Source organism: Melozone crissalis, unplaced genomic scaffold (assembly GCF_028551555.1).
Source record: "Melozone crissalis strain CALT ecotype California unplaced genomic scaffold, PUWL_Pcris_2 ptg000002l_1, whole genome shotgun sequence".
Classification (NCBI taxonomy): domain Eukaryota; kingdom Metazoa; phylum Chordata; class Aves; order Passeriformes; family Passerellidae; genus Melozone; species Melozone crissalis.
In genome coordinates, this window is record NW_026535780.1 from 11,148,146 (window position 1) to 11,219,521 (window position 71,376).

The 71,376-nt window shown below is 42.0% G+C and overlaps 3 protein-coding genes across 3 annotated transcripts; 2 read left to right on the forward strand and 1 right to left on the reverse strand.

Annotated features, from left to right (window-relative positions):
- Positions 1-252: 252 nt before the first annotated feature.
- Positions 253-24,138, reverse strand: FAM91A1 (family with sequence similarity 91 member A1). Its single transcript, XM_054286528.1, has 24 exons — positions 24,020-24,138; positions 22,215-22,299; positions 21,387-21,538; positions 20,543-20,600; positions 18,923-18,990; positions 17,628-17,741; positions 16,494-16,584; positions 15,887-15,949; positions 14,683-14,789; positions 13,882-13,920; positions 13,669-13,781; positions 12,665-12,783; positions 12,131-12,243; positions 11,839-11,925; positions 11,123-11,255; positions 10,331-10,479; positions 9,797-9,931; positions 7,520-7,633; positions 6,557-6,629; positions 5,204-5,353; positions 4,627-4,734; positions 4,245-4,368; positions 3,165-3,234; positions 253-1,855 (listed from the first exon to the last, which is right to left on the reverse strand). Exons 1-24 carry the CDS (start codon positions 24,089-24,091, stop codon positions 1,679-1,681), a joined length of 2,514 nt encoding a protein of 837 aa, XP_054142503.1. The 5' UTR covers positions 24,092-24,138; the 3' UTR covers positions 253-1,678.
- Positions 24,139-32,407: 8,269 nt separating this feature from the next.
- On the forward strand, positions 32,408-55,227 carry ANXA13 (annexin A13). The gene is made up of 12 exons (XM_054273357.1): positions 32,408-32,485; positions 32,661-32,735; positions 43,921-44,053; positions 46,298-46,392; positions 48,046-48,216; positions 49,201-49,234; positions 49,316-49,395; positions 50,572-50,640; positions 50,857-50,958; positions 52,882-52,957; positions 53,805-53,917; positions 55,108-55,227. The coding sequence occupies exons 1-12, from the start codon at positions 32,408-32,410 to the stop codon at positions 55,225-55,227; spliced, it is 1,146 nt and encodes a 381-aa protein (XP_054129332.1).
- A 6,851-nt stretch (positions 55,228-62,078) lies between these two features.
- KLHL38 (kelch like family member 38) lies at positions 62,079-66,676 on the forward strand. Its single transcript, XM_054269750.1, has 3 exons — positions 62,079-63,437; positions 64,774-64,879; positions 66,390-66,676. The coding sequence occupies exons 1-3, from the start codon at positions 62,088-62,090 to the stop codon at positions 66,674-66,676; spliced, it is 1,743 nt and encodes a 580-aa protein (XP_054125725.1). The 5' UTR covers positions 62,079-62,087.
- Positions 66,677-71,376: the final 4,700 nt, after the last annotated feature.

The following is a 71,376-nucleotide window of genomic DNA, read 5'->3' on the forward strand; positions in this document are numbered from 1 at the left end:
TGTATGTCCAGTACAGAAAGTCACAGTAGTGTAAATAATCAACTTTATATGGGTGATGTAACTGTGATATATGCAGAATGCTAAGTTCAGCTGTTGCTGGTAAAATTCCAGAACAAAACTGATGTAAGAAAGCAGCACTGAGCAAACTGAAGTACTACAGATTTCCAGTTTCTTAGAGCAAAAGTCCTATGCTTACACTTCAGGAATGTACACAAAGCCAGTGAAAAAGAATGGGATCTTCACAGTTGTACATTAAGTCACTGCATTATCCTGTACATTTGTACATTTGTCCTCTTCGAGTTTTTGACATGCTTTTTTAATGCAGGACAGGATACAAACCCAAATGTTGCCATTTTTCACCTTGCTGCTGTTCAGCACCATCTGTGCCACAGATCCTTGACCCACTGTGTATTGCAGGATAGTAAGGACAGGATGATTAAGTCTCATTTTTAGTTGTGACTATTTAAAACAAGGCAGTTCTAGTAAAGAAGGGAGCTAGCAGAGAAGTCTTCACAAACCACATTGCTCGTCCTCCTTGTGTGCTTGACAGAACAGACTTTTTTAAGCTGGCAAAAAGTTGTTAATACCTAATATAAACAAAGTCATGCTACATAAAGTCATCCCCTACAAATAGAGCCAGAACATGATTTTAGATGAAAAAGCTTACTGTTAATTTTTTTCATGATCAACAGCTAATAGTTCAAGGAACACAGATTCACTGAATTTTCTGTCTTCACATCCTCTGCCCTTATCTTCCTTTGCTAACAACTGATGTGAAAAATCAAGAGCTCTGTTCTTTCAAACGTTAATCAACAGGACAGAACTAGTTGTCTACTTTAAACTCACTTTATGACAACAGGAATTTCCCACAGGAATCATCACCACCTTCAAATTACAGCCGAAGTCTCCCAGTGGGATCAAATTTCAGACACTCCTGATTTCACACCAAGAGGAGGATGAATACATTATCATTAAGAACTCTGCAAACAGAGATAACCACCTCAGATCCTCCACAATTCCATACCTCCACCTGACAGAGATGAGAGTGCACCACTCATCTTCAAAGTGACCTCAGGTCACCAGCAGGACATTGAGTCTGCACTAACTCAGCCTCCTCCTTCCATTGTACTGATTTGTCAAGGCCCCACCATTGGGCTGAACTACAGAATTCAACAATCCTTAATGCCCCATATCATCATGATATTTTTATTTAATCAGTTGGTATCACTAAGCTCTCAGAGGAAGAGCCAAATCTCTTACCTTTATACAGAAAAAATTTCAGTAATACAGTACAAAACTAAACAGAATTTATGTCTGAGTAACGAACATAGAAAACTACTATTGCAATTTTGTGGTGACAGCATAGAAATTTAACAATCATCAGAAAGCCTAGAAAGGGCATGTTTAGTTATAAAAGAAAGATTGTCTCAAGATAAAAATAGTGCTGACAGCTAAAAAGCTCTCTGTTGCAGCAAGATATGCAGTAATGAGTAACAAGTTCTAGACAGTTTAAGTACTTCCCCAGTACTGCAACACAACACATTTTGTAACACTATTTTTACATGGGTTATGCTGCAGCAGCAGCATACACTTCTTAGTGGTTGGCACTAGGAATTAACCATAATAGAAGAAAGGCATTTAGTGATCAATGCACAAGAACCTCTATTTGACCTGTTCCCTAGGTGTGGTTGAAAAGAACTGAGGAAGGGGCCCATCCATTCCATTCAGATAAGACACCTTCCTTGAACATGAGATTCTTGGCAGGAAGAGGAACACCCATGTCTGCAGAAACTGGCTGCAGAAGTGAACTTGAAGAGCCAGCATCATGGAGCTGATCCAGCGTTGAGATTCCTTCCTAAAAGCAAAACAAAAAACTGTGTCTTAAAAACAAAGAATATCACGGGTTAATCTAATTTGCAAATACACTTTGAGTTTCTGAAGTGTGTTACTACAGTCCAGTGAATACCAAATAATTATGGAAGTAAAAACAGAATAAACAAAATGAAGTATACAGATGCCTCAGCTGCATCTTTGCATGCAAGATTTGGTTTCCAAGAAACCTTCAGAGAAGCTTGAGACTTACAACTGAAGACCTAGAAAAAAATGAATGGAAAGCTCTAAAATCTTCAGGACATCTATCAGACTGCTATTTACCTGTACCATGCTAAGATGGATACACACATTGGGAGGAAATTACTTGACCATATGCTGAGGGGAATCATTTCCCAGAAGTTTGGTTTTCTCATCTTAAAACTCACAGCAGCACCCTTTTTTTCCCTTTCTATGGACATCATCTAGAAATGGTATCTCAGAGATAACATCTAACACATTTGGATAGGAGCCACTTGAGACTGACAGTTGGTTTCAGGGCTTCAAACCTACTGGGAATCTCTAACATTCTCATCAGGAAACAGTTTCAGGATGACAGCATCCATAACACTACCTGGTTAAGTAACCTGCAAATTCATTATCTTACTGAAAACAGAGTTTTAGAGAAAAGTGTCACAAGACAGAGCACCTAAGCAGATTCAATGTTACATATGGCTTGCCTCCATGCAGAATTAGAGCAGGCTGCAGACCTGACACTCCTCTTTGCTTACTACACAAGATCGCTATTTCCTACCTACACTCCTAAAAAATCCTTCCAGAGTCTGTAGTTTTACATATCTACACTCACTGAACACCAAGGTCTAGAGGATCTGAGGACAAGTACAAAAGTGACTGGCATGAAATCCATGTTGACATATTTTTTATATGGAAACATTGATTTGAGAGGCAGATAAATTTAGCATTTCCCTGGTTTGCAGTAAATCTCTCCAACATATCCAAGCAGCCACCACATCACCAGCAGAGTAGGCTCTGTTACAACAGGAGGAGTGAAGGACAACTTTGCTGAGCAAGTGCCATAAAAAACAATTAAAATAATTATGCAGTGGAAGTAACCACAGAGTTGAGTCAAGTATTAAATGAGGCTAAAAAAGGGATAGGGAAGTACTTCCTTTGTCCTTCAAATAGTTCTTGAGTGCTTAATACAGTTACCATTTAAAGAAAAGGCAAATAAAGCAAACCATGTATGTTTTCATACACCCAAGAAAGGCAAGTAGGAGGGCAGAAAGGATGACAGGTCATACAGAACAATTAACATCTGGATTATTGCTCCTTACCTGGAATGAATGAACAAAATTAAGGACCTGAAGAGACAGCTTTCTACTGGAATGTAGGAGTTTTTGAAGGCTGTAAAAAACAAAAGAAAACAAGCTATGGTCAAGGTACACAATTTTTTACCAGTGAAGTACCTGTAATAACATGCTCACAAGTAACTCCAGCAGTATCTAACATCATGTGACAAAAGCTTTCTCACATAAAGCTTGATAATATTGTCACCACTGAAGAGGTGCTTGACTCATCTGCTTTGAGTCTAGTCAGGTAAAAGCTATTTTAAACACCATTTACACTGAATAAAATGAAACTACTGCAATTGAAAAATATTATTTTATGTAAAATAAGTAATATACTAGACTCATTCTTATCCAGGACAGTCTGGTAACATGACTTTTAAGAAGTTTATTAGTGACACACTGCTGAAAGCAGGTCAACTACTATAATAATAGCCTTAAGCCTTCTTTTCAAGCAGCCTTACTTTTGATTTCCAGAACTGTGCCTTAGGGGAAGAAAAAAAAAACACACAAAAAGTCCCACCAACCCCCCCACAAAACAAAACAGGCAATCCCCAAAATCCCATTGTTGAAAGAATAATCTTTCATAAAGAAAAGCTGCAGTAAAAAGCATTAGATAGATGGATCCTAAGCCATGACTAAGCCATGATACCAACAGTAAAGACAATTTCTAAAAGAGCTAAATGCATTTTATATCAAAGCAAGCTCTCCTCCCCCACTCTAGAACAGTTAAGAGGAGAGAAAAATGCTGCGCTAGGCTAGGAAAGGAATATGAGTAGGAAGGCACCCCAATTTACTCTTTTCCTGATCTGCTTATAGACAGTTTGAAACAAAGAATTAATTTTTGCTTTAGAGCAACTACAAAAAAAAGCGTAATCTTAATCTTACCACAAGTGAAGACTAGTTGTACACATCTATGAGCCAAAAAAACCTCCCTTACACATCAGAATTAGCTACTCTATAAACACAGCTCAGTTCTGGTTTATAGTCATTGAGTTGCAGTATCTCTTTTGCAGAAGCTCCAGACTCACCATCTGTTAAACCTGCAACCACTAAATTACAGCTCACCTTTCTTTTCTACATAATCCGTGAGTGGCAATTTTTCTGCAGACTTTCTGATTCAACTCAGAACTGAAAAGTGGAATGCCAAAGCATAATTCCAGGGGAACCCATTCCAGTTCAGTTGTGGGTACTACAGAAAGAACAAGAGATAACCAAAGTGTAAGAAAAAGAAAGCAACAAATCTCATTCTGGGGTCAAAAATCTTAGATTTGGATCCACTAGACAGCTCATGCTTTTTAAAGACAGCTCATCTACTGAACTGCTCATTATTTAAGGGAATCTGAAGAGGAATTTCATTTGGGATTTGTCCCAGAGAATAATCAAACATTGAATTTAGATCCTTAAAAACAAGGTAATATTTAGTACAAGCCATTTGCCATGTTTTTACCTTCAAGGCTTTGCTTGACTGCAGAATCCATTGAGGGTTCTTCTATTACCATCTCAAATGATTCTGTGCTCCCATTTACATCAGATCCTGATGCCAGTTCAGTCTCCCCTAAAGGCAAAGTAATTCTTACATAAACATGCACATGAATAGAAGCTTAGTTACCTTTACCCAAGCTCTATGAAGCTATAAAACTGGAAGAAGGGCCAGGGAGAAACATAGGGCTGGACTCATTTTGGAATGAAGAGCTATTTAGGGATCCACAGCACTTATGGAAGTTTAAGCTATGGCATATAAAAATGTTACAATTTATTTTTTTATATTTAAAAGAGTATTTCTTCCCTTTATTGACTGTTATAGTTCAGTCATTTATCAATCTGTATTTGGTATTTCTGAGCCAGTCTTAAAGAAGAATTAGGAAGTAAGCCTACTGCCAATAGATTTACACTCAAAACTAGTTCCTATCTGTGTTGGATAGTATTTTGTAGAGTCACAAATCAAAGAATTTAATCCTTTGCTCAAGTGATTGTATGTGAAATTAAGGGGACACAGATAAAAAAGACAATTATTGGTAACCAACCTCTTCCATCAGAGGCATCACTCAGCTTTCTGTTAGCATGTTGACTTGAAGGATTCAACATTGTGACATAGCCACAAAAATGCTGCAAGTCCACTTTGTTTCTCAGTATTTTTAAAGCTGTATGAATGCCCATGTTCACACGAGAGAAGTCTGAGGAAACAAAACATATTCCAGTGTACTTTTAAAGAGGCCTCCCCACAACCATGTGGTTCCTCTCTAGGCCAGGGTAAGTTTTTTATTTGGATTTTTCCTGCTTATTTTCCTGCTTTTTCCTGCTCCATCTTAGCAATCATATTGTTAGATTTGGGATAACACCAAGCATGAAGTGGTATTTTATAGTATAGTAAGAGAGCCAAGGAGAAAGAAAAATGCAAATAAAAGGTAATCTCTCTCCTACACAGACACATTCACAGCAAACATGGCAAGGTTCAGCTAGGAATCAGGTGTCCAGCTCTTTCAGTGCCAGAGTCTTCTATGGCAGATGCAATGCAAGATAAATGCTTCACATGGCTGAAATTCTGAAGAATCGGAATACAGCATTAGAGCTTAACAAGAAATTTCAACACCGAGTTGTTCATGTCAAAACTTGAGAGATTCTAACTTCAGGGTTTCTTCCAACTTCATTCTAGATGAAAAACCAGACATATCAGAGAGAGCAAATATAATAGTAACAAATTTTGAACCTAGTAAAAACTAAATTAGGAAGTTAGAAAAGTCTGGGCCAAGTAGAAATAAAACTAAGTGGTAGCCTAAATAATTTTATATTTTGTACCTGGAAATGCATACTTTTATGACTGCTCTCACTTGGAGAGGTTATAGCCTCAACTATGAAAAACTTCTCTCCTTTTCACCAAGGAGTAATGAGAACTTGTTAATTCCTGCCTTTCAAAATCAGTTGAGCTAGGCAGACTTCAAAGGAATAGATTTTGCTAGCAAAGCTTTTCCTGAGGAAAAAAACACCATAGTAGGCTTCTGATGCTAATAATCAAGGTAAGTTTGTTCAGTTTTGGCCTCACCTGTCTTACAGTTAAGAAATGCTCAATACAATATTACTTATAAAAGAATTACTTCTGCAGTTAATAAATATGCTAGTTAATAATTCTTTACACCTGTGTTAGGAGATAAGCAAGGCCAGAAAACACATTCTAATTAGGTCAGAGAAGACAGAAAGGGGAAGGTCATATGTCTAAGCTCAGAACAGACTTGTCAACCATTTAAAACTTTCCATTTTCTCATATGACTCATAAGATCAACAAAATTGTTTGAGAAGGATTATTGCAACCTTATTGCACAAGGTGATGTGCAACAGATGTGTAATGTAGTGTAGAAATTACACAGAAGATGATCCATTACCTCCCTGTTGCTCAGCTTCATCAAAAGGGAAAGGTATGTGCATTGTTTCTCCCATTCCATGCATGCCATGACCCTGAACAACAAGAAATTAAATTAGGAACAGAAAAAATACTCATCAGCTTAGCTCAGTCCTACTGTGCTCCCTTTTAAGGAGTAGCACCCAAGCTGATGAAACAAACCATTGGAGGTATTTATGCATTAAACACCTTGCTTAGCTGAAATAATTGGAGTACCCCACCTTTGCCCTTAAAATGCATGTGGTAAACACAGTGAGGTAAAGTTTCACTGAAGAGGAATAATTTTTCTCTCCAATTACTGGCTATAAAAATATTTTCTAAAGGCTGAGCACTTCTGGAGCAAAAGGGACTTCCCACTCCTGCATACAGAACATTTTTCAGCAGTCACAGGCCACTTACAAGCTGGTCTTTGAGAACATGTAATTTTATGTTTGTTACTATATTAAACATCTATTTATTTAAATTATTAATTCTGAGAGTTCAGCTGAATCAAAGAAACTGATGAGGAAACAATTTTAATTCTTCCAAATAGAAAAACCCAACTTATTCTGCAGTTGGTGATAAACAGCATGTTTTGTTCATACTTTACTGTAAGAGCTAAATACCAAGCAGTCTGAAAAGCTGTATTTCTTAAATAACAGTTCATAATAGCAGTCACTGCTGTCTAAAACCCTTGTGGACCCTTCACTTTCATCCCAGTTTACTATCTCCCCTACTTTAGCTACCAAAACTCAATATGCTTGCCCAAAATAACACATACATAGTGTGAATTCAGTGCAAAACCTGTGTCTTAACCACCACTGAATCACAGCAGCAAAAAGTTAAATGTATTTTTCAGCTCCTGGCCAAAGTGTAGCTCTTCTACATTGTCAACATCCTCTACCACAGAAGAGGTTAACTCAAAAAATTATGCAGGTTTTCATCATTTATACAGAGCACTCTGTACCTGAATCAGAACAGCAGAATGAGTTAAAGCATCATTCAGCATTGTGAGCACATTTGAAGTAGGAACTACTCCTGGGTCGTGGCCCCAAGACGTTATTAGCAAGCGATCATAACCCTAGAAGAGAGAAATTAAGAGAGTGTGTAGTAGTAACGAATTATCCAAGCACATCAAGTGACACATTAGAGCTAGGCATTAGCATATCATTACAACTAGGAGGTTATTATGGGTAATTACAGCTCTACAGTGCTATACTTGTAACCAAGGATCACTCATGTTTGTATTCTTGGTAAAGACCTTTGAGATCTTGAGGTTTGCCAGCTCCAAAGTTAAAATTTTGGACAGGAAGTATCTGTCACCAAATCCTGTAAAAGTATGTGGCCACTGCAGCACCCTTCTGGCAAATAGGAGATTAATATAATCCCACATAAATTTAAAAGCAAACTATAAGCTAGATAAACTAACACTATCAGCAAAGAACAAAGATAAATCAATCCCCAAAATATCTATCAAGGACAGGGTGGGGAACAGGAAGACAAAACCACAAATAACTTCCTAGTTTCTCAGTTTTCAAGATTGAATTCCACTGCAACTCTGTAAGATTTCCAGAAATATCTTGACAATTCCCTAAGAAAATGATGTTACAGAACAGTAGCAGGAGAGAAGCACTCATATTCCCATAGAGGGGAAAAAAAAAAATCCAAACTGGGAGATCCTTTAGTTCAAGAAAATCTGTCCTGTCAGCACACTGAAATTCATGCAGTATTCTGAAGTTTCCCAAGGCTACCACACTGAATGCTTCTTTACTAACAAAAGTGCACAGTCCTTACATGTACAGGTAGTTTAAACTAAAGACAAACCAGGGTTAGAATCAAGGTCATCACCAATGGCCTTACAAAATGCTTTCTGCTCTAGAAGACTTGATTCATTTAATCCTATGTGATCTTACAGTAAATCCTAGAAATACAGGTAATCTAAAAATTTTTGAAATCATAAAGGAAAGGGACACATGAAAGGTTTGAGAGGAATCTACAAATCCAAGTGCTAGAGAGGACTGCTGATATAGGTACACCAAAGAATGCACCCCCTTCTCTGAATGTTTCCAAACCTTTCCAAAACATTTAGTTCCTCATATATTTACAGGATGAAAAAAGTGAGATGAAAACTTTAGAGGCCTCTGCAATTATAAAATTAAACAGTACTATTTTAAAAATTCTGATGTGAACAGCAAGACCCAAACACTGCTAAATGCCCACAGCATTCCAAAGCAAAGCCAATAGATGCAAGGAATTTTTGGTTCAGGCAAGATTAGAAGCTGTCATGGCCACTTCCATCTACATTTGTCCAGTATAGAGAATACCCAGCAGTGCTCTTTTGTGGCACATTTGTCTTTATTAGTATCTCAGAATGGGAGAAGGCAGCATTTGAGATCTTTCAGGCAGAAGTTGATCACCTGTGTTGTTTTGTGGGACTTCCTGTCAAAGCACTGAATGGATGATAAAAAGTTAGGTGGATTCCAGGCTGGAAGGAACTGAGGAAATCAACTCATCAGTGCAGAACCAACAACTCCAGTCACAATCTCTGTGTACAGAGAACCACATGCAGCCGGGAGATCAAGACCAGAATATGCAGGAGAGTGGAAGGGTCTTAAAAGGAAGCATTACATAATATGCTGCTTCTTCCTGTTTCCAGATACTGCTACAAGTCAGGCTACAGGGCTAGGAAGGGTGTTTTTTTCAATCCAATGCAACCTTTATTAAATTATTCTGTCATTAAAATTGTAGGGACAACTACAGCCAACAACTCCAAAGTCTCCAGCACAGATTTGGACAAACAGGAACTGATCATGGTAGCCATCTTCTAAACCAGACAGAATTGTATTTAGAAGTGATGTTTCTTGCACAATGCTAGGAAAAAAGCACAATATACTAGGTCTCCATCTTTTAACACAGCTCTTCTACATTTTTCTAACACTCTGTGGATGGGCTAACAAACCTCAATTATTAGGACAGCAGTGCCACATTTTACACTTAACTTGAAAGGGGTGGCATTAAATATACTGGAGTCACATTCTGACAAAGGGAGAGATATAAGTAGCATTCCTTTATCACAACTTCAAAAGAAAACAAATCAAGATGCTGCATAAAACTTGCTTCTAGAAAAGGAACATCATCTCCAATGAACTGTACCTCTGACTTCACCTGTTATCCCTAAATAGCATACAGGATATCTTTGAAACACTTGGAGAAGGAAGGGAGAGTAAATCCACACACAGACTACCTGAAAAACATCTGGGAGTTTTCGAAGGCGTGTTCCTTTAGAGAGCAACAGGGAGGGTGGTCCTTGTCCAGTTATGTGGTATATGTACAGCTTGAACCAAACTGAACTGACTTCTGGTATTGCAGGCCCAATGTGCTGAAGAGATCATTCAAGAAATTATAAATAAGTTCAGATTGCAACCATCATTCATACAGATTTAATTTAAGAAGAAACAGTTTAAAAGAAATACAAATCTAGTTTTTGAGCACTGAAATACAAAGGTATTACTCTCCACTAACTATACTCTAGGTACTCAGTCCAGTGACACAAGTGTCTTCACAGTAATGTATTTTCTGTGATTCTAAATTCAAGAACAAAATAGCTGTCACTGACTCTAACTTGAACAGAAAATCTCTTAGTAAGTTAAACAGAGTTAATTTACTAAATATTCATATTTTTCCTCAACTTAACATTTTTTATTAGATTAATTACAGTGATATGCTACATGTTAATGATTTTGTCACTTTAAAAGGGACATCTGACAGATTTTTTCACCTGGGGTGTACAGCTGCTAATAGGTCGAATTTCATTGGTGAGTGGTGCCATGGAAACCAGCAGAGTGTAATTTTTGTTGAGAACTCTGCTGCAGGTAGCTGGATCCAAACCAAGCAAACTCTCACATCGTAACAGGTCCAAGGGGAACCCTAGGTTCAAAACACAAGATTCTTAAATTATCACTTAAAATGGAAAGAGAAACTATGATTTCAGATTTTCTATTCTCCGCTAAGCCATGAATACAGCATTTCCCACAATGAAGTTTTAAACAATTGGGCTAATTTTAATAAATCTGTACAAAATTTTAGTAATTCTAGGTATACAAGGCTGTCTGACACTGAATTAGTTCCTCACCAACTAACTGAACATGGGAAATAAACAGAGATACTGAGACAATTACCTAAGTTTTAAAAGAAAAACCTAAAAAACTGTCGCCATTAGAAGAATACATTCATTTTCATAGCTTGAAAAATGTTTCTTTGACAGAACAGCTGACTCTTCTATATGCATTTTAGAAGCATGTGATTTGAAACAATCTCTTTCTCAATTTCAGCTTGTCTTGCCTTTATTACACTTTAATCTGTTGCTGTGGATTTCAGTGCAAACTTTGGCAATCAAATCTGTCATTAAACAAGCAAACCCAGTAACACAGGCTCAAAGGATGATGAAAAATATTTCAAAATATTTTTAAACAAGTAGGATACTGACTGCTACAAGAGCAGCAAGGGCAGAAAGCTGAGTCCATGGCAGGTAAGTAAACCAATTTAGGGTTTCCAGAGGTGCTGACAGTACCATTGTTTGGTTGATCAGGCTGCACAGCCTGCGCCCCCAGGTCTTTATTGTGCCGCAGGAACAGGATCGTGTTCCTCAGAGTTAGGGCGTGGTCAAAGTATCGCTGTGCTTCCCCCTCCCCTGTGCTCTGAACCTAAACAAGAAACAAACAAACAGGAACAGGATCGTGTTCCTCAGAGTTAGGGCATGGTCAAAGTATGGCTGTGCTTCCCCCTCCCCTCTGAACCTAAACACAAACAAACAGGAACAGGATTGGGCTCCTCAGAGTTAGGGCATGGTCAAAGTATGGCTGTGCTTCCCCCTCCCCTGTGCTCTGAACTAGAACAAGAAACAAAACAAATGCAACTGGCAGGTTGCTCACATAAGGATCAATCACTGAAGGGAAGTTGAACAAATTAGCATTCTAAAGCTTTATAACTGAGTAATAACCCTGCAGGTTTTATGCAAAGGTGATCTACAGCAAGTATTAAATGAAAAGCAGGTCTTGGCCATGCTAGTGGAATGGTCAAAAAGTACACCAAGACAGATCAGAACCATGACTCACTCTTTAGGTAAAGGACAGAAGTGTCCAGTCATCCTGACTGGTATGAAATGATACAGCAATTAATAGCACTTCTACATGATTCTACAGTTGTCCTTCTAGAATTATCTTTAGAAGGTGAAGTTGGCCCCTTTAAGTGCTGGAAAAGCATTTTGTCAAACATGTAACAATTTACCTTTTCCAGCTCCACCAAGAAGCTGTCAAGACTCTCATCTGATAGTTTCCCAACTTCAAACATAGTGACTGCATGACTTTTCAAGTTCTGAAACAACAAAACAAAACTGTCTTCTTTGAGAACAGAATGGGCAAGGAGAAGTTGTACTAAACAAAATTACCCCTTAACAAATATACAGAAGATTTTTTTAGTATTTGTTTTTTAAAATAAAGCAGTTTTATATTGATGTCAAAGTAATTTAAAGCTTTATATATTTATTCTTGGCATAATACATCAAACCATTTGGACATACTGGTGAGAGATTTCCCATCATTAAAAAGGCAGTGAGAGTAGAATCAAACAGGAAGGCAATGCGCTTTGTGTGTCCACTGGACAGGTTCAGGCTGCTCACACTGGCTGTTTCAGCTAATAGAAAACAAAAAGGAAGTAGATTATCACATTTATTTTATTTTAAAATAGCACCATTAAATTTAATCAAATCTAACAACAAAGGAAAAAAAGGAAAAAGTTAGTTATCGCTACACAAAGCAAACCAAAATTCCCTTATTACTACTAAACTACTGATTAGCTTAATTCAGAAGTTGGTATCTTTGTATCAAGTTTATATCCACAATATAGATCAGTCTCATCTTCAGAAAGAAGTTATTTAGCTGAAAACTCTTAAACGAAGAAGTAGACACCACCTCCCCCACTGAGTAGTCCATGTGACAAAAGGATCTACATAATCTGCGTTTCACTTGTTTCTAGATCTCTTTACAGCCTACATCACTCTATAAATATAAAAATAATTGATCCAAATGTATTAAAATTTACTGTTAGAGCTAACCTGGATCATCTTGACTGTTGGTATCTGTATCTGTGGCTGATGACCCAGCTTCCTGTATAGGACTTCTGTTTTCCCCACTGTCCCATGAAAGCAGCATCTTTTGAGGATCCAAAGTACTCCTATTAATGTGAATTAAAATCCACATCTATTGGTCACTGTAGCACCAGAGAAGTATCTCTGCCTTCCAGTGCTAGTAGTCCATGCACAAGCATACCAAACACATGCCTTTCAATGTCCAAGCCCTAAATCAGTCAAGTTTAATATCCCTCAGGGTCCTGCTTCAGCAGAAAGGCTTATTTGAGGGGCTTGAAATATCAGACTGTGAAAAGATCTTAAAAATCAAACCACCATCATTGAGCAATTCAATAGAAAAAATCTAATCCACTTTGTTCTCACAATGTGAAAAAGCATTAAAGAGAACAGGCAGAGCAGTAGTTTTAAATGGCTTAGCAGATATTGAACTAAAAGCACCTAGCAATTCTTAATTAATGCAGCTTGGCATTTCAACTTGGAGAACTCTGTTGATTGGTATTAACAGCACTTGCCTGGGAAGTGATATAGATGCACACCTAGGTGAGAGTGTCACTGACAGAACTGCAATGGGTCCTGCAAACAAGCAAACTCTATGCACATATTCACTGCCAGCAGTGCCAAGAGCCACAGCCTCTGTAATAGCACACTGACAGCTGTTATTTCTGGTCCCAGGAGTCTAAAACAAATACATTCATCTGCTGGGAAAGTGAGCAACTAGGTACCTAAAGGTCAAAAAGCCAGCACTAAGTAACAGCACCAAATGGAGCACTCTGAACTAACAGGCTGAATTACCATTCCTCACCCTCAGTTTAACATGAGGATCATTTATTCTTGTCTTTATACACATTAGAAAGCCAAGTGAGATTTGTTATTCCAGAAGTCTTAGAAAGCAACCAACAGCTTTAAAAACAGATGTTCTAAGTTTTTCCTTCAATGAGAAAATAAGCCTCAGAAAGAGTAAAGACACTTACTTCAGTCTGTTTACAGAAGGAACATTCTTCCATGATGGATGAAGATTATCCAGGTTTATTACTTGGCCTTTTTTATGAGCAAAGCCTAACCGACAATACATGGACACAGCATTCTGCAGAACACACACAGAATAAGGAACTGCTCTGGGAAACCAAGGCTGCAAACAGTGAACTTTCTGTATCCAGTTACACAAATGCATTGTACATACATACCTTTACTAAAGATAAGTCAATCTCTAACACGTTTGCCAGCTTAAAAATAAAAAAACACAAGAAGTTGAGTCAGCAATACAGTATTGACAGGGCAGGAAATCACTATTTGTGAGATTTGGCATCTTTCTATTAGTTTTATTTCTAAACCCAGCCTATACTGTTAGAAACAATTTTGTCTGCATCAAAGATGATGAAAAAAGTGCACGAAGCCTCATAACTGTCCCATCTGAAAGCATGCAGAAGAAATATGAGGCTATCTTCCACTTAGTAATTTCTAGGCTAACCTTGTATATATCATTTTAAGTTAGACATGTATGTCAGAAGACAGGCAATGAGGAAAACAAACCCTGGATATATTTAATGGGTATTTTTCACATATGTATTCAGCAAGTTTTGAGAAGATCTTATGAAAACATATTTCTCATACTCAAACAATGCTTATGCAAAAGCCACATTCCTATTTTAAGCCAACACCCTGTGTGCTTTCACTGCCAAAGAAAAAATTACTTGAACTTTTCTCACATTAGCAAAACAGACTTTGTTCCAGTTCTAACTTACAGAAAAGCCTACTTTAGTCAACTCTGTGTAAGTTCATTCCAGCTAATGCAATTGTTTCACTGAACTGAAGGTATTCCTTCAAGATCAAAGCACTATAGAAGCTACAGGTTGCATCTTAAGCCTTGCAGTATGTGTAAACAAAACCACTGTATATCAACCAGTATCTCTCAGTATTTTTAGCAGTGTGCTTTGGGCCATTTTCAAATATTCCTATCTCCCAGACACAGGTTAAGTTTTACTTACCTCTGCCACATTAGTATGTTCATCTATTGAAACAAATATCTTGTACAGTAGTGTTTCAAAGTAATCACCTTGAACTCTGTTCATCACAAAACCTTCAAGTGGTGGCACTGAAATAAGATTTACTTTCAGAATTACAATCTGGTAACTCAGTTTATTGAACTGAAACTGTATTAAAACAGAAAAATTAGTTTACACTTTAGTTTTCATGGCATTTGCAATTTTGACAATTTCTCAGGCACAAAGAATAAAAATCTGAAGACAGCATATGAGGTATTTAAAATTCCCCCACTCCTTAAGAAAGTAATGCTTGTCAACATGTTTTCTTACAGAAACTAAAGCCACACTACCTTCCATCATAGCCTTGCACTTTCCAGCTCATCAACTACAGATCATTTCCAGTGTCCAGCCCATAAAATGATTTTAAAATGTGGATGGAGATTAAATCACAACTGTGACTGGAGTAGGACAAAACGTAGGTGTGGGTTTTTTCCCAAAAAATCCCACACCACCCACATACTCCAGAACTGAGACCTCCAGAACAATTATCTAAGCAATAAGTGTCTTGTATTTAGAGGACTTTCACTTAAATGATCTCTACACAGCAATGCCAGGTACTTGTGCATGACCAAGTTCCAAACAACTTATGCCTTTGCAGATTATAGTGAATTCAGAAACCCCTGAGACCTCTCACAGCATAACAAGCTGCTCAAAGGGCAGCACACATGCTGTGCTAGTCTAAGCTCCTACACAGTCTCCAGGCACAGTCTGTGACTAACTGAGGTGACAATACCCATGAATAATAGAACTGGTATCTATTAAACCTTACATCTGTCTGGAAAGAAGTCAAAAACCCACGTATGTTTGGTAAGCTAACTACCATTCTCTGTGCTATTCTTCCTTTTATTACAAACTTAAAGGAGGGTACTTATTAATTCATGCCATGACTCCCATAAAAAAATCTCATCTCACCTAAATACGCATTCAATACAACCTAAGAATTCAAGTTGAAATAAATGCTATATACAATAAAAACAATGTTTTAATAGGATTGAAAACATTTAGTCAGTGAAGAGTTTCATAGCTCAAATGTTTTGTTTGGGCACAAACACGTATACAGACAAGCAGTTTCCAAGACAGAGAATTACAGAATGATTAAAAGGAAACTGAGAAAACATAGGCATAATAACATGAAATATTTACTTACCTGCAATACAGCTGTCATCAGATATTGGTACATCAAGGTAAATAAATCCTTTGTTGTATAAACCTTTTTAAATAAAAGGACAACATTTTAGAAAAAAAAAAATTTCAAAATACTGAAGATAAAAAGCAGGCTTCCCCACCAGCCAATTCCAATTTTAAAGTATTTTTTCCTAATAGCCTCCCCATCAGAATATTTATTTGCAATGCACAGGTCAATAAACCACACCTGATACCAACCAGGTGTCACCCTAAACCAGGGTTCCTCACTTGCAGCCTGATGCAGCACACTTGGAACTCTGCAAGTACTTCCAGGACAGCACAGCAAAATGACCACAAATTCAAGAAGTTCAATTTAAAAAACATAAGCAAATCTCTGCCTAAATGTTAACTTAGTTTTCAACATCATCACTGTATTGTCAAGAAGTGGGGTTTTTATTTTCAATTGGCTTTGCCAGCTGAAGGTGCTGGCTTTGTTTGGCTACTCAGACCAGAAGTCACACACCTGGTAGCAGGGATACAAATTAAAACACATCAATTCTCCTATTTTCCAGACACTACTAGAATTTACTAAGCAAGATCTAAAATCAGAAATGTTCATTAAAACTTACTGTGAACAACATTGAAGTCTAAGGAACCAGCAAGTTGAGGACCTGAATCAATGATCTTATCAATAGCAGACTTCTCTGATGTAGTACAAATCTAGGTTAAAAAACATCATATTAGTTTCTTGTAGGAATGAGTCTGTGATACTTAATGCCACTCAAAATACTCCCAAACACTTAAGGCTCAAATCAGTCACAAGTAATGTAAGAGTACAGGGAGTAACCCACGTTCCTAGCCAAAATATTTATACTGAAGAATTTACTGCAGTTTCTGTTCAAAGTCTCCACATTTTTTAGTTTGTTCCCACACAAAATTATGTATGCTCTAGGAAAGGAAATTAATTGCACAAGAATTTGGCAAGCAAACACCACAGTATAAAAGATTTGCTCTTTAAAACTTCCAAACAGTGTTCAGCCACACAATTGGAATCATTCTAGAAAGAGGCCCATTACAATATCAAAGTAACTGGCTTCAAATTAACTACCCTGGGCTGCTGGGATGTCCAAATATGAGCAGCCTAAGATATTTCAAAAAAGAGATTCCATCAATGCTTTAAATATTTTCTAATTTAAACAAAAAACTTCTAGAGAAGAGAATAAATCCAGATCAAATGACTGTAAAAAAACCACCTGTGAGAAATGAAAGCAGAATGAGGATGAAACAGTAACTCATCTCACAAGTTTTTTATGTGCAAACAATGAAAAACTAAGCAGACACAAAGAACAGAAACAAAGAAAATATGTATCAAATCCACTGCCATTCTGATACTAATTACAGTGAAGCTGTAGAAGAATTCAGTCAAAGCTGACCTGTCAGGGCTTCAACATGAAATCTAAGAAAACATACTTTGTTACTTGTTCCCTACAAATCATATGATCATGCACATAAGTTACAACAGACTGGTTGATACAAAATCACCTCTACACTGTACATAGTGCAGAAAGTACAAAGGGGAGAGAGGGCAGAACACCTCAAGGGAAACATAACAATTTCCATTAGTTACAATCTGAAAGATACTCATAAGAGAGTTGCTGCAAATTAGTAACACAATCTTTGTGTATTTCACGTGAGAGCAAGCCCCTGCTTTCAGGGACTATCAGTATTCACCCAGATTTAGAGAAGCAATCCATACACACTACCTTGATGTCATCCTCAGTGATGTACCCAGCCTGCACGACCCACCACGCCTCTATAGCGATCTCCACGGGCTTCACAGGCAACAGATCATGGGCAGTTTTCCTTCTGAAAAATTTCTGCAGTGGTACAGTCCATTGGAGAGAGTAATAAAGAGCACTTCACATGCACAGACATTCATTTACCTTTATAAAACTGATCTGTACAAAGATCCATTTTTAAGTACAATATATTTACAGACTGGAGACACACGTGCTATTAACTGTCACTTCGCAAATTTCTCTCGTCTCTCAGATCACATGGAAACAAAAAGGAAAAAAAATATTTCCATCTGATATTGTTAGATCTTCCCATAAGCTCATCCATACTGTAGGTGTTGCTAATTAAAATCCACATTATTCCATTGTAGTAGGATCAAATCCAAATTTAAACTATTTGTGACATTTCTAATTTGAACAAGTAAGAGAGCACAAGTATAGAAACAGGGTATTTTAAAGAAGTTTCATGATTTCAAAATACACAATTTAGGAACATATTTAATTTACTTTAAGGAACAAAGTACAACATTCTCAATAAGCACAGAGCTAAAAAAATACAGTGAAAAAACTGAAGGATAGTGTTTATTTATAGAGCTAAATAGCTTCTCTTTCATTGCACAGTTATTACTTTTTGGTTCACTATCAGCTGCACATTTTGGTAAGCTCACTTTCAGTTAAAAGACTATGAAGCTACTGCAAGAGCACTTCTGAGTGCCCTGAAGAAAGGAAGGAACTGTTGAAACTAAAGGCTCTACTTCTATGAACCATCAGAGTGCTTTCCACGTGTGCTGCTCACATCCAAGGATGTCTGTGCACTCATCACATTGCCTTAGAGAAAAACACACTGCAAGAATTCACACCTAGATGGATCACTGTTCCAAAATAAACTGTGAACTCAATGGCACACATAGAAAAATGGAATAATTCTTTCAGAATCAGTAGCTGTCCCTGCTTATAGTGGCCAAGAGACATTAGTTATCTGGTACCATAAAGTACAGTTCCAAAATTATAAGATTAACAAAATTTAAAAAGTAGTAATTAATGTATTTTCCTTTACTAGACTTTAACTTAAACCAAAAAGCTCTTTATTAACTTGAGGAAACATAATAAAATTAACAATACACTACATCACATTCAATTAGCCACACTATTAAACTGACCAGGGCCAGAAAATTATTCTATTCTTCATTTTCTATGAAATAATATGGGGTAGGGGGACAGAAGGGTAAAGGAATGGGAGGGAAAATGAAAGACAAACTTACTTTTGAAGACCTGCATTGGTTCATTAGATCAATATACTGGTTTCTTCCTATGCCAAGAAGTCTTAGACCTGAAAAATAAGTAAGGTTTTATGTATCTTAAGACAGAATTAAGCTGAAGATATATTAAACATTCTTCAAAGAATCAGACCTTCTTCTTAAATAACCTTTTTAGTTACTCTTACCCAAAATAAAAGGACAGTTATAGGAGCTAAATTCATTCCATAGTCTATCCCCATTCTTTCACTGTGTACAGGTTAAGGGGAAAAAAAAAAAATAAATACCCTATCACTCAAGTCACAGGGTAGCAGGTCATAACCCAACTCCTTTCCTTCCATCAACAACTTCAGATTAATAGTGATAGTTTCTCTATCCTTTAACAAAGCCCATGCCATGCACTGGATTAGAACTCTTAAGAACTAGAGACACAAAAGGCCACTAAGTCTTCTAAGGAATATGATTGAGATACAGTTGAGTTAAACTGAAACAAAATTTAATTCCATAATCTCTAGCCTTCAACCATTAAGGAACCATGAACAGACAGTAAAAAACTATTCATTAGTTTTAAACCATATTCTGTCTCAGAATTAACTTTAACTCCAACTTCTAGGTCAACACTACCATTTATGAAAAAATGTAATTAAGGAAATTTAAGTCAATTACACTGCAGTCACTGATCTGCAGCTGTGCTAAGATAACAGAATTGCTGGGGGGCAGCAGAAATCAAACAAAAACAGCAAAACCACCGCTTTCTTCAAACTCCTGACTAACACTAGATTTCCAACAAGCAAAATGGTGGTAAGGAAAGTTGTTCATCTGTTTCCCTGCTGTGAAAATTACACAAAGGCTAACTAATAATTAAACGAAAATATCCTTCTAAAACTAAAACCAACTGTTTCCAAAAGCTGCAGGCTACTCCTCACCTGACTACACACTATCCTTAAAAATAACTTGATGAATTAATACAAAAGGCAGGGAATTATGAGTTAACTATAGAAAACATTTCAGTGGCAGGTTAATAACATCCCTGTGCCATCAGTTTACATTTTGCTCTGTAAGACTTCTGAGTAGGCTACTGATCTTACTCTGTTCTCCTCCAGAGGTTCAAGGTTTTTGCTTTCAAAGCTACTCATCCCATACCCAGGTGTAATAGATAAAATATCTGGCACATCCAGAGTGTCATAAAACACCAGATCCTCTTGCCTCTCTTTTCTGGTACATCATCCCTCAATCCACACCGATGCCAATTCACAGGAGTGTCACTTCTCAGTGTCCTGCTAAAGCCTTCAGCCCAACACATGCCAAGAAAAGCACACTAGGAAAGGACCAGCAGCTCAGTTTGCTGATATACACCAATGGGAAATGCAGGCAAGTAGCAATGGACAAGCAAGGACAGAGGCAAGGTTTTGTACCACACCTATGTGCATTCAAACCAGCCCAATTCCAGTCCTGCCTGTACTGACAGACCTTTATATGAAGGGCACACTTAATATCACTATTCAAATGTTTTTACACCTTCATTCACATACTCATATTTAAGCAAACAGATGCCTGCAAATCCATCTTCAGAAGCTCCTTATTTCTAACTCACTGAAAGTAGTAATTCATCTGGGTAATACTTACAGTCAGCAGCAGTGAAGTTGGGTAAGGAATCATAGCTTTTTTCACTGTTCATTATATCCTTAAAAAAAAAATAAAACTTCTAAGTTGCAAGAAGAAAGTCATAGTTTCAGAGAAGCAGGTCCAAAATTCTGCCTGTTGCTTTTACTTTAAGAATTAAATAAAATTAAAACAGATCTATTAAAGTCAGTTACCTTATCAAACTTGACAATTACTTGATTAATCATTACACAGTAAGTTGAATACAAAAAATGTGAGACTTCTGGTTAATGTAAGCTTTGCAAAGAAAAATGTTGGCTTGAAAGACTAACAAACAAAATCCTGTATCTCTCTCCACAAAAAACAAATCAGCACACAGAATTGCCAACAGTAATAACAGAATAAACAAACAACTAACCCATTATGTCTGCAATCATTATATACAAAATAGAATAAAAGCACTTCAAATATCCAACAAAAATAAAGGTTGCCAGAGTGCTGACAGAAAACAGAACCATCCTTGTTCTCATAAAACAGATCTGCTTCAGGCTTCTCAAAAAGCTTCCAATATGGTTGAAATGAGATATTTCTTTTACAGTTTTAAGTGAAGACTCAAATCTCAAACATCAAAAGGGAAAGACTGGTCTGAGAATAAGTCCCACCCCAGCTCAATATGACAAAAGTTCAGCTCCTGAAAGGCTAATGGGGCAGAAGGGAAAACACTGCAGGTAAAAGCAGTCCCCTACAAACTTTCCTTACTGTTTCTTTACTTCTTGGCAGGCCTACAGAAAACCAAAAAAAGCATACAGTGCCTTGTATGCTTTATTGGGCCATTACCAACACCCTCCCACCACAGCTCTGCACTCACCTCCATTATCCCTGTGTAATAGGAAAATGGTGTTACCCTCAGACCTTTGACCATGATGTCAGACAAATGATACGGGTACAACATGAGATGGTCTCGACTGTATTTTAACAGATCTTCATAATATTTACGTTCATCTTTCTTGACATGCTTAACTGCAGGGGGAGAAAAAGTTACAATGTTCTTTGATGTTCAACTTTTCAAAGAAGTGTTACAACAAAGGGTTAAAAACAACCTAATGGCAATTGACAGAAAACTACAAGTTAAATAAAGTAGTGGAGCAAGGAATTCAGCATCCAAAGATTTCTATACATGATACAAGTAGCCTCAGAGACTTTAAGGAGCAGATTTATTTAAAAGGTCACCAGGAAGTGGCCCATTGAGACAGAACTCATGCAGCTTGTAGAAAATTATCTTTTTATTATTTGCTTTGGGAAGAAAAATGGATTCAGTCAATGTGAACTAAATTGAAAGCCTGCAAACAAGTCATAGCCAAAAGCTCCTGTGAGTCAGGATAACTGTCTGCATCTAACCTAGTGACAGACTTAACTAGCCAAACCCTCTCTTAATTTCTTGGAAAATGGCAGCAGAACTACAATAGGAATTCAGTTCCACCTGCCAACTCTGTAACCTTCAAGAGTGCTTTGCTAGAGAAGTTGTCAAATGGACTCAAAAGTCATGATTTTTCATGCTTTTATTATTTAGAAGCATTTAGTTTCAAGGAAGGAAGGACCTTTGAACTGGATTTGCTCTAGCAGTTTTAGAGCAGAGACAAGCTTCCACACAGAAGAGTGGGGCAGGACTCAGAAGTCACTCTGCCTCTTTACTCACCTAAGTTATTCCGGTAGCGCAGCTGATTGCGGATGCTGTAGAGCACAACCTGCCTCTCATATTCCCTCTGGGAGTTCCCAAGACCCTTGAAAACATAAAGGCCTTTTAACTGACTTGCACAACCCCCACCTTGCAGTTAAACCACTGCAAAGTGTCTTATGAGGAAACACATGCAGGCAGTTGTCATTGCTCAGGGAGCCCCCCAGTTCAACATGACAATATGTTTAGTCTCTCTGTGAGTTCAAAAACACCTTTAAATAGGTCTTTACACAGGATGCACATTTAAGCAATCATTTTTAGATTACTTTTTCCTAGTACCACTCTGATAAAAAGGGAGCATCTGATTTTCAAATCAGACATGATGCATCAAACATTTACCAGCATTTAGTGTCATTCAGCCTTGAGAAATTACCCAGAATTAATGTAGCACAAACAAGCATGGTGAATGATGTGAAGCTTTATTTACTGCACCTAAGAAACTTTTAACACCAAAAAAAAAAAGGTGAAACAGCTCAAGTTGCAGCTTTGCGGAAGTTAAACTATCAAGTGATCCAGGGTCACGAGATTAAGGAACAAGCACAGCACATTACTTGACTATCACAAAAGAAGATAAAAAGAGAACTTTGGTTCATGCTTCAGATGCCTTATTTCAAGAACTATCCCCTCAATATTTCCCAAATTACTCTTCTACTCTGCATCTGCAACAAGTGATCTGGGTTGCTTGGTTTTTCTATTGCCTCTCCTGATTCCCTCATTGAAGCTTATACTAAAAGACATCCTTTGACAAAAAGGTACTTTCCTGCACATATGGGATAAACAAGAAAGCTGCATACAAACTGCAGAATCAGGAATTAGAAAAGCAACACCTGATATCAGAGACACGGTCTGGAATTGATTAAATATCTAAAGAGGGAGCCAAGTGTTTTTTCAAAGGACAAAAATATTAAGGACTATACTAACAATAAAGCAGGCAAAACAGTATTCCAGAAGGTACATTAAATAATGCAATAAATACTGGCATATTTTCTATCCTGAATCACAAAGCCAACAATATGGCACTCAGCTGGACAGGTAAAGAAAAATCATCATTTATTCTCCTCTTACTGCTCCTGGAATCTCAAACTCAAGAAATTGCATTACTTGTGGCCTGCAGCAACTACTCATCCTCTCCACCCTTCCTCTGTGCAAGAGCAGAAATTGTTCAACAGCATCTGCTTCAAAGCAGTGGAAGACTTTGGAACGAGAACCTCCTCTCAACTCGACACAATACCTCCTCTTTGCTATCAGAGGCCCATTAAACCCAGGCAATCAAAATTTCATGAGGTTTTCTTTTCCATGAGCCACCTGCAGCAAACAATTCTCTGCCTACCGAAACACGGGGCTGCACAAGGCTCCTAAGGCGCCTGTCCCGGTCCGGCTGCCCCATTCGGGGGTGACATAGGGGACACCTGACCCGGCTGTTTGACACCTGCACCAGGGTGGCTGAGTGGGACCCCACATCTCCCTCTGGGACCCCGCGGCACCCCGATGTACCCCTCTCCTCACTGAGGCCCCACACACACACACGTACAGTCCCCGCCTCCCACACACAGCACACACCGTTGCCTCATCCCCTCCTCCCCACACACACCTCGCACACACCCAGAGTCCCTTTCCCCACAGAGGGGCTGTGCACACCCCAAACCCCTCTGTCCCACAGAGCGCCCCACACGCCCCGCGGCCCGCCCGCCCTGTCCCGGGGCAGGCAGGGCCGAGTGCCCCGTGTCCCCCCGCCGCTCCCCGGGCCGGCAGCCGGGCAGCCGCACCTGCCTGACGCTGGCGGGCAGCCGGGCCCAGGGGTAGTTGTGGCGGATGTGGAACTCCACGTCGATGTTCATGGCGAGCAGGCCGGGCCGCGGGCCCCGCCGCCGGGAGGCGCTCCGGCCCGGGAAGGAGGCGCTCCCGCCCCGGGAAGGAGCCGCTGCGGCCGGGGCCGCCCTGCGCTGCCCTGCCCTGCCCTGCCCTCCGCCCGGCGCCTCCCGCCCGGCGCCGCTGCCCGAACCGCCCCGGAAGCGCCGCGTACGCAGTTCCGCGGGCGGGGCGGCCGCTCCTCGCCGCCGGGACGGGACGGGACGGGACGGGAGCCTCGGCGCGCGGCGCCGGTGCCTCGGCAAGGCGATCGCTCCCCGACCGCGGGCTGGCACGAACCGGGAACAGAGCCAAGCCCGAAATGCCTCCGCCGCCTGCCTGGTTGGGTTTAACAGCAGCGTCCGCCTAGTGCCGCTCGGGATGCGCCCGGGCAGACGCGAGGGGCCGCTCAGAGCGGGGCGGCTGCAGCGGCACAAACGAGGATTCATTCCCCGGCAGGGAATGACAGCATCAGCTCGGTTGGAAAGACCGCCAGGATCATCGAGTCCAACCTGTGGCCGAATGCCACTATGTCAAATAGATCATGGCACTGAGTACCACATCCAGTCTTTCTTTAAACACCTCCGGGGACGGTGACTCCACCACCTCCCTTGGGCAGACTGTCCCAGTGTGGGATGGGATGGGATGGGATGGAATGGAATGGAATGGAATGGAATGGAATGGAATGGAATGGAATGGGCTGAATGAAGGCGATCTCTGCGTTGAGCCATGGCCCTGGGCTCCACAGCTGTGCACAGCAGGCACTGGAGCGTGCAGCCCTGAGTGCCCAGAGCGTCCCATCCTATGTGCACCAGGGATGTGTACACAGTGTGCACCCCCTGTGTGGGGTCCCCAGCAGGTGGAGTGTCACCAAAGACACTGCTTCAAGTAAAACAGCAGCAGGTGCCCCTCCTGACCTTAGGATCTGGGTGCTTCTGAGCCGTTTAAAATTTTACCTGTGTCAAAATCAGTGCCAAGCATTTTCTTACTGTTGGAGAATTACTAATGTGGGAAGGGCTCTCTATTTTTTACATTATACAACATTTTAGTGAATAATTTTATGTATAAGAAGAAAAAAAAAGGTATGTGAGGCCCTGGTCCTTTATGCTGTTTATTTTTCAAGGCTGTTTGCTGCATTCTCAGTAATGACCTTGGAGCAGTGGTGACAGCTGAAAGGGGACCAGTAGCAGCAGAAAGAAACTCAGTGCTCTGTTACGTTTGAGTAAATTATGTTATGAGTAAATTAAGTTATGTTTGAGTAAATCCCTGGAGAACTACAGACCCAGTTCTCCTTCTCCAGCATCACTGGCAGCTTCAGGATCCCACTGGCATGTAACTGCGATACACAAACCTCAGCCTCTGGATGTGCCCCACGGTGCCAGCACAGGGTTCCTGCAGTGAGGAGCAGCTCACACAACCTCCAGAATCTACAATAAAACCTCCTGCTCATGTCACCGATGGGATTCAGTCCAGGAACAGCCACAGCCTGCAAATCTGACCTCATTCCTCAATTCTTTTTAACACCAGTTGTTGGGTTTCTTAAGAGCCCTTCTCTGTCACACCCCACAATGGTTTATAAATAAGCTGTGAAAGGACATTAATAAAAAACGTGGTTTACCTTGCCCATTGTCACATAAACCAGATGGTACGAGTCCTTGGCTGGTACTGTCTGTTTGCTTTTGATACCAGCAGTTAAGATACACCTCTAAGTAGGGCAGGGCAATTTTTTCTTGGATGGTTCTCAGGTAAATTTTCTTGTTAGAGACACCAGCACCTGAATAATATTTTCAGTAATACACAGATGTGGGAATCCACAATCTGAAAATTCAGATGCTCAAAATAACAGTAATTTAGGAAGTATTCCTAGTCTATTAATATAATTAATATTATATAATAATATTTCTATCATATGCCTCAGACTTTTCAGTTACAGGACTGGCAAAAGAGAAGAAAAAGCAAGACAATTACAAAGAAATTATTGACACAGAGTAGATCTTCAAAAAGGCAACATAACTGAGCAGACCTGTGATCAGAAGTGAACAGTGAAAGTACTTGACTTTTAACAGGATTTTAATTTAGTACCAGAAAGGGTACCATACAGCAAAATTGTTCTGTGTGTATTAATGAGTTTGAGAATCTGCTGACCATTGATTCAAATTCACTTTCTAAATGAAGGTCATAGATAAAAGTCTGAACTCCTGCAACTTCAGTTGAGGTCTTCGAAGTTATAATCACATTGGTGTAAATCATGTATGTGAAATAAAGTGAGCATTGAGGATCACACTGCTGATTGTTTTTTCAAACCCTAGCCTGTCATTGCAACCACATGCACTCCCTCCCAGCTCTGCTCCTCAGGATGGAGAGAGATAGATAGATAGATAGATAGATAGATAATGTTATGTGTAGGATGTTGTGCAGTTTACAGTTTCTCCAGCTGACTCTTGAGGCAGTTGCAACAATTTATCCTGGAACGTGGACACTATGTGTAGCCTTCTCCAGTTTTTTATGACCTGTGTTTCCTTGACCTGAATTAGTGTTCATATGAAATCAACCCTGGTTCACAGATTTCTGCCCCTAGTTTGATCTTAATAGACCTGTGTCACTGACTGTATATAATAACTATTCTCTTTTTGGGTTTTTTTAATCCTAGTCAGGTTAGTGCACGCAACTGCTTACTTAAAGGCATTAATTTTGCAGGAATAATGTTAATGATAAGCATTTTTCATACTATACCTCTTATCTTTTCTTCCTGTAGAGAAAATTTGCTTCTTGACATTTAATACATTTGCTTCTAGTTATTCTCAGCAGCCTTCATTCTCAAGATTACCATCTCAAGAGGCAATACCTTTTTGTTCACTGACTTTTCCAAAGTCTGCTTTTTTCCTTATTGCAAGTCTTTCATTCTTTTTTCTTGCAACAAGATAACTCCATTTCACTTTCTGGATTTTCAAACAGTTCTTCCTTGTTTAAAAACAGAAGTAACATTTTGGCATCCTCTAGTCACTTCCTGTTTTTCCTGAGACAGAAATTGATTTCCAGTGTGCTCAGCAAACTTGATGGGCTGGTGGGGACCTGCCAGTAACATGCAGTGCTCTGAAAGAGGGAGCTGAGCTGCATCAGTGCAGCTCTCTCTGCTGCTCTGAGATCTGCTCACATTCCTTCTGGTCCTGGCTGGCCTGACCAGCTCATGGTCAAGATGTGAACCTTCACCAACATGTGAAGAGCATTTGCTCTCCAAGATGGTTTTTGTCTCTTTCTCATGAGTGATTTGTGCAGTACCCCTGATCCACTTACTCAAATTGGCAACTGTTGATCAGATCTTAAGATTACATAGTTACCAGGGAATTTTTCCTTGGAAATGTCTATCCACTGACTTCCTTCAAGGACACTGGAGACAATTTCATTGTAAATGCCTGGTTTTAGCCAAATTTGTTGATAGGCTGAATTTTTTATTTAGCACTTCAACTGCAGTTTTCAAGCCTTTAAATACCTCTTCAGAGGGAACATATGAAAGCATCAGTTCTCCCATCAGCTTTTCCCTTTTACTGAATGTCTTGGTGAACATTTGAGGATCTCTTGGTCCCTGATAGTGCATGATCAGTCCCTGGTCAACCCTGTGCCCATTTTGACTTATCTGAATAAATCTCTAAATACTGTTCAGAATTTTTGTGCTTGCCTTTCTTTCTGAAAATTCTCGGTCTCACACAGGTTCCCCAGAGTTCTGCAGAGTTGAACAGGAGTGCCAGGCACCAGTACCACTGTAAAAGCCATTTCACAGCTCATACCAACACTGTGGTCAAGGCTGGTGAAGGTTTCCATTCTGTTGGTGTAATCCACAAGCTGTGCTTCTCTGTCACACAGAAATCCAGGCATCTTCTCCAGGGAATGTTCTGCATCTACTTGCAGACAGACAAAGCATCCACTGCCCATCCATGAGGGCACACTGCTACCACAAATCCTCTACAAAAAGCTCAGCTTTGCTCAGTTCTTACCTGTTACCACTTCAGTGCTCCACTATTTCATGTGCTTCAGTAGACTGAAGATTTTCATTGCCTCTTCCATTTAGCCTCAGTTAAGACCCACCATCTGTAAACAGTTCTGTGGTTCCCTTTAGAGCAAAGACTAGCTTGGGGGTCACCAGCAATGATCTCCAGAGTAGCAGGGTTGCCAGTCCAGTTCCACACTGCTGGGTGGTGTTTCCTGCCGGGAATGATATTTCATCTCCTTTTCACCTTTCTGAATTCTCAGAGTGCCCCTGTGTCATGGCCTGGGGTGTGTCACCCACAGGAGTATGGTCCTCAGGTCTTCTGCAGGGAGTCAGTCCTGTACTTACAAAGCTAAAAAGTACCATACAATCCTTAATTCTTGTTAACTGCACAAGCTTTTAAACCCCCGTAACATAAGCTAAGCCAACCAAACTGATCAGTGAGAGTAACACATAGTTTTGCTACTGATAGTCTATTTACATGTTCAGACAGAACATTTGCCTGCCCAGCATGGCATTGTAGGGCTCAATCAGCTGCTTGTTCTAAATCCTTCATTAGTTGCACCTTCTGGACTGCTGTATTTTATTCACAATCAGTGAAAGCAGTAGGAATGCCAGTCTATGTTTGAGCTTATGAGTGCTCCCTGACCCCCCTGCTCAGTTTCCAGACAAACCCTGCAGTTGCTTTCCCTCTAACTGTAGTATTTTCTTTCATATCAGTTGGGATGCCTTTATTCCCATAAATATTCTGAAAGAAGTGGGTAGTTCCCAAATCATTAAAGGTCTTGGTGATGCATTTGAGATGGTATGTTACCACAAATCGTTGAATTCTGGATAAAGTTTTTCATACTCACATTCTATTTTTGCATTACTTGTGTTTGAGCACCATGATTAAAGCTGATTTTTTTCAGTGTGTTTGAATGGTACTGAGGTCATTGCACTTATCAATCTACTTAAAATCTAGAATCATTACTGCATTTTTAGTAACAATGATTTTCTTATGCCTTTTACAAAATCACATAGATTTCCTCCCCCTGAACGGCTATAAATCCAAATATATTTGGTTTGGTTTCTTATTTTTCTCTGGGTATCTTGCCTAAGGTTTAAAGGAGGACCTTGGCTAGCTGTCAAAGGTCCACCAAGCTACCCTGCCACTCCCCATCTCAAAAGAACAAAGGGGAAAGAATAGGGAAAAAAAAGCTCATGGGTTGAGATAAAGACAGTGACATATTCACCAATTACTGTCATGGGCAAAACAGGCTTGACTTTGGGAAATTAATTTACTTTATTGCCAATTGTAAATAGAATGGGATAGTGAGAAGCAAAGACAAAACTAAAAACATCTTCTTGACCTCATCCTCCTTCTTAGGCTCAACCTCCTTCACTCCCAGCTGGTGAACTCCTTTCCCTGAGTGGTGCAGGGCATGGGCAGTGGTGGTTTCAGTCAGTCCATAAACCTTTGTCTCTGCTGCTCCTTCCTCCTCAGGATCTCAGGTCCTGCACAAAACCTGTGTCTGCATGGGCTCCACTCCACAGGCTGCCATTCCTGCCAGGAGCCTGCTCCAGCTCCATGACTGCAGCTTCCCCCAGGGCACATCCACCTGCTCCCATGTGGGGTCCCCCATGGGCTGCAGGAGCATCTCTGCTCCCCCATGGACATCCATGGTCTGCAGGAGCATCTCTGCTCCCCCACAGGCATCCATGGGCTGCAGGGGCATCTCTGCTCCCCCATGGACATCCATGGTCTGCAGGAGCATCTCTGCTCCCCCACAGGCATCCATGGGCTGCAGGAGCATCTCTGCTCCCCCATGGATCTCCATGGTCTGCAGGAGCATCTCTGCTCCCCCATGGATCTCCATGGTCTGCAGGAGCATCTCTGCTCCCCCATGGACATCCATGGTCTGCAGGAGCATCTCTGCTCCCCCATGGATCTCCATGGTCTGCAGGAGCATCTCTGCTCCCCCACAGACATCCATGGGCTGCAGGGGCATCTCTGCTCCCCCATGGACATCCATGGTCTGCAGGAGCATCTCTGCTCCCCCATGGACCTCCATGGTCTCAGGGGCACAGCTGCCTCACCATGGGCTGCAGGGAAATCTCTGCAAGAGCAGCTGGAGCACCTCCTGCTCCTCCTTCTCCACTGACCTGGGTGTCTGCAGGGCTGTTTCCTTCTCAGTTTACTCATTCCTCTCTCACAGCTTCTGCCCAGTAATTTTTGCCATTTGTTAAATACATTATCACAGAGGCACCACCAGCATCATTGGTGGGGTTCAACTTTGGTCAGGGGAAGGTTCATTTTAGAGTCAGCTGGCCATGGCTCTGTCCAGCATGGGGCAACCCTTGGTCTCTTTTCACAAAGGATACCCCTGAAATCCCCTGACTACCAAAACCTGATCACATAAACCATATTAAGCAGTGAGATTCTGTTCAAAATATTTTGTAGGAGCTGAGGGTCCTCAATGGCATATTAAATACCATTAAATTCTGTAAGATTTGATATAAACCCTTCAAAGGAGGCATCTTTCTCTCTGTTTGGAAACCTTGTGTTGGGTGCTTCAATGTTTTTTATGCTTTAAATCATTGTAATAACAATTGGATAAATCAGTATGTATAATATTGAGGCCTACATTGTGAAATCCTGATTTTCCTTGGCGAAAGCAGTCAGCTCCATGACACAACAGGATGTGATATTAGATAGTGGGGACAATAAAGCCACCATGTAATGATGAATACACCCCACCTTGCAATGACTAGAATTTAAATAATGTCTGCAGTTATTGATTAACCCAGGTTTAGGTAGTATTTATCTTTTCCAACTGCATGCTTGTTTTATTGAAGAGCAGAGGAGTTGCACCTTCCACACTCAGGCTAAGCAAAAATGGGCAGTTCACATGTAAGTAATTATTTAATTTGGATTGCCAAGAATGCAATGATGTCCTGGTTTTATTTTTGTCAATTTTGACTTTATATGGCATTAATACAGCTGCAAGTGAAGATTTAAACTCAAAAGCTACTTTGTTGGGGAAATTTGTATGCAGCTGGTTACATTGCTTCGTAACAGTACATGAATAATGAAATTATTACTGCCACACACAAGTCCTGAGTGCTTTAAAGCTCCTTTAAACAGGGCAGCACTTTCATTTTGAGAAAAAGAAATGATGCACAGGATGTCCTGGAAAAACTAATTTTAGTTAGTTTAGAAAATTTGTGTTGGAACATTCTGAACACTAAAATAATTCCCTAAAGAAATATGAAAAACTTCCTGTCTCAAAGGCCAATACTTTCAAAATTTGGGTGTTTCTCACAGAACAATAGGGACAGGAGTAATTTAAAAGTGTAGTATTTACAGAATGTCCCAATTAAAATCCAATGTGGGGATTTACTGCATCAAATTACTGTATGAGGTTTGACTGAGACAATTTTTGGTAACATTTGTCTGCATGAAGACATTTAATATCAAAATGACTTGATTGACACGAACTTTTGTGTGACAGCTCTGAATAATTAGTTCCTCTGCAAGTTAAGTAGCTTGTGCTGAGGAAGATGGGGGTCTTATCTCCAATTTTGAAACTAGTGGATAAAAACAATATTTATTCAGCAGTGCATTTTCTCCTTGAATGCAGAATTCATGCAGTTTTGCAGTATGTATCTATAGAAGACAGCCTGCCTGCAGATACAGGCCAAAGTGAGTTTCTGTAAGGTTTATATTATCATGTAACTATTTCTTAAATCCAAATTCAGCAAGGCCTGGAGACATGCCAAGGTTCTGATGCTTTTGGATCAGCTCCCCAGGATGCTTTCTTTGGCAGAGTGATCAAGACACCCCATGCCCTGCATACACCCCATTTGCATAAAGTTCCAGCTACAGATCCAAGGAGCTTTTTGTCTCCCTGTGAATGGGATGTTGGTCCCATCTCCACACCATCTTTTTGCAGTCTGGCTGTTTGCTAAGGGGAGAGGAGTGAGCAGATCAGCAGCACTGCCTGTGTCCAGCAGTTCCAGCTGTGCCCAGGAGACACAGCCAAGGAGGCTCCTGCTGCACAGGACACATACACACATCATAGGGCTGTCAGCAGGCATCTCGCATCTCCTGGGGGTCCTGGAGAGCCTTTCACATGGAATGCAGTGCAGGGCAAACATATTCCATTCACATTGTGACTGTCCAGAGGGGGTGTATCCGTGGCAGGGGTGATCACAGCACTGCAGCTCAGGCAGCTGTTGCAGGTGTGTGAGTGAGCTCCGTGCTGGATTGGGTGGTTTGGATGTGGGTGCAGGACCCCACAGTTGTGCTGCAGGCTACAGTGGGAACAGGGGTGACCCCATGCTGGAAGAGAATCCCATCATTCAGTCCAGACTCATCTGGGAATTGCATCTCTCTGTTGTTCCTAGGAAGTTACAGGTAATCTTGGAGAAATGGCTGCGTCTGTATCAGAGAACTGCTTCTGGAAGAGCAGAAAATAAAATAGAATTTGTTGCCACAGCTTTCCAGCTGCAGTTTGCTGTTTCTCCTAATGTCATGTTTTGTAACCACAGGCTCATGAGTGTCTCATACATTGTGTTTTCTGAACCTCCAGAGCCAGACTTACAAACTCGCAGAGGATATTCGGAAACCAGCCGTAGGGGCTGCCAGTTTGTCGGCAGATGAGCCAGTAAGAACTTCTTTTGTGGAGGATGCAAGGGGCACTGTGCTGCTGCAGCACCTGTTGCTGTGGCTTATGGTGGCTTTGGGAGGCTCTGCAATGCACAGAGGCAGCTACTCTTTTGTGGTCAATGCTGGTGCTAGAAAGCTGGGTAAAAATGGCTTGTTTCATTCTGTTGAATAATACAAAAACAGAATTTTATCCGCTTTGAAATTTCAGAAGTTAAATTTTTATTTAATAGCTTCTGCTGGGAGAAATATAAAAGGAATCATCGTTGTCAAATGAGGTATTTTCTTTGGTTAAATGAGTTTAGGTTTTAAAACTTTTTTTTAACTATCGTTTTTAAATGGAGTTCTCATTGAAAGCTAACCATTCTCCAGTGAAAAGCTTCCATTATGTGGATGTTAAAATTGAACTTTTCAGCTCTGTCAGAATGTCTCATTTTAAAATTGAGCTTTCATCAAAATTCATATCTTCCTGAACATGTTACTTTGAACAAAAGTATCAAATGTTACTGAAAAAAATGCTTTCAGAACAATTTTCCAACTAACCCTAAAGTGTACCTTTCTCTCGGAAACTGAGCTCCCAATTAAGAGCTGCACCTGATGTGACATTACAACTCCAAATCTGCATATTTTCATCTGCTTTTTGCTCTCTGAACTCGGTCCAGAACTTTTTTCCTCCAATCAGTGTTTTCAGCTGCACATCCTTTGCAATTTAAAGTCTCTTAATTATTTTCTTAATTAGTTTGCAGTCTTGTATCAAACTTATCTGATGTCCTTAATATTAACACAAATAGAGTCAATCCACCTGGAAATCTCAATAGCTGCTCTGCTATAAGGAAGATGCTTTGGGGACAATTTGGGAATAGCAACAATAGTTTTCATTCTATGATTTGAGAAGCCTGATTGATTTTTACTTACGTGAAATTGTGTAAATATTTTTAAATCTTCTGTCTCTCAAAAATCCGTGAAGACTGCTTATGCATGATTCCGTGGTGTTTGTGAGTTTAATTAACCTTGGGGTTGGGTGAGTTCTTTGGTTTTAATTCAAATTTGTTGAGATTCTCTTCAACACCCTTGACTTTCATCTTGTCATTGCAAAGCAGACTAAACCTTCTTCCAGGGAGGACTCTAGTATAAGGGGATGGCAGGTTGTTGTGGGCCATATGGTTTGACAACTTGAAGGTCAAAAAGTAAGTATTACCTGGAGAACATATCTGCCCAAGGAGCCCTCTGGGGCCTAAGCTCACAAAACTCACAAGGACTTCTCTGTTGCCTATAAACTTTACTATCCTTGTAGAAATGTTTCCCTAGCACAAGTATTACCACAGCATGATTTTATTATCTCATCACAAAGCTCCACAATTGCTCTTTGTTGCCTCCCCTGGCAGAGCAGGGCTCAGGGACAGGCGATTCTTGTTCAGGCCCTGGCCATAAGCCCACAGTCAGCAGAAGACAGAAATAACTTCTTGTTTAGCTACCCCCCACTGGGGAGGGTCTGTGGCAGATTCTTTTCATTTCCACGGTCTCTTACTATCCAGGATATTTGCTGTTCCTTTTAGATCTGAGAATGTGAGTGCTACTGTAGTAGGTGCTAACAAGTGGCTACCCATGAAAAAATTACGATGCATTTGTGGCAAAAAAAACCAGAACCCGTCTGAAATATCAGAGTTGCTACATTTATGTTTTACATGATGCAAATAGGTCAAGCGGTTATGTTTTGTAAAAACATTAAAAAATGCAAAGTATCTGGACTCTAAGTTTAGAGTTTGGGGTTTTAGAGTTTAATTTTAACTCTCTAGTTTTTATATACTCTACCAAGTTCTGTTGTTGCTATTAAAGAAGTTTTTTTCACTAGGCTCTCATCTTCATTAGGTGGGTTATTGGCACAAATCAGTTGTGATATCTGGTAGCTCAAGCTCAGGTGCCTCAAAAGAGGGGCCCTAATCAAAGAAACCCCTTGGCAAGTAAAACCTCACAATCTAAACTCCCCATTCCTCATGCAACACTCCAGACCAATGGTAATATTGGGAGTCTTCTCCCTCAATATTGGTTCACTGTTTTGTTACCAGAGGGTTGCTACATGGTCATCTTCACATGCCCTGAGGTGGTTTTGGTGGGGGTTTTGGTCAGTTCTGTATCCCACTTTGGAGTATGGTTGTCACAGCTCATTACCACAATCAATGGGCTGTCTGCTCTAGCCACCAATTTTTAAGTAATATTTAAGCTGCTAACTTTGTCTATTCTATTACTAATGTTCTGGTTGCTCACATTTCACTACAATCTATCTTTATTGCTCTTAATTATGAGATTATTAGCTCTGGATTTCTCTGTAATCCATCTTTGACTTACACAACAGAGCCATATGGTTCAGATAAAGTTCAGTTTGTAGCCCCACAACTCTAACTACTTACTTCAAGCAAGAACTTTGTTACTTTCAAATAATATAAAATTTTCAACAGTTACTATCCAGAAAATGACTCTGCCTTTATTGTTAATTATGACTAGTGTCTGAAGCAAGACAGCCCATTGATTGTGGTATATGAACTGCTGCTTTAGGTGACTCAGCTGATCCAGGAGTATCTTGAAACTTCCTCCACCTCTTTCCTGTGAGGTAGAAAGGTATTGGACACACAAACCTCCAAGTTCTGTAGGCACAGTTGGTTTGTTGGACACTAAACATACTTGTCTGTACAGTAACAGCATTTCTGTGTGTCTGTGAATGTACAGATGGTGTTTAGATAGAATGTCTTGCAGTGATGCATTTTAGAAGCAATGAAGGGACCAAGGGGTGAAGCATGTCATCTTGGGGCTTCCCTGCTGGGGTGCAACACCCTTCAAGTTCTTGTCCCTTTGAATAACTGAGCTTTAAAATACATGCAAGGCTGAGCATGATGTTCCCAAGGATTGTGCCCATGGATTTGAGCCCTGTGTAGATGTTCTTAAGTCATGTTAGCTTTCATGCTGGCATACACAAGAATTTACTTCAGTTCCATCAAGGTTAGGTCATCAAAAGTCATCATTAGTGAGGTGTCAAATTTTTAATAAGACATAAGAACACTTGAGTTAAAAATCTGGTATTTCAGCTGAAAAAAGAGGCAAAATATATCATTATCCAAGTCAGTAAAATATGGTCAATAAAATAAAAGGAGTCTGCCCCCATCATAACAAAGAATTATTGCCAGCTTGTAAAACTTGATTTATCTGTGGTGAATGAAACCATTTGTTTGCATTTTGTATGGCTTCCATTTGCAAGATAAGTAATCAAGGGAAGTGATGTGAGGCATGACTCATGTCTAACTACAGGCATGGTGTCTTTGAAGATTTCCTGCATCCTTTCCTGCCTTGGCTTCAGCAGCCCCACCAGGTGAGTCAGGTCCTTGTCAGCCCCATGTTCCCTCTGCAAGCCCTGTTCAGGTGCTGGGGCTCACACCTATCAGAGGTGTCTCTATGTAAGCATCTGGATTGAGCCCTCTAGAAATAAAAGCTGCAGTTTTGCAGCTTTGGCATTCCCACTGCATGCTGCCCTAGTAGCTAACAGATTTTAAAAGTACTCTGTTAAAGTGTTCCATCAGCCACAAAAACTGGACAATATCTAATTCAGCCATGAGAGAACCACCCCAAACTTGCTTTTTTCTCTTAATTGTGGGTTTCTCTGTCATGGTGATAAGTATGAAAAATTAGATTAAAAAATAATCATAGATGGTATATTAACAGCTACTAGAAACTTTGTAGAAGAAAGAAGGTTTTAATTTTGCAGTTTAAATAACTGTCAGAGAAATTATCTTCACTATTGCCACTTGTTTGTAATAGGAAAAAGTAACTGTGACTGGTTCTATTGGGATCTTGTTGTCACTGCAGGTTAAGTCCCAGATGTAGAAAATAAGGTTTGCACCTCTCAGTTTGGAAAGAGTAACAGAGTCATTGCAAAGGCTGTTGACTAATCCATAAAACTTACACATATTGTATTATCCAATATAGAAGTCATATAGAAATTGTTTTGATCCTGATAGCATCAAACCATCAGGACCAAGCAAGCTGACAGTGTGTGTGGCTGTCATGCAGCTGTTAGACACAGAACAGCCACAAGGATCTGGGAGAGTGACAGCCTGGCTGGCAGATGGCATTTGGAGACACTGATACCATTCTCTGAGCAGGCAAGGAGGCAGTTGGCAAATTTTCAGTTGCATATTGTGGTTGACAGAGAAAAATGCTCAAACAAACAAAAATGAGAGGTATGTTTTACAAAACAGGTGAAGAAGGAACCTTGCAGACAAAAGGACACTTCTTAAAGGTTGAACTTTGGCAATTCATTTGTCAAAAATGTGTTTGTCAGCCCCACCTTTTTATTACCCCAGCACAAACCCCAGTGCTTGCTGATACAGCCCTGCTGCCAGCATGCCATAGCTGTTTGCTTTTAGATGTTAGTGCCTGTTAAAGCCATGTAAAGTCTGTTTACATTTCAGAGAAATTTCTACCTGAATGACTGAGCCCCAGAACTTGAACTTTACTGAAGAAGAGCTTGCAGAAGAATCCCTTACTTTGGTGGAAGGATGATAGGAGATAGTGAACACATCATCTGCTAATGATGAAATATCCTGAGTGGCCTTTCCCAGTTAGATGAGACCTGACCTTGCCTACCAGTAATTGCTCTTTGTTTCTTTTGCTTAGCCATTATATTAAAGAGCTGTAATATTTGGAAGTTTTTCTCATGGGAGTACCCCACACACTGCAGTGAAATGGGCTTTATCTGCTTTTTTGCCCTTTCTTTTTGATGGTCTTGAGCTTTCTCAGCAGGTCAACCTTTTGTGACTGGAATGTTTGATTTAGTAAAACAGACTATGGATGAAGTAAAATGTAGCATCATGTTTTCAGTCTGTCTTTGGAAGTAGATCAGGATCAAATGCAGCAGCCTACTCCTATGTTTGTTCTTGTGTTTTATTATTCTCCAAGGATGGAAATGCTTGAGATGAGTGATGAGGTTTCAGTTGTCTTAAAGACTTCACTGGGTGGGAGTTGAGAGTTTTTTCTGATAACAGGATGTTATCCTGACAACATGTGATGTACTAGAAGGGTTTAACCACAAGATCTAAGAACACATGTCCTTTTCTTTTTTCCCTAGTCATTATTGTTAGTCTAGTTAATCCTGGATTCCAGTTGCATTATAGCTCATTAAAGACTTCTGCCAAGATAAATAATTAATCTTGAGTATATGTGTATTTATAAAAAATTAATCATGTAGGTGCTGATTTGCCAAAAGCTGTTTTCTGTGACCCAAGTGGATTAGATACAGTTTAACCAATGAGATGCACACCCTGGTGCTGGTGTTTGTTACGCTAACAGGGTGACTACATGGTTTGGAATATTTCCTGGTACATGGAGAAAATAAATTTCCTTCTCCACACAAAAGATAAAGACAGGAATCTCAGACCTGGAAGGCACGTTGAGATGTCAGCTCACTTAACCATTGCCTAGAGCAATAATTAAATGTCTGTGAAGAGTAAGAAGCTCTGCCCAGACCAGTCCTGGCAGCTCTCACAGTGCTGGGCTGGAGAGATGGTTCATTAGCTGGAGACTCCCCAAAGCTCTTTGAACTGGTGGCTCAGTGGCTGTGCGTGGTGAGAACTGAGAAACCTCCACAGCTTCTGTAGCTTCCTATCTAGGGTGGGCTTTCAATTGTTTTGACTTGTTTGCTTGTTTTTCTGGTATTCCTGTCCTCACCTTTGGGACATTATGGAGTGTTTGGGACTTGGCTTCCCAAACAAACAGGATGGGAGATGATCCAAGATGCTGCAATATGGATATATCTGTTATCCTACCTAAAAACGTTGGAAGCCACCAGACAGCCTTAGATTAATTTAATAGCAAGGTGCTTATCTCAAAATTAGTAGTGCCTGTGATGTTTCTGTAAATCTTAAGAACAGAGCAACTTATTAGAAATCCCCTGAACAAAAGACTGAGGCATGATTTCAACCCTTCTAAGGCACCAGAGAATCCACACAGTGTTGGGCCATTGTGCTTGTGCCCATCACAGGAATTGTTTCAGCTGCAGTGAGCAGCTGAACCAAAATCAGGCAGGCAGGAGCTCTAAATCTCAGGGAAATCAGGCAGAGAGGTTGCTGGTGCTCCCCTGCTTGATAGAAAAGAAAGCTCAGGTTGATGCACATGGAACTAGTTTATGCCATTCTTTTTAAAACCTCATTTTTCTCCAATGCATTTTTTGAACATAATTAAATATATGTGAAGAAGAAGAAAATGGGTGGAAAAACTCTGGCATGTTTGTGTAGCCCACGCCCAGTATCCACTGGTGATGCTCTCAGGTATGTGAGATATTCACACCAGGTTGATGGGTGCAGACCCACAGGAGACCACTGATGTCTGATAGCAGGCAGCTTACCCTGGGACATCTCTAACAACACCAGAGACCTGTGTTTAGACAAGTAAATACTGCCCTAAATTTTATTCCTGATCCCACTCAAGTGTATGAGTTAATGCTCTAAAGAGCACAGCTGGGTCAGTCTGCCCTTTCTGTCTGCTGCCACTTTTAGATTTAATTTTTATTTCTGTTAAACAGCAGCCAAAGACAAGCTTGAAGTTAGACAGCCACTAAATAAAGCACATAAATTGTACCTGGCAAAAATGAAGACTGGAGCAGGCACTCATCATACCTGCATCAATCCAACTCTTTTTAGAGCTTTGCCTGCAGCTACTGGAGCTGATCTCACTTGCTCTGGTCAGCAGTCACACTCCTGGCTCTTCCTAGTGATCTTCTTTAAGGGTCTGTGCCTGCATTTCTCCATGTACATCATCAGCATCAACCTCTGTTAGAGCTGCAGCAGGTGCCCAGCACCCTGAGCAGCTGCTCCTTTTTATTGTTCTGACAGAACTCCTCCCTAAACCTGCTCCTGAGCAGCCCTGTGGCATCTGCGTGAGATCATGGAAATGGAAAAATAGCTGTGATTGCTCAAGCTGTTATCAGCTGTTTTCAGAGAGCTGTTTTTGCTCTCTTTTGCAATACAGGAAACTACCTGACATGTTCATGGCAGCACTTCTGTTCTTGTCTACTGACAGATGAGGACTTTGTACCTACTGCAAGCTTAATTGTCTGTAACCTGAGGAAAGCTCTAGATTTTTAGGAGTGTCTGCAATGTATTGCAGCAACCTACCAATGCCTCTCCTGATGCCTTGAATCCATCAGAGCTCTTGTTCCTCCCCCCCCCACCACATCCTTTTGGGTTTGCTGACCTTTGCTAAACTGTTTATTTGTGCTCCATAAGGGCTCCACATGCTGAAACATCAAAGAAAATCTACAAAGCTTCTCTAAGCATTACAGATCATCTTCAACTATAAACTCATCTTGCAGCTCCCTAAAGTCAGACGTAAATTATAGTAGCAAAAACTACTTGGTGTGCTTTAAAACAAGTTAGAACAAAGCAAGTTAGTCTTAGATCTTTTATAAACTGTCCAGTTTAATATAAATAAATCTGTGGCAATTTTAGCCAAAGCTGCAAGGGAAACAGGTTATTGTCTAAAACATACTTGAGTGAGACAAAAGCTATTCAGAATAAGAGAAAACAAGCTGACACAAGCCATAAATACAACTATGCTAGAAGTGAAAAGAATATTTTTTACCATCAGAACTCTGGTCACCTTAATTAATATAGAACTATAGGAGAGGAATGAGAAGAAAATTAAATAAATGAGTGGATGGAGCTGGACCAGTTTGTGAAAACAAGTTCCCTTACACCCTAGCTTCAAAGTTGTTTGCAGTCTTTCCACCTGATATTTCAGACTCCACATCATGCTCTCACAAAATTTGCTAGAATACTTCTAAGTCAGTAACTAATCTAATCTAATATAATCTAATCTAATCTAATCTAATCTAAATTCTAACTCTAAAAAATAACTGTATTAAAGTGGTTCTGCCCATATTTTTAGAAGAAAAATGACTACAGGTTACAAATGGTATTAAACATCAATTGATTTTGCCATGTATCACTTACAGGAAAATCCACCTGGCAAAATCCACAGGGTAAGGAGTACAGCTCTGAAACAACTCTGGCACAGCTCTCCCTCTCCTGCATTGGGAAGCTGTGTCAGTGGGAAGGTCAAGGATGGGACTCAGAAAGAAGTGAATTTTAGCCAGTGCTTCTCAGCTGACCCAGGAGCTGGCTTTGACAGTCACTTACCACAGTGTCAGATTTCCCTGGTATTTCACACAGGAGTAACAGAATGGTATCCCCCAGATGCATCATTTAGTGTTTTACAGTGACATTTTTGAAGACAGAGGCTTTAGCAGAGCTGACTCAATAAATTCCTCTGGTGCTTTAAAACAAACATGTCCTGAACATTGAAGCAGGCATTCCTTCCTGCATGATTTTTGCCTTGAAAATAAATGTTTCTGTGTTCATGTCTTTATGAATAATCAAACACCTACAATGTTATTTCAGTTTCTGGTGGTGCCATTTCCTGCCTGCTGCACCTGTGCCACACACAAACACAACACCTACAGTGCCAGTTGTACCTAGGAGTGAGGGGCTCCCTAAACCTGGGGATAACTGACCATCCATCAGGGCATGAGAGAGCAAACCACTCTCTCCCAGTCCTGCCCTGGGCTGGCCGTGCCCTGCAGTGGGCAGTGGGAGCTGCAGAGGCAGCACCAGCATGAGAAGGGCAATTCCCACAGCCCAGCACTGCTGGTGGGCAAGGCAAGGCACAGGACAAACCAGCTCCTGCCTTTGTGTGTTTGTGAAGGTGTTTCTGTCCAGGCTGAAGGTCTGAAAAGTGGGAGACAATCCCACTTCTGTCCCAGGTTAGGAGGCAGTGAATGTGAAGCAACAGTTCTCAACTCTTATTGTTGCAGGGAATCTTAGAGTCTATAAATTAGAATAGCACTTGGATAACTACAAAGTAGTAAAATATCTACATTTGATACATTAGCACTTTTCTCTGTATTTTGTGCTACAGAAATTTCCCCCTTTTTCTGTTTTTTCAGCTGCTTCTTTGGTCCTTTTGGTTTGCTATGCAAACAACTCTAGAACAACTTCAGAACTGGGTGCCTAACACAGCCAGCAAGATCTACCATAGGCACACTAACAGTACAGAGCCAAAGTAGGGGTATTTCCCTGGAGCCTTCTCTTCTCCATGCTGACCAAGCCCAGCTCTCTCAGCCTGTCAGTCCATTTCCTTTGGACATGATGCCATTGAAGAAGCACCTACACTCTGCCAGAATAGAAAACTGTGACTGGAATTCATTTTTAATAGTTATCAATGCATCTGCTTTCTAACTTCATGTTTTTCCCTTTCCATTTTGACCCAAACTCTTGGGAAACTCTTTGAAGACTGTTAAATAAAATCTCCACTAGAAAATATTAGTTATCTATATGCAACTATTTCCATCTTGTTTGAAAGGTTTAGGAAAATTTGTGTGAGAATACAGCAGGATACATCTTTAAAAGCTTTTGCCTTAATGATGGGGCAAAGTGTTACCTTGTGCTGTAAAGATGAAATTATTACATTGTTATTTTACCTCACTAATTGTTATAGTAGTAAAAATAACTTTGTGTTTCAGCTACCATTAGCAGTAGGTTCTATCCTACCTGGAAAAGCCAGGTACCTAAATGGCTTCAGTCAATCACAAAGGCACATTGGTAAAGCAGTGTAGGGACTGGATTTGAGCTTTCCTCCTTGAGAGCTGACCCTTTGCCTTTTGACAGAGGATCCCTTTAGCCAGAGTTGTAGCTCTTTCACCAGAACTAGTAGATGACAGCCTGAAACTTTTGAAGCATACCAACAAACAGACTTTCAGACTGTATCTGTACTTGTAAATAAAACTTGATGTTCCCTGGCCTGATGGGCATGTGGTAGAGCACGGCCCACAGCCATGTGCCTAAATTATCTTTATTCCACAAGCAGAATGATGTTATGCCAAATGTCTTTCAGGAATGGCCTCTGCCCTGTGGTACCCCCAGAGACAAGGAGGTTAATCAGCCATTTAACCTCTTCTGCTCTCAGCAGGCTGGTGGCATTTTCAGAAGGGCTTAAAAGCAGATTGCCATGCCCTGCAGTATCACAACTCTGAATTAACAGTGGTGTGCCAGTGCCTGGCAGCCCTGCAAACAAACAGCCCGATCCACATGTTGCTCTTTAAATGGAAATGCCAAAGCACTGCCAGGGCCCACTTAGACCCCCAGTCTGTGGTGTGCATGCTGGCTTGTGCTGCTTGACTTAGAGGCCCAGAACCTCTGTTCTACTACTGTTTTAGAGTTTGGGCATTTAAAATATTTGAGTAATTGTGTTAGAGGAGCTGAAATTGTTGCTGTCATTGTGGTCTCAGATAATTCTACTCTTTTCTGAGAAGCAGCAGAGTGGAGGGTGTACCAGCATTGCAGCCCCTGCGACTCACAGCTTGGGAGATTAACAGCTAACTCAGATCACAAGGAGCAGGCATGGTTTTCTGTTTACATTGATATGTCAGGCTGTAAACTGCTGCAGTGGCTGTGGACTTTGAGTTATTATCCTGTCCCTGTAAATTTAGCTTGAGGTAGCCACATGTATTATTTTGCCAAAATAAAAAAAAAAAGCAAAACCCACTTCCTCAGCAACAACAAAAAACCCCAGCTTTATCACATTATGTATCTCCAATTATCTTGTTTGCATGAATGCATCAATACAAGAAAGGTTTTCAGGAGCAGTTTTTATCCAGATGATTGGGAGTGTTCACAGTACTTAAAAATGTACTACAGAGATAGGTCCTGGTTCTGCCAAGGTGTTTGTAGAGGCCTGTTGTTAAAGTGGTACAAACCAATAATATTTGATCTGGCATAAAGATGTCTAGTATGAAATTATCCTAAATTCTTTGAATAAGACAGAACTGATTGGCAGAACAAAATTCTATAGGTCATGTATGTCATATGGTGACATGTTATGTAGGGTAACATACACATACATATATATGTACATATATATATACACATACATACATATACATATACATATACATATGGTACATGGGGACAAAGTTGTATAGACCACTGTGGTTTTTATGTGGTGACAGCAATTTGTGGATCCATTCCAGGAACCCTAGAGATAGATACCGTATTTCAGCAAAGCCCAGCCTGAACTTCAAGGTTTAGGTAGTGTGAACAAAGATCAAGCAAGGACCTGGCCCAAACTGTTATAATTCAATGCAGAATTGTTTCCCATGTGTTTCTCATGTTTCTGCTGTCTCTGTCTCCTCACAGTCAGCCCACAAGCACCGCCACCACCATGGCTCTGATGCAGAGCAAGATGCCAAGAAAATTCACAGTGCCTGCAAAGGAGCAGGTAAGAAAGATTTTGGAGATTTTTGGACTTTGTGCAAAGGGCAGATCAAGATTATAAAAAGCATATACATGAATTTAGGCAAACCAACTGTTCCAACCAGTTTTAGGTATAATCTTTATGCTTTCCATCAAATACTGACTCAAACAACATTCACACCTATGAAGATAAATGGGAAGGGAAGGCAGCTTGCTCCTCAAAGATTGGTAAGATCTAATTTGATAATTGCATGTCTCCAGAGCATTAGGGTAAACATGGTATTTGTTCCCTGTGACAGGGACATCAAGCTGCCAAGACTAATTTGACAGTCAGAGGGTCCAGCTAGTCAGGTTAGATTAAGGTCATGGTTAGATATCCTTTCTCAGGTCTCCAGGGACCAGTAAAGGACATCATCGCCTGCATATTTCATCTGTGCCCACTGCAGCTCCATCAGCTGCAGGAATTTACAGTGATTTCAACTTTCACCAGTGATTTTTAACTGAAAATAGCTGTCCTTCAGCATTTTCTGAGTCAGTTTGAAGTAAGCCTGACTGCACTGATGTGAGTGAGGAATGCACAGTGTTTCATGGGATCCTAAGGTCCATGGAGGTGACAATGTTCAGTAAAGGAAGAACATCCAGGCAGCACACAAGATCAATAAGTTATTAATTCACTCTAGTTATTTGCACAGTTAATATGTATTTAAGCATTTCTTCCTGGTATGGCAGTGACATCCAGAATCAGCCAGTGAATTGTTGAGTTTTAGGAACTATTCCTGTTGTACCAACTGAGCCCTTTCAAGACAGTTGCCAGAGGACTCTCCTAATTGAGAGTTTAACCCAATGTTATCAAACAAGAGCAGAATTCCTTCTAAAATTGGACCATGCCTTCTGCCTTGGATCTAAGCAGGAAGAACAAGATGCCCTAAAGTTGTCCTCCATGTACCTGGTGGTAATAAGGGATGAAAACATATCTGCTGTTGCTGAATACCAGTATAATTTGTATCCTTATCCTTTGTGCTGGTTGCTACTCAGAAACCCTTGTTGGTTCCTGCTCCTAAAAGCCTGAGATGAGGCACAGCACAAAGCCCAGAGATGGCCACACAAAGGCATCAGATGGCAGAGCTCAAGGAGAGTGTGGGGCAGTGACCACCAGCAGGATGTGTGGGCATCAGCAGACCTGGCAAATGTCTTGATGCCTTTGGTCTGCCATCCTGTGGGCATTTGGGCAGTGCCCATCACGAGTCAGGCCATGTGTCTGTCCTAGCTCACATTCTCAATTTCTTGTCGTGAAGAAATAATGCCCGAGTCCATCTGCTGGTCCTCAGGTGGAAGTGCAACCCTAACCCCTGTGCCAGTGCCACAGCTGCCCTGCTGTGTCCTTTGTACACCCAGGTATCACCACTGTGGTCCTGTCTCGTTTTAGCTGTAACAAATTCCTTCCAGCAGCTCTGTTTAGTGCAAACATCTCTTTATGTGCAAACATCTGTTTATATGGCAGAGGGCAGCAGAAGTGCAAGAGCAAGGTCACTGCCTTTAGGAAGGTTTTTCAATCCATTGCATAAGTTAGAGCTCAAAGCTGAATGAGGGCTTTCCCCTGGAGAGGGGCTGCATGTCCAGCTCCCCTCTGGGATGGGCAGCACAACAGCTTTATCTCTTTGGGCATCCCACAATCCCACTTCACTCTGCTTTCTGACAAGCAAAACAGTATTGGCAGAGACTGAGACCATTCAGGCTGGTTCCAGGTCCTTTTTCCTGACTCCATTCAGCAAAATTAAAACCAATTTTTAACAGGCTGTAGATCCAGGCTTCAGGTTAATGAGCTGATTCAAGCACATCCTTGCCTGCCTGGCCTCTTGCCCCACTGCCCTCACTCTGTTGTGCCAGCGCAGCATTCATGCCATAACAAACTGGATCTGATGGCTGATCCCTTGGGACTGCTCAAACAAGCATTGTCCCTAAAAACATGTCTGTCAGCCTGTGGGCACTGGCATAACCCTGATTTTAGGAGCAGTATCTGCCCTTCTCAAACAGAAAACTCAATTTCTTTGCTATTAACAGCATGAGATGGTGAAATTTTATTTTATTGAATATTGTAGCTGACTACAGTTTAAATTATCCTCAAAAGAATCTTAGATAGTACAAATCATAAAGGTGGAACCACTGGGGATATATGTACAGGAATTTTTTTTCTCTTTAGAGGTCACATTTTCTTTCCTCTGCATTAGATTCCTGATTATAAAATCCCTATGCACAACTTCTTTTTCAGGAACCAATGAAAAAAAAATTATTGAAGTCTTATCAAGTCGAACATTGGAGCAGAGACAACAAATAAAACAGAAGTACAAGGAATTGTATAGCAAGGTATTTTGAAATAAGTGTCCTCTCTGTTTGAAACCACTGCCTCTCAAAATACATCCTCCAGGCTTCTGCTTTTGAAAATGTCAAGGGCATAGTGCATAATGCAAGGGCAAGGAGGACAGCAGTTACTTTCTGATTCAGCAACTTATTTTATCTCCAAAAATCATGAATATTTTTTTAATTTTAGGCCTCAGAATCTTCTTGACGTCAGCCCTAACCAGATCAGAGCATTTTAATCAAAGCTGGGAGAGCTAGAAAATAATTCATAACTGAAACAGAAAATATTTCAGCTTGTGTTCATCTTCAGCACATTCAGAAAAAGAAGTTAATGTAAAAGCGAAATTATAAGTCAGAGTCCCACTTAGACCAGATGCAAATTCAGAGAAACTATTTGATCTCGCACAACTTTATTTTTATTGAGTTTAATAGAAGAATTTAATAGAAGCTTAATTGATTTCTTCCAGTGATGAAGTAGAACATGTTGCAAAACTCAGAAGTTTCATTGGGCACTTGATTTCTGCGGAAGGCATAAACTGCCTTAATGATTTTGTGTGTATGAAAAATAAAGCTTCTAAAATATTGTTTCAGTAAACTGCTGAATCCTGCAGACTTTATTATTAAATTGGTATTTTCTTAGTGTCTGCTTGCTTATTAATCAGTCTAAATAAGACAGCACTGAAGATGAATGAAAGCCTTCTATATGTAAAATTTACAGCAAGCATGATACAGATTTTGGTTACTACAAATACTATAATGTTGTTCTATAATCAGAGTTAATACATATAAGCATTAGAAATTATCAAATGCCCTGAAACATCACAGTGACATCAGCTCATAGCCACCCTTCTGCCTTCCTGGGCAGCCTGAATCTCCTGGGCGGGAGGCACAAGTGGCACCATGTCCCTCCTGCTGCTCCAGGAACTTGCAGCATTTGTGGGGTGTGTGTTGAAACTGCTCCAGCACAGATGGCAGCCTCTGACTTGAGCAGTTGAGTGTTCACCTGCAGCTGTGCAAGCAGGAACTTGAGAATAATAGAGCTGGACTTCTCAGTCAGTGTTCTGTCCTTGCCAATGCAGGAAATGTTACCTGCAGACAGGAGTTCCAATGCACCCTCAGCTGGCATCCTCAGCATGCACAGGCCAGCTCTCCTCCAGAGTCTTACTGAATTTTGATTTAAGGTTGATGTGGGTATGTGTCTGTAAAAATGCTGTTTGCTTGGCACAAAAGCACCTTGCAGAAATCTGCTGCTTTTTCCAGGAAGTCAGTTTTAACCAAAACTGACTGATAAGGTTCTTTGATTCCATGTGTGGCAGCTCTTTCAAAGGAGGAAGCTTCTGCGTTTTATTTCAGACTAAACTCCTGTTAAGTTTTTCAAAACACTATTTTGGATTTTTTTACACAGGTAACAGTCATAACTGGACTAATATTGGCTGCTATTTGAAGATGGGACAATCATTTCAGTCAATCTAAAGCCAAAATTTTAAGGGATCTTATTTTGTAAAAAAAAAAAGTCTGAATTTTAAGGCCTTTTAAAAATTGTTTTGTCCATTTTTGGCACAGAAGGAGCTTTTAAGTAGTTTGATTTCCTGAAACAAATTAAGAAATCCTCTAATGTCACCTCAGCTTTTGCAGTAACCCTCCTGGCTGTCCCCACAGGAGATGGAGGAGGACCTGAAGGGAGACCTGAGTGGGAACTTTGAGAAGGCTGTGCTGGCTTTGCTGGACTTGCCCTGCGAGTTCGAGGCCCGAGAGCTTCGGAGGGCGATGAAGGGAGCTGGGACGGACGAGTCGCTGCTCATTGAGATCCTGTGCACTCGGAGCAACAAGGTCAGGGCAGCACCTTGTGGGACCTGCCTTGGGCAGCAGGGCCGGGAGCTCAGCAGGAGGAGGAGCAGGGATCAGTCCAGCTCCTGCGGCTGAAACGCCTCTTGCCAGTGTTTGCAGCAGTAAGATTGCCATACTAGAGCTGAAACTCCAACAGGGGTTAAGACCAATAAAATTCACATTCCTTCCTTTATCCTGCTCCTGCCTGCCTTGGATGGCACGGAGGCAGCACCAGTGGGAAGAATCCCCAGATACATGTTAAAGGGCAGCTTTGGCACTGCTCTGATGGTTCAGAGGTACAGGAACATGATCCTAGTGAAAAAGAAAATAGTTAACTCTTGCCTAAATGCAGGGAAAACCAGAGGGACACCTGCATGAGTCAGGCACCCCTCAAAGCACTGTCCTCAATGGGGACTGGGAATTCATAGCTTCTCCCACCCCTGTGGATGCTGCACTTCACACTGGGGTATTTTCTGGGTCCCTTGTGGCAGGAAGGAAATGATGAATCTGACTCTATATTCTTACAAGGCTAAGAATTTTATATTATATTAAAAGATTTTATATTATATTAAAGAATACTGTATTAAAACTATACTAAAGAATAGAGAAAGGATACAGACAAAAGGCTAAAAAATAATAATGAAAAACTTGTGACTCCTTCCAGAGTCCTGAGACAGCTTGACTGTGATTGGTCATTAAGTTAAAACAATTCACATGCTGGATAAACAATCTCCAACTACATCCCAAAGCAGCAAGGAGGAGAAGCAAATGAGGATAATATTGTTTTTCTGTGAGGCTTCTCAGCTTCCCAGGAGAAGAATCCTGGGTAAGGGGATTTTTCAGAAAATATGACAGTGACATCACACACTACAGGCATGGTGCTGACTTGCTGGTGTTTTGTTTGCTCATTTACTTACTAATTAATAACACATCTTTTATTTATTTATTAATTTGATTATTACTTTATTTATTTTTTTGTTTTCCTAGGAAATTGTAAACATAAAGGAGGCCTACAAGCGTTGTAAGTAGTTTTATCTTTCAAATGCCGTCATTGAAATCCTTTCTCACTGGTTGAACTCTCACAGATTTTGTTTCTTCCCAGTGTTTGACAGGGATCTGGAGTCTGATGTTAAAAGTGACACCAGTGGCTCCCTACAGAAGATATTAGTCATGGTGCTGGAGGTGAGGCTGGGGACTTTCCTCTAATGCAGCTGCCTGACAGAGACATTTCCTTTTTTCCCTGAGTAACCATAATAAGTATTGTCTGTCATTTATAATAATGCAGTTATGATATGTAATATAATAATGAGGTAATTACAGTAAACAAAGGCATTCCTCAGTATAAGAGCCTTTCATATCTATGGCTTTTTAATATGTACAATTTCAGTTTATGTACCATTTTTGTTTATGAAGCCACAGATAGTTATATCAATATTGATACTTTGAAAAAAACAGGATTGTTTTACTGTTATTTATACCATGGTAAAGGCTAGAATACTCATTCGAGGTCATGGCCCCACTATTCTGAATTTTTGCCCTAAACCACAAAATCTTATTTCCATCTCAGCTAAGGATTTCAGAATTCAGATACAGAACAACTAAGAAAGAGATTGCTGTTATGTTAGTTTTTCATTCGTCAAAAAAAGCTTATTTTCCATTAGAATACATTTTATTATAAACCCCTTTCATGAAATAAAGCAAAAAATCAACACCTTCATAAAGACACATTATAACTAAGAAAAATAGGAGCACATCGAGAAGTGCAATGTGTTGGTCAGTCTGATCTGACAGCCCTGGGAAATGAAAAGACTGAATAAATAAAAGAAGCTTTAATGACATAACCGTCTCATCACTAAATACATCACAGTTTAGACTGTCATTCTGGGAATCATTGGTGTAGCTTTTTCCAACCTCCTGTAAACTTTCAGGAGTGGCAAATACATTTATTGCTTTTTTGTTCATCGATGATTTCTCCCAGGGATGGCAGTGTTGGTGAATGCTCAGAGTACATAGGTTGGTCAGGAGAACATTTCACAGTCACCAGGGCACATCCAGCCCTGTTAAAAACATCACTGTACCTTCTCTGCAGGTACTGGGCCCCTCCCTGCTCCAGGGGCAGCAGCGTTGCCATCTCGTTAGGGCCCGGGTACACAGCACATAAAGCTGGGCACAAACCCCACACGAAGGGTTCAGGGACCCAGGGGGTGACACCGTGCCCATCCCCAGGCTCCTGTCAGCAGATGGCAGCAAAACCCCAACCCAAAAATCTGTCAGGGCCATCGATACACAAATATCTGTGAGCTGAAACAAAACCAGCGCTTGGTTGGGTGTTTTTTACTGTTGTCTGCTTTTCTGCAGGCAACCCGAGATGAGACCCAGCAGGTCAACGCAGAGCTTGCTGAGCAAGATGCCTCAGATCTGTATAAAGTAAGTGCAGTTGTGCAAAAATCCCTTTTTCCCCTTGCTGTGCAGCAAGGGCTGCCTCAGGGGGACTAAACAAACCAAGCACAGGGGCAATGGCAGCTCAAGGAGAGGAGCAAGGGGGGCATGGGCTGGAGCTGCATGGATCAAGGGTTCTGGCTGACTTCATGTCTCTACTGTGTATGAACAAGTGCTTCCAGAAAATAACATGTGCTTTTGAAGGCAGGAGAAGGGCGCTGGGGAACAGAGGAGCTGGCTTTCAATGTGGTCCTAGCAAAGAGAAGCTACAGCCAGCTGAGAGCCACTTTTCAAGCCTATGAAAAGGTGAGTTTATCTTCTGCAATGGACATTGCATAGGCCCTGACATATAGGTGCAGATCCTACAATGACATGTAATGATCTGAAGAGTTTTTTCCAACATAAATGATTCTATGTAGAGTGGAAAATCCTTTATCTGCCATTTTATAACTTCTTGAATGCTTTAAGAATGTCAGAAAACATATTTACACAACTGTATCCTGAGCATACAGAAATAGGTGATTTGCAGGAGAAGCTGTATCTTCTGCCAGTGAAGATCCCATTCCTCTTCACAACCTACACAATACTCAGCCAAATAAATGTCACCATGTCTGCTCCTTCCCACAGCTGCAGGACAGTGTACCCCCCTCCTGCAGCAAAGGGACAGGTTCACAAACTCCTGCCCTGAAGGAAGGATTTGCTTTTCTGGTCTTTTCTTCTGCTTCTCCTAAACAGACCCTGGCAAGGTATCTCCTCCTGTTCCACCACTTCACACACTCATATTGGCTGAGGAGAAGTTTATCTCCAGCCTTTTCCTCTCTGCCCACACTGGGCAGATGGCCTGTGCAGGTGCTTTGCTGTGCTTTCCCTGTCTCCAAGCATAATGCAAAGGAGGCAGCAGGATCCTGGCTGTTAGTACTTTTCCCTGCATCACCCAGCAGGGACATTTTACTCGTGCCTGGGCCTGAACCTGACCTGATATGGAGATATCTTGTTTGAAAATTACCTCTGAAAGTCAAAGCAATGGGAGATCCAAGGTCCTTCTCCTAGCAGCAAGGGGGAAGCTCAGCAGTGACATTCTCAGGATCTCCCTCCAGCCTCTGGCTCACAGTCCTGAACTTCCCTGGGAAGACTCTGAGTTAATCAGAAAACTGCAGCCTTAGGCACTGAAGATGGAAAGAGCTCAAGTCAAAGCCACGTTTCAATGTCAATATAATAAGGAACCAATAGCTACAAAAATGTTTGCAGCTTAATCCAAGTTTTGGGCTGCTGCTGGCAGGAGAACAAACCCAGTTACAAACTGATACTCTCTCCCTTGGAGTGGCCCAAACCCTGGGGGTTCAGTTAAATGCTCAACTGCCAAACTACCTTGGCTTTTGATTTCTAAATCCAAGCAGATCAGGTTGCCCAAACCAATCCACCACATCCTGCCTGGCTGCACTCAAAGTAGGCCAAGATTAGAGCCCAAATCTTGCAAACATGCCCTTCTCTTCAGCTGGAGAAATACACAGGGCAAGATCTAAACCAGGTTGGTGCTTTGCAGAACTTAAGCCCTAAAGCCTCACATGGTGCTCTTGCTGCCTTGTACACACAGTCTCCCAGCTCTGACCTAAAAGTCAGTGTTGAATCATGCAGGAACATCCTGATACGCAAAGTAGAGCAAAGTAAAAGTCTTTGAGGTTCTTGAAGTTCACAAAAGTCAGGGTAAGCTCTGTTTTGAAGAGACAGTTTGCTTCTCCAATTCCCTACAGAATAATACAAAAACTTTGGGACGACCGCGGTGCTTGTAAACTTTGCCTGCGAAGCCAAAGACAATAAGTAACAGAACTTCACAGAGTTGGTAAAGCTCCAAAAATTATCTTATTTATGTGGGAGCCATCCAGAGCCTTTGATAGAGGGGCTAGAGAAAGCTCGAACAGTTTCTGCTGACCAGGGGTCAGTCAAGAAGAAGCTGCAGCTCCTTTGTCCTAGAGGCTGTCAGATACCTGGGACTGCCTGGTGGAGATTATCCATCCCTTCACCACCGTGCTTACCTGGCTGCACAGACCTTCTCCTGTGGGTCACAGTGCATCTGTGAGGAGAACTTCATTTACCTCAAATTACTCCTTTGGAAAGGCTCTAAAGGATCTGGATTGACCTTTTGCCATTGGGTCCCAAATCTGATGCTGGTTTGACAGTGGGAAGACATGTACAGACAAAAGCTTTTATGGCTCCTTTTTGTTCTCATAGGTGTGTGGGAAGGACATAGAAGAATCCATTAAAAGTGAAACATCTGGAGATCTGGAGAAGGCTTATCTGACTCTAGGTAAAAAGCAATCGTTTCAAGACTTTTCTTTTCTAGTTCTTGCTGTCACCTGACATTGTTCGTTGGGGGTCTGTGCACAGCCCGGCAACAGCCATTGAGCTACCCCTAAACTGAGCTAACATATCTGCCAGGGAAAAAAGAGACAGCTTTCAGTAGTGATTAGGACTCCTTGGTTTTAAAACTGAAACTTGCCACCCACAGATCCTTTCCACAGGAAAAGCTGAATTTTTTGCTCTCTAACACAGGGTAGCCATCTCCAAGCTGCCTCTGGGACAATGGCCGGTGATAACTTTCAGCAGATGCTTGGGCACCATGAGAAGTGTGCTAGCCAGCCACCACAAAAATGTTCAGGGTCCTAGACAGCAATTTAGTACTAGGGTTGGCTTTGACCAGTACTTAAACCTGTGCCCTGCCTCACTTGTATTGCTGTTACCCATCTGAATTTAGGCTCTCACGGACCTTCCTCCTGTGATCTGCAGAGTGAGCAGCTGTAAATGGCTAAATAAACTATTTAGTGCAATACAACAAGCAGCTACTCCAAGAATGGATGGGCCAGAGGAACCCCATGGGGACAAATGCTCATCCTCATTCATGTCGTTTTCACTGTGGAATGGCTGAGTACTCAGTGCTGGTAATCTCTTGTGGAAAAATGGGCATCCCCATTCAGACTCCAAGATTTCTCCTTGCATACTGATAGGGGATCAGTCTCAGAATAAAAGCCCTGCCAGTTCATATGTCTAAGCATAAACACTAGAGTTTCCTTTTCTTACTTATTTAATTCTGCTTGAAGTTGTATCACAAACTGTAAATGTACAAGTATAATGAGGCCTCTTACTGTTTTCTTTAGTCAGCTGTGCCAAAGACTGCCCAGGTTACTTTGCCACGCTTCTGCACAAATCGATGAAAGGAGCTGGGACTGATGAAGAGACCTTGATTCGCATCCTTGTGACCAGGGCTGAGGTAGGGTACCCTGTGTCCTGTAACTCCTCACATCAGCTCTGGGAGAACACAAATGTAGAGGGTATGGAGTGAGTCCTGGTAGATCATGTGCTCAGCAAACCCTTTTCAGCCCAGTGACATCAGTGGTCACACTCTGCTTTTGTACCCAGGCACCTCTAATTTTGATATTGCATCTATTTCTGTTTTCAAAGGAACTAAACCAGGAAGCATGTAGGCAATTTCAAGTGGAGTCAACTGTACCTGGTTAACACCAGCCCATGGGGAGGTGTGGCCCCAGTAGGATGTGTAGAAGTAATTCCTAATTAATTAATGATAAAGCAGCAGTTTCCAATTTGAGAATTGCTTATAAACATATGTTGCCAATTTTCTCTGATTCCAGCTGGGAAAAACAGATGGGGAGGAGGGAAGAGAAATAAAAAGCCAAAGGAGTTAACTGTCATTTTAAGAAGCACAAAACTTCATAAGACATTTGAGATATTTAAGGACAATCTTTAAGCATTCCTTGTAAGTTGTGTAGGTTGTAACCCCAGGGCTGTTTCAATCAACACAGAGGAGGAGCCTTTCACAGGAATGAAAGGAAAACATATTTCTCAATGATCCACAGTGAGAAAAATTAGGCTCCGGGGTATTGTCTCTATTAAGACACAGTCCAGTCATTATAACATTTAAAACCCACTGTGATGAAGATCAGACCTGTGCTGTAGGTGCTTTTTTACAGGACAGCTCCAGATAAGAAGTTTGTTTCTCCCCCACCAGTAACCAGAAAATTACTTCTCTGGGTGGAACAACACTCTTTTTTAGCCATGCTCCTGGGACATGCCTCTTTCCCTGATTGCCACCAGGGGATGGCCTCAGGAGCCCCTGAGACATCATTACTGTGTGAGTTTCTCCAGTACCAAGGCTGTGCTGGCACAGCACCACTGGGCAGAAATTCTCCCAGCCTTGGCATAACTTTCCACGCAGGCCCTCTTCACAGTTGGCATCCCCTCACCACCATCTGACATGGGCTTACCTCGAATTCAAATGTTCAGCTCCAAGTCCTCCAAGAGTTTTAGACCTCCTGCGTTCTCCTCTCCTACTCCCACTCCTGTGGTGGGCCTTGAATCAGACCCCAGGGGTGCTGGCAGGGGCAGGGCAGGTTACTCAAAGCATTCACCACTCTTCTAAAGAGGCTCTTGGTGTCTCCTCAGAGCGACCTGCCAGCAATAAAGGAGAAGTTCCAACAGATGTACAAGAAGCCATTAGCTGAAGCTGTCCGCTCTGACACCTCTGGGGACTTCAGAAAGTTGCTGCTGGCAATTTTGCACTGAAAGCCCATCAAGAATGAAGAGGCACGCTGAGCAGCCATCTCTTGATTAGCTTCCAAAAAACCATCCAAAAAAACCATCCAAAAATGTGGCATTAGCACAAAGAAAAAAATTCAATTTATTTTCTTTCCAGCTGGGAAATATGTTGCCAAGTAATGTTGGACATGAGGTTTATGTTATGGCTGTCTTGCCAAATGCCCTTAAGCAATAAAGACATGTTGAAAAAACTAGATATAAATTGACCTCTTTGTGTTTGCATATGTGGAGGAATCTTCTGTCATTGTTTCTTCTGGATAGATTTTCTGTCTTTCTCTCATTCTGAAGATTATCCCTGCTCTTTCCTAAATTCAATGAATGTCATGTCATGCCATTACAGTCCTGCCAAGAGAAAATGAACAGTAATTTCTTCTCAGCTCATTATCACAGCTCTTTAAACAACCTGAGGGCTGTGAATTAATGATTTAAGTCAGGCCCTGATTAAAGTCCTGCTGTCAACAGGGAAGGCCAGAGTGATTTCCCGATTCGTGAGTTGCCCTCTCAGCAGTCACCTCCTAAATTATCCCATGAAGGAGAGAGACTTGCAGTCCCCACCATCCTGGGATATGGTGCAGGAGCATCACAGGGGAAGAGGAGGGTCTTTCCTGAGGTGGATGTCAGGCAGGAAATGGTGTTCCCAAAGAGGAAGACATTGGGCATGGTCTTCATCCTGGGATATTTCCTGGTTTGATCTCATGGCTCACCTTGCTTTGAGCAGGAGCTTGAATTAGAGACCACTGGAGTTCCCCTCCTCCCTGAATTGCCCTAAGATCTTATCATCATATGAGAGAAGATGTACATGAAAAAAATTATAACAGAACCTGATGACTAAGAAGAAGAGAGTGAAGAATTTAGGTCAAGGAGATGGGTCCATGAGTGTTTCTCTTTGTCTGGCCCCTTCTGCCTCTGAAGTGCTCCACCACTGTACGTGATGAAGGGTCTTTCAGGCCCTCTGAGGTGTGATGACTGCTGCCATCCTATTCCCATTGAAAACAGCATTTCTGAAGCACTGGGCCTGTTTCTCCCCTCTTGGATCAATGTCACAGCAGCAACACCTGGCCACCCAGTTATAAGATGGGGCAGTATAAATGAGAGATGAGAGAGATTTGTGGCTTTTGAGAACAATGATTGGTGTCTCACACAGGTGTAATAGGATGTTGTGGCGTTTTAAAGGCCTGATCCTTCTTTGGGAACATTTCTAGCTTCCTAAAAATATTGGGGCAGATGCTGAATGCCTGAATGTCTTTATCACAGGCATTTTAATGTTCAGACCCAGCAAGAACAGAGCAATGTAGGATCCAAGTATCTTCTTGTTGCTGTTGCCATGGGTCTGTAACCAGAGACAATAGAAAAGATAGATGAAGATACTTTGGTGTCCAATGATAGGGTGATATTTTATCCTCCAGAACACTGTATGCTCACACCAAGATAAGGTACCCATTCTCAAATGATGTAGTTTGAAGAAAAAGCCAGCTGGAGTCTGAAATACACATGAAGTAGCTGGTTTAAGCGAAGGATTTGTTTTAAAATATTCCAACAAAAGTGCCCAAAGCTGTATGAGTGGTTTCTGCGAAACCTCTAGAAGCTCGGCACTCTTTAAACCAGCTATGTCCTTATTTAATGTGAAGCACATAACTTTGGCAGCCAAATTTATTTTTGCCTGAAGACTGTTTTAATTAACACTAGTAGGTCATTCTGACTAAAGAAGAGTGCAATTGCTTTCATCTTAATCTTTCACTCTTTAATTAGAGATTGGCCTGAAACCAAGCCAGGAGCCCACAGATCTTCACACCCACGTATACTGGGCCAAAGTCATTATTGAATTACATGCTGTATCTCTCTATCTGTACACAATGCAAAGAGTGACTCTTGGGAAGTTGCTCTGTGACTCCAACGCTGTAAAACTTGTCCCCATGCCTTTATTAGTTAGGTCAGGGGATCAAGACCAGTATCCATAGATGAACCCTGTTGCCCTTGCTTGCAAAATCAGAACCAAGCCCAGATTCTTAAAATAAGCCTTAATTCAGCATTAAGTATCATATCAATGTGAATGGCAGCTGTGGCAATAGGACTCAGGGAAAACATGTTTGCTGAGCAGCTAAATAGAAAATTAATAACATAATAGTTACAAAAGAATGAGAGAGAAAGACCATAAGGATATCTGGACTTAAAGAATAGGAAGAAGGTCAGATAGCTGGCAAGTAGCAGCAGCAGAAGAAAGTTAGCAGATTTTTCTGTGGGCAAGAGACAGCATTCACTAATTGCAGCAAAAGAAATTCCTGTCAGACATATGGAAGCAGGTTGTCCAGAGAGGCTGTGAAATTTGCATCCTTCAAGATTTCAAAAGTTCAGCTGAACAAGTCCCTGAGCAATCTGATGTTCTCCCAGCCTAGGCTGAGCTGCCACCCCAACCAGCCACCACTGCTGCTTGAGGCATCTTCCCATCCTCTCCATGGCATCTGATTAATTATGATCCTTGTAATTGTCTCTTTATACAATTAGAAATGTTAATCCTGCATTTTATTCCCTCTCCCACTTTTATTAGGACCATAATAAGAAATATTTTTTCTTGTCCCCTGTCAGTTTAGACTGAAAATTTGGGCAAAGGGATGATCTGTCTCTTGATTACTGTGGGGGCTGGTGGTCATTGAGATCCTGCACATAACACTGAATAAGCTCAGTGAAGTCTCTGTCTTGAGCAGTCCTTTTTCTTTATCCATATTTGTTCATTTTCACCTGAATTGTAATAGGATCAGTATATGAGTTTTAAAGTTGTCTGACATCACCAGTCTCTGTGCACCTGTCTGCTGGCTGGTCAGATTACAGCTTTTTTTCCGCTCTGTTGCTCAGTGCATGAGATTTCATCATCCTATTGCATTAAAGCATAAGAAGAGCTGCACTGGGTCAGATCAAAGGTTCAATCACCACAATTCCAAAACTGAATGATGCCAAACACTTAAGGAGAAAGAGCAGAAGGAGCAGGATGAGTATACAGTGTAACAACAGCATGTTTGTTCTCTGGTAGATGCTTCTATTTTCTAGAAATTGGCCACAGATGGAGTTTGTATAGCAGAAATTACAGAGGGTCACAGTTTGTAACAGCCCCCAATAGCTCCAGCCCATCAAGGGCTATGGGACACCTGCAGCATCACATCTCAAGGTGCTGCTGGGTCACACACCCTGTGAATGAGGCCACTTTCCCATTTGTGTTCCGACAAGACCGTTATCTGTGCAAGATCTCGCTCTCATGGTAATGCACTAATTTTGTCTTCCCAAAAGAAAGACCACTCAGGTCTGGTCCAGTCAATAACATACCTCCCTAGAAAACTTGCCTCGAGAGCTCGTTTAGAAACAGATTTTATCTGATAATTTAGACTGTCCCACAGCAGACACAGCTCTACCCTCTCAGCAGGGCTCATAACCCACCTCCCCTCCCTCCTCCATAGATTGGGGAGCATACAGGACCTATTGTCTTTGGCAGGAAAAGTGATTTCTAGTGTATTTATAAAGAAAACCCTAACTAAGCAGTGCTGATGTGCCCACTTGTTGCAGATATGAAGCCATAATCTCTGGGGAACAAACTGAAGAGAGTTGTAAGGCAGGCAGCAGAAGCTTTATTGCTCAGAAGGCCTGACTCTAAATTGGCAGGGACCTGTGTGGGGATGCAGCAAGGAGCATCACCACCCTCCCCAAAGCAATGAGCTATTCAAACAGCACACTCTGTACTCTGGGTGAGCAGGAGTTTGCGTAACTGCGCAAAGCCATCGAGCCTGGGATCTTATAAATAAATGTCACATTTATCAATGTCTGAAGCACAAGAACATCCCACCCAGCCTTCCCCAACCCCGTAAACCAATGTCATTAATGAAGTCAGACACCATTATTTTTTTCTTAAAGGGTTAAGAGAGTAATCCACAGCCACTGCCAGGAAGAGGCAGAACTAAACAGGCAGCAAGGAGTTGGAGCCAGAAGAGAGATATAAAGCTACATCAATCATCAGAATGGACTGCAACAAGAGCAAATGCATACAGAGCAAGAAAGAAAGTGAGAGGGTGTTTTGTTTGGGTAGCTAATGTTCCCTGGACAAGGAGAGGGAAAAAAATTCTCCTTTGGGTTTTTAATGCCACTCTAAATATTTATAGCAAGATCATGTCCAGCTGGTGAGTTAGCGGTGGCAGGGAGTAGGGAGGGAGGGTACACTTTCCCCAGCACCCCAACATCATTCTTGGATCATTTCTTTACTTGAGAAGAGGGAAAAGGCTGTAGATTGCCATGTTTACCCTCAAACTGACTCATCTGCAAGAGTCAAGTCCAGTGGCTCCTGCTCTTGCCCTCCCTCACCTCTCTGCAAACACACACCCAGACCATGTGGGCAGCCTCCAAAAATCTACACTAGCCTGACTCCACCCTGCCTTTAACATGAGGCTGGGCCTTCAGGGGTTTCATTGCCTTCAGGCACTTCACCACGTCAGAAAGGCCATGTACAGCATGCCCATGATGCAAAGCTGCCATTTTTAGAGCAAGAGGTTGCCCACATCCCTGTGATCTGCTGCACCATGGACACAGGGGCAGGAACACATGGAGGACTGCAAACACCAGCCTGGCACAGGAGCTGACATGAGGCTCCCAAGGATTTTTGCTCGTCTGCCTCGCTGTGACTAAATGCAGGCATGACTCACCCGTAAGCTTGAAAATATGAGAAGGACTTTTGCTTTAACCTCATGTTTCCCTGCTGTAGGGATGCTTAGAAACTGCATTTTGGATTTAACCCCACCCTAGAACAAAGGGAGAAATCTCAGCAGAGATGAGGAGCCCAATTCAGTAGCCCAGGCAAGGGCAGCCAATTCTTTCTCTTGAAGCACACAGGAACTTGGTATAGAGCTGGGACACATCACACTTGACCTGCTGAAGACCCTGACAGGGCACCAGCTGGGGTTCTGGAGGATCCTCCCCTGGCACAAGGCATTTGAATGGTCCCAGTCCTGAGGATGGATTTAGGCTCATCATCATAGATGCCTACCATGGGAATGTTAAATACGGGCACCTATATGTGAGTGAGGCAGCTGAGCACCTTTGGACACCCAGCAGTGCCTGGAGAGCTGTTCCCCTGCGCAAGTACAGGTTGCACATACTGGTGACCTGAATTACTTGGCAGACTCAGTTGTATTGACTAGACCTCACTGCCTGCAAAAGGAGCTTAGCTCGTCCATGTGCAGCCATCTGCAGTGAGGGATCCCAGCAAGGTGTGTGTCCTGGGGAGCCCTGTGCCACCCCAGGAATTGCCACTCTGGAATCTTGGTTTCCAGCTTGCTACTCACTGCAGCAACCTGCTCCAGTCCTCCCACCTGTAGCACTGAGCTTCCTCAAGCCATCTGAATTCTTTGCTAGGGGTTTCAGAGAGCTGAAGTCGTTAGACAAAAGGCCACAACCTGATGTTTTCTATATGAAATATCAAGCAGCATCATAAAGATAAACTGCTCCAAGAGTGAACTTCACTTTCTGCTTGGTGAAGGTAGCTGGGCTACCAGCTTGGAGCAGCGCTGGATGCAGGGGTCCCAGTGCATCAGCATCTCCCACCACACTGCAACGGGCTTATGCTCCCCAGATCCTTCCATAGGGTGGAGACACGGTCCGTCCCACCGGAGTCCCTGGAAGCCTCCTCTCTCCGCCTTTCCCCGTGGAACGCCGGTGACAGCGTGGTGCGAGGCATTGCAGACTGTTTACAGGCTTCTCCAGTTCCCAGGCACTTCAGGACAGCGCCCTGCCACTGTTTCCAAACGGACAGCCAGGACTTTTATAAGTGAACTTTCCTCTCCGTGTCTATTTATTATATGTAAACATTTGCCAGAAAAACACCGCCCGGGCATGCTCAGAAGCAGCCAGGTCATTGCAAAAGGCAGCGGCGGCGTCACATGCGATAAGAGCGCGGAGCGCTGCGCGCTATTCTTAGCGCAGGAATGTACACAATGCCCGCCGCTCCTGCGCGCCCGGCAGCGGCACAAACACGGCAGAAACGACCCTCTATGAATCACCTACCCACCGAAAGAAACCTCCCGTGGGTTCATAGGGTTTTGCCCAGGCTCTAGCTGTGGAAAAACTCAGCAGAGAATAAACGACAGAGAGTAAGTGCATGCAGTGAAGGACAGCAGAAGGTAAACGTTTCTACCCTTCGGTTCCACTGCAGGTTGAGCAGTTAAGCCATGACCGTAGATACTCATCATATTGTTCTGCCTGGCACTTAATTTAGTCATTGTGTGTCTGATTAACATAAAAAAACCACAGCTAAGCAGAGTTAATAAATAACTTTTAATGCAGATTCCCAGCCTCTAGGGTTCTGTTCGTCCTGCTGCAGAGTTCAGCTCTGCCAGATTTGCATTCTTTGGGAGTGACTAACTCTAGAGGAAAGAGGCACAAGCTACTAAACTGCTAATACTTTAAAATCGTGAATAAATGTCTAAGTGCGTTTATTCAACATGATAGAAATGGACAAACCAATTGCTTCAGCCCTCCAGCTTTAATCCAAAATCAGTGAGATAATTTCAGTGCTTTTGCTTCTTGCCAACGACACAGGCAGTGCTGACCTCAGACTTGCAACCTATCTGATAACTTTATGAAAGTTTTAAAGGGTCTTAGCGACCTTTTGGCTTCTTTATTATTTTCCCACTGTGCTTAAACCATGTTCCATTTTTATGTGTAATAGTGAACGGATATTTACAGCAACATCAAAGTCCTGATTTGTTCCCTTGGAGCTGGATTTTTCAATAAAAGCTGCTAAGAATTTGGGGGTTTTTTCTGCTAAGTCCAGAATTCATCTCTCATATTTTGCTATGGAAGAGGGATCCACTGAAGAGTTTCTCTTCAAAGACCAGGACTTCTCCTCTGAACTGCTGAGGCAGCTGAATGCTCTGCGGCAGAGCAGGATGCTGACCGATGTTACCCTCTGCTCCGGGGGCTTTGAAATCCCCTGTCACCGAAATGTGCTGGCTTCCAGCAGCCCATACTTCAAGGCAATGTTCTGTAACAACTTCAGGGAGAGTCACCAGCCTAAAGTCATTCTAAAGGGCATCGATGCCAATATTTTGGATCAGATTATCCTTTATGTTTACACTGGGGAGATTCTCATATCCACTGAGAATGTCTTGTGCCTCTTGGAGACAGCATCCATGCTGCAGTACACTAAGCTGTTTGAGGCCTGCTCTACCTACCTCCAGGACAAGCTGACCCCTGACAACTGTCTGAGCATGATCAGACTGGCAAAAGTCTTGAACTGCCAAAGCCTGAATAAGAAAGCCAAGGCTATGGCTTTGAAATGTTTTCCTCTGGTGGCCTCTTCTGAGGACCTGAAGGAGCTCTGTCCCACGGAGCTCATAGATTACCTTGGGGATGATGAGCTCTGTGGGGAGGAGGAGCAGGTCTTTGAGGCACTGATGGTCTGGATCCGGCACGACCTCCAGGCACGACAAGGCTACATCCAAGAGTTGTTCAAGAAGGTCCGACTGCAGTACGTCCATCCAACCTTCCTCTTCCATTTCATTGCTAATGACTCGCTCGTTCAGGCCTCACCCACTTGCAGGAGCATCCTGGAGTCAGCCCGGAGACAGATGTTCTCCTTGTACAGCACCAACATGCCTGACATCAAACCCATGGTGCATGTTCCTCGCAGGTACTCCAACCAGGAGTTCCTCATCATCATCGGTGGCAGGAAGGACAGCCAGCAGACCACAAGGGATGTCCTGCTGTATGATGAGAAGACAAACCAATGGCTGAGCCTGGCCAAACTTCCCATGCGCCTCTACAAAGCCTCTGCAGTGAGTTTACACAGCAATGTTTTTGTGCTCGGAGGGATGCCTGTTAGCAATAAGAAAAGTCTGGTCAGTGGTAATATTTACATTTACTCCCTCAAACTCAATCAGTGGAGGTTGATTGAGCACATGCTAATTCCACGTTACTCCCACAGAAGCCTGGCATATAAAAATTATATTTTATCATTCGGTGGAATTGGTGAAAACCAGGAAATCCTGAATTCTGTGGAAAGATATGATAGTGTCTACAACACCTGTGAGAGCATGGCAAACATGCCTGTTGCCGTCCTTCACCCTGCTGTTGCTGCCAAAGATCAGAGGGTTTACCTCTTTGGGGGAGAAGACATAATGCAAAACCCTGTTCGGCTTATCCAGGTAATGGTCAGTCCTTGCTTGTTGTAGGCAATTTCTTCTAAGCTATTCAGCAGTCCATCACCTCCATGAGGAAATCAAACCACTCAAAAAATGTCACTGTGTGTTGCAGCAAGAGGCAGGATGAGCTGATCCATGGCCTCAAGAAGCATTGCAGCCCTTCCACTTTCCCCTTCTGAATGTTTTTCAGGCAGCAGCCCCAGAGATGCTGCTTTGGGTGTCAGTCAGCTGTGCCACTGGTGGGCCCCAGGGCCAGGGCTGCCACAGGTGATGCCATGGCAGGCAGCAGCAGCTCCCTTGCCAATCTCACCAAAATCAGTGCTTGCACTTGGCCCTGAGCGGGGTCTCAGCCTGCACCTGCTCTCGCAGCAAACGCAAACACTCGCAATCATTAGGGTGATTAGATACTCACTCATCAAAGGGCCAGAACTTAAACTGACAGTCATTTGGGATAAACAGCTGTGTTAAAAATGGGGCTCCTGCCACATGTTGCTGGCTCTCTGCCTGCTTTCAGCCGTTACACTCTATCAGGAGGAAAAACTACATTACGTTTTTACTTATCTGATTTGAAGCTTTAGAAACATTGAAATGTTTCTTTCCCATGAGTGCTTTTCACTGTTCAAGGTGCTTTAACTAAGAAGGATCATTAAGCTAAGATGGCAACAAGGGCATGAGCAATGCTTTATAACGGTACTTCATTATCAGGGGGAAGGAAATGTATTTATCAGTTAGTGGAGAGATGCCCTGGTGATATTTGCTATATTAAGAAGCAGATAACACAACATAAAAGTTTGTGTCACCCAGATGCAGATGATTGAATGATCATCATCTGGCAACAGCTCTTTTTCTCACATAAATCGATGACTTAGATACCACTCTAAGTCCCTTTGCCAGTCTGAGTGCATACCAGTCACTAGCATAAATATAGCAGCTGGGCAAACACAGCAGCTGCCAGCAGAGCTAGCTGAAGCTGAGGTTTGTTTGCCCAGGAAATTGCTAAGGCTAATAAGGAATACACAGGATAACTGGAAAATGAAATGAATCAGCTTGTCCTTTGGGAGAACTAGTTACAGTGATTTAACAGCCTTGCAAGAAGCTTTCATATGGCAGACACTTCTTCAGTGCATGTGCTAGCATCTCCTCAGCAGACAATCTTGGGGATCCAGAATGCTTTCCAAGGGGACTTGTTAGGAAAAAAAAGTGGGTACATTCTCAGATTTCCAGTGGTTTGAGCCAGAGGATTGTATTTATTAGGGCAAAATAAAACCCAAAGTTCCTCTGTCATTACAGATGTTAGTTACAATGAAACATAACAGCTGTGTGAATATTTTTTTGCCAGGTTTACCATGTCTCCAGGAATACATGGTTTCGTATGGAGACCAGAGTAGTGAAGAATGTCTGTGCACCAGCTGTTCTGATTGGAGACCAGATTATCATCGTAGGTGGTAAGGGCTCTGTTTCACCTTCCCTCTCCCTCCCCCTGCCCAGATCCTGGGGGTTTTTGCAGCCTCACTGTTTGGGGTGCTCCCTCAAAAAGCACCTGGATCTTGGGAAGGAAAGGAGGAGTGTGCCCACTCTCTTCTGGAGCCTCATAGAGTGTGCCCACTTCTCTTCTGGAGCCTCATAGCAGTTGAAGTGGAGATAAATTCTCCATGAGGCACTTTCTTACCCCAAGTAGCAGTACCTGGGTGGAGAAAACTGAGGAAAAGTCAATGGAAGTTACTGCTCTTGGGAGGAAGCCAGGAGCATGGGGGTCCTGACCCTCCCCTCCTGACTCACAGCCTGGTCCTCCCTGTCTCCTCACTTGGAAGAATGGAAAGCAGGGTTACCACAAGGCCATGGATGGCTTGCCAGGGTGGGTGGGCTGTAGGTCTCTGAGGTGTTTTAGCTGCCTCCTGGGGTTAACTGTGAAATATCCCAAAAGGAGTGTGAAACACTTGGAAAGAGGAAACTTCTCTGTGTCTTTTTCAACCTGAGGACCAGCCTCTGCCTGTGGCAGTCAGGAGTATCATGTCATTGATAACTGGGCCCTCTACAGTCCTTAATGCCTCTTCCCTGACTACAGACTGCTGGGACTAAGCATGTGTTGAATTTTTTAAGGAAAAATGAGACACTTAGCATCTTTAGCAAAGCAGAGGATTGAACCCAAACTGCACAGGACTTCAAGGCGGTGTCACCCCTCAGGGAGAGACCACTGCTATCCTTTGCAGTGAGAAGAGGGGAGGGCTGAGTCCAAAGGTCCAAGACTATCAGGCTTATATCAGGCAGATTGCCCTCAGACCACACTCATGTTTTTCTACGTGAGCAAGGTCCTGCTGGGTACCAGGCTTCCACACCCCCACTGCTCCAGTGCAGTGGCCCTCTCACCAGTGCTGGCCTCTCAGCTGATACGAAGTTATTTCACCCCTCAGAGGAGGAGCTGCCCAGTGGCTCACTGGCATGGTGGCAGCACAGATGTGGTGCTGAGGGCTTCAGGAGTGCAGTGAGCACTGGTGGCAACCATGCTATTGCATACCCAGCTCCAGTCAGCAGACAGCTACAACTCCAACCCAACAAGGCCCATCCCATGTGCCACTTGTTTCTGTATTTCCAAGTGAAGCTTTAAGAGTGTGTTTGGTAAAAAGAAATATTTTCAGATGTTTGAAGGCATATGCAGGTAACTGCAAGCCCAACTCTGTTTGATAGATTGGTTGCCTGATGGATGGGCTTTATGGCGCTCATCAACCTGCCAAGGTGCTACGAGACAGGATGAGGACAGACAGGAAAGGAAGATAGACAGCCAGGCATCCCTTTGACACATCATCACTTCTTAATTTAGATATCTTAATTCTTCCAAATTATGTACTGCTATAATATGTTTTATTGAAGACCAGCATGAAATATATCATTATTATTCCTTCTGGTCATAAGTGCTTAATTCCCATCTGTCTCTTCCACCTCTGGCTTTGCCTTCAGGGTACACCCGGAGAATAATTGCTTATGATACAAAAGGCAACAAGTTTGTTAAATGTGCAGACATGAAGGACAGACAAATGCATCATGGGGCCACTGTCATCAGGAACAAGCTGTATGTCACAGGAGGACGATGTCTCACCTCAGACAATGCCATCAAGGACCTGGATTCCTTGGACTGCTATGATCCAGAGACTGACACATGGACACCAAAGGGGAAACTGCCACACAGACTCTTTGACCATGGGTGCCTGACAATCCAGTGTGTCCCCTGTTCTAACCTTCTCTAAACAACTCTTGGTACTTCCTTGATATTTTGTGCTTTTCTTCCCGGAAAGAGCCCACCTCACTCTGCAGAGAGCACTTGGGGAGTCTTCCTGGGGTCACACAAAGTCCTGACCTTGAAGGTACCAGCAGCGTTAGTCCTTCCAGACCCTGTGCCAGAAAGGCCATGAGCTTTGCTCACACTGTGTTCACCTGGCTGATATTGCATGTGGTGCTGCTGAGTCCAGTCTGGAGGCCTTACCCAGCATCTCAAGATGAAACAGAAGAAAGATACTGGCTAAGAACCCAGTGTTGGATTTGTGTTTGTAGGGACTTCAGAAGTGAAGGGGGATGCTGCTATCTCCATGGAAAGTAAGATCTTTGCTGTCATGCAAATCAGCTGCCTGCCACAGCCCTTTGCTGCTCATTGCTGACCAAGCTTTCCTTTCCAGTGGTGGCAGTGTTTAGAATAGGAAGCCCCAAGCTCCAATCTTGTAGCCAGCCCAGGAGCAGATGCCTGAGTTCACTGTGGTAGTCAGCTCATAAGAAATAAAATTTTAATGTTTCTATCAGCTAATTAGAAATTGGCAAAAGACTGATGCTTTGATCTGAACTCTCATATTGCAACAAGAAGCAGATTTGACTTTTCTATGCTAACACTCTTCCACAGTGAGGGAAGAATTTTGTTCCATCTGCCTGGTCTCTGAAGAATCAGGAGAAGATGGGATGGAAATTAAAATTGTCTGCACTTTCTTTTTCAAGGGGTCTTATTTTTCAGGGATCTTTCTTCTCCTTTGGCATGAGGAATAGCAGTGGAGTTAGTTAGGATGACTTTGGCTGATGGAGTTCCTGAAATGTAGAATAGCAGAGAGGACACAGAGAGGAAAGGGGATGTAAAAGAGAAGAGGTATTTGGGAGGAACAATTTCTTTTTCCCTTTCTCCTCTCTCCAAACCACTGGAAAAAAGCCCATGAGACAAAGCCAGTGACAGGAAGCCAGCTTTCCAAGAAGAGCAAGTCTAAATCTGCCACTTGGCAAAACAGCTCTGCTCCACCAATATTTTCGTGGGGTTCTGACACTAAGTGCATACTTTGAAAGGGAGGGGATTAATCATCAGACACTGAACAGGCTGTGAACTGCTGTTAGGTCACCAGGCTTGGTAAGATTGCTGAGATAGCAAGGAGCTTTACAGATGACCACTATCCAGAGAAAGGCCAGCAGAAACAACACCCTTTTTCTTCATATTTGAAAAAAAAGTGGAACTTTTCAAAGGATACAGGATGGCACGAGGGAAACCGTGCTCAACTTCCTCTTCACAAAAGGCTGCACAGCCATGTGGTCACCACCACGTTGCAGAAAACCAGCTCCAGACACTAAGATCCCGTCCCATAAATTGAGCAGAAGAGTGACAGAAATAGTTAACAAAGTAGAGGGCTGGAAGGAAGTATTTAGTATCAACTGCTGGTTTAACAATGGAAAATAAAAAGGCTATTATTGTTTGCATGAGCTTTATGTTCAGGAGTCCCCATTGTTCCCTCACTTTGTTGATAAAGGGAATTGGTTTTGCACCAGTGGGTATTGCCAGGGTTTCCTTGTAAGGGCCTGAGTAAACCTGTGAAAAATGAGTGGGAACTCAAACTCCTCTCCCACCTCAGAAGCCTTTGGCTAGATTTCTCTTCTGTCTTTCAGTCTATATCATCATCTCCTCCCTGTGCAGAGCAGAACGAAATCATGGCATTTGCCAAATTGAGCGGGAGCAGTGATTCATCCTGTTTCCTCACAGACCAGCTCCAGCTCTCTGGAGAAAGAAGCCTTGTCATGGCCAATTATGGAAAGTCTGCCCCAGGGAGATGTTTATTCCTAACCCTGCAGTGCTGCCTTCCCAAACTCCATCCTGTTGTGACCCCACTCAGCTCCAAACTCCAGGAGACGCCAGTTGCTGCCATGCATTTTAGCTGACACATATTCCTGCCAGGCTCGTGACTGTACCCAAAACTGAGGGGAAAAAAAACTTGACTTGGGGCCATAATCCCATGTTTGCAAACCATTGCCTCAGTCATAGGTTTACGCTTAGAAGCAAAGAGATTTTTTTTTTTAATTCCCATATCATATAACTGGTGATTTTCTCTGTGCTCATGTGGGACCAAGCAGTACCTTGCAGAGCTGGGCAGGAAATGGGGAGTGCAAAAAGAGGCAGGGTTGTGGCAGGATTGAGCACAGCATCTTTCCCCCATCTCTTGGGGAGCCCCCACTTGACCCAGAGGTACTTGGAGATGCCAAGGGCTATGGCCAGCTCTGCTCTGGCTGCAGCCTTGTGCTCCTTCCCTTCCCAAACCTCTCGCCTCATGCCCATAACTCAAGGAATTTGGGATTGCTGGGCATTAAATTCAAAGCCTGGTTTCTAATGTGCTTTTGTCTTGTGGTGAGTTTTGATGCAGACTCTGACAAAACTTTTGGGGCTCTTTGAAGAAGAGGGGTTGAAATCAGAACACAGTGTTGAGCCTTTCCAAGACAGACGAGGGACAGCAAAGTTACTCAGACACGGGTAGGGAGCAGCACACCCAGCTCCAGGATGGGATACTCAGCTCTGGGTGGGCACAATGGGGAGAAGGGATGTTGCTTTTCTAATCAGATGCTGAGCACCACCTGGACCAGTACCTAATACCATCCTCACTGCTCTACAGTTGTAAAAGCACTCCTAGCAAGGGTTGGCCAAGGTACCTCTTTCTCCATTGTCAGGAAGGGAATGTTTGGAGCAGGATCTGCAAGGTTGTCACCACCTGATGCACTTTTACATACTTATTCAGAGGTCTGATCATCTAAATATTCAAGCATTTGAGTACTCACCTAGATGGGAATCCCCTATGGGAGAGCAGCAAGGTTCTTCACAATGCAATGATGGTCCCATGAAAAGGTGGGAATTTGTTGCTCTTCATTTAATAACCATGGAAGCCATGGAAAAAAGGCTTTTTAAAAAGATTTCTTCTTGCAACTTCTATAAAGGTTGAGCACCTGACACATTTTTTCAAATCAGGGAGTGCTCTAAAAGTTCATAATCTCCAAGGCCTTGTCCTCAGGTACCCTGACACAGTCACTAGATCAAGGAAACTGTAGGACCACATGGCTGAAACCAATCTGTTCCATGGGACAGTGAGTTACCCAGTCCCTCATGGTACTTGTCCAAAACACTGAAAATCTGCCACAAGATGCTCTCATCCTTCCCCAAGTAACAAACTTGAGGTATTTTGGCCTCAGAGCTTTTAATACTATCTTCTTTGTGCTGTACCTTCTGCCACAGAGATAAAGGGCAATTGATTACGCCTTTTAGATGCGATACGTTTTTTACATCTTTAGAGTTTATTAGAATGTTTCATAGTCTGTAGACTAAACAAACCCAGCCCTTTCAATCTTTCCTCATAAGTCATGTTTTCTAGACCTCTGATCATTTTTGTTGCTCTCCTCTGGACAATTTTCAGTTTGTCTGTTGGTGGTTTTTATATTTATTTAAGTGCAGGGCCATGGCTCAGCTTTGCAGTGCTGAGAAGGGCAATAAACCCTTTCTGCATCTTACCTACAGCATTCCTGCTCTCATAGCCCAGAAGGATTTTGCTTTTCACAGCAGCAGCACAGTACTGACTGGGGCTCAGCTGTTAAGGAATGTTTGCAAGTTTGGGCAAGGTCACGTGGAAAGACTGCAGGACATCCAGAATCTCCAGGGTTATTCCCTAACTCCATCTTTGCTTTGGCTCATCAGGATCCCAAGTCAGAACCTGTCGAAAACAATGTCTCTCCATGGCTTCAACAAGGGCTTTGGACATGACCCTAGTTATTGTGTTCACAGCTGGGTTCTTCACTAATTCTATTAATTTTAACAGCAAATATTTAATGGTTGAGTCATTTTTTAAATTTTTTTTTTTTTGTTTTTAGTACTAGGGGAAAAGTTTCAGGCAAAAAAAGAAAAGGAAGGGAGGAGATTGCATTTTCTTTTCAACTTTCTTCCCCTTGCCTTGCTGCATACCCAGAGCTGAGTCCTGCTACACAGGGAGCCTGTGGCAGCAACTTTGCTTTGATCTCAGCAAAGAGTCGTAGGTTAAGCCTGTGTTTTTTCACTGTAACCATTTATCAAACAATGCAGTCCTTTCCAAGGGCAGCCTTTTTCTTCTGCAGTAATATGTTTATAATTATAATGCATTTCCTGCTTCTTTCTGATTAAACACACATGACAAAGTAGGAAAGATGTCAATGCATAAATAAATGGGCACACCAAGTTCATTTCTTTGTCAGTCCTCTTTTTCCAAATGCCAAGGAGTTCATTGCGAGGTGAATCCTCTAGTTGAGAAGGAAACAATTGGTAGAGCATATATGAATAGCATACAGGGTAATTTATCCCTGGCATTGTTCCTTAGCCTGACCTGAGAGCCATTAATAATTGACAGCAGCAAAAACAATCCCTTTTTAAAAACATAAACATCCATACTTTTTTCCAGCAGATTGAATGCTCCCCCGGCAGAAGTTGAAGTCATATTCTCCATGGCACAATGAGCATGAATTCCTCAGTGCAAAGTTGCACCTGCAAAGGAGCTGAGATCTGCTAATTGGTGGACTGCTAATGATGTTTTCAGTGGCTAAATTCGATGAGTTTGCCCACAGTCCAAATGAAGCAGAGTTCTTATGGACAAACTGATGTCTCAGGCTGCTGGTGCCACCAGTGTCCACAGGGCTCCTC

Excerpts from the sequence above, each read along its gene's own strand:
- FAM91A1 (XM_054286528.1), bottom strand. The coding sequence starts at position 24,091 with ATGAACATCGACGTGGAGTTCCACATCCGCCACAACTACCCCTGGGCC. Across the intron at positions 13,782-13,881 it reads TTGACTTATCTTTAGTAAAG|AATGCTGTGTCCATGTATTG; the intron begins GTATGTATGTAC and ends TGTGTTCTGCAG. Across the intron at positions 3,235-4,244 it reads GGATTATGTAGAAAAGAAAG|CCTTCAAAAACTCCTACATT; the intron begins GTGAGCTGTAAT and ends TGTTTTTTACAG.
- ANXA13 (XM_054273357.1), top strand. The coding sequence starts at position 32,408 with ATGCTGGAAGAGAATCCCATCATTCAGTCCAGACTCATCTGGGAATTG. Across the intron at positions 32,486-32,660 it reads TTGTTCCTAGGAAGTTACAG|AGCCAGACTTACAAACTCGC; the intron begins GTAATCTTGGAG and ends CTGAACCTCCAG. Across the intron at positions 49,235-49,315 it reads AAAGGAGGCCTACAAGCGTT|TGTTTGACAGGGATCTGGAG; the intron begins GTAAGTAGTTTT and ends GTTTCTTCCCAG.
- KLHL38 (XM_054269750.1), top strand. The coding sequence starts at position 62,088 with ATGGAAGAGGGATCCACTGAAGAGTTTCTCTTCAAAGACCAGGACTTC. Across the intron at positions 63,438-64,773 it reads ACCCTGTTCGGCTTATCCAG|GTTTACCATGTCTCCAGGAA; the intron begins GTAATGGTCAGT and ends TTTTTTTGCCAG. Across the intron at positions 64,880-66,389 it reads CCAGATTATCATCGTAGGTG|GGTACACCCGGAGAATAATT; the intron begins GTAAGGGCTCTG and ends CTTTGCCTTCAG.